General features: G+C 39.6%; 2 protein-coding genes and 1 pseudogene across 7 annotated transcripts in view; all 3 read right to left on the bottom strand.

Moving 5' to 3' along the window:
- Positions 1 to 4,334, bottom strand: part of C1H3orf52 (chromosome 1 C3orf52 homolog) — a 15,224-nt gene extending 10,890 nt beyond the window's left edge. For 4 of the 6 annotated variants that reach the window (XR_005257416.1, XM_038141053.1, XM_038141080.1 and 1 more), the window contains exons 1-4: positions 4,235 to 4,334; positions 3,911 to 4,047; positions 1,346 to 1,433; positions 1 to 1,186 (exon numbers count right to left, since the gene is read on the bottom strand). The exon at positions 1 to 1,186 is cut by the window's left edge and continues 1,267 nt beyond it. The gene's annotated coding sequence lies outside the window, so the exon portion shown is untranslated. The other 2 variants (XM_038141071.1, XM_038141062.1) reach the window with 2 other exon arrangements.
- A 14,154-nt stretch (positions 4,335 to 18,488) lies between these two features.
- Positions 18,489 to 25,898, bottom strand: LOC119703434 (annotated as a pseudogene).
- TMPRSS7 (transmembrane serine protease 7) lies at positions 25,019 to 71,478 on the bottom strand. The gene is made up of 19 exons (XM_038141041.1): positions 71,427 to 71,478; positions 55,128 to 55,187; positions 54,995 to 55,030; positions 54,144 to 54,274; positions 51,757 to 51,824; positions 50,527 to 50,720; positions 49,705 to 49,743; positions 45,136 to 45,364; positions 43,701 to 43,831; positions 42,378 to 42,490; positions 40,704 to 40,810; positions 35,956 to 36,092; positions 34,598 to 34,705; positions 33,887 to 33,997; positions 32,688 to 32,804; positions 30,549 to 30,726; positions 30,105 to 30,373; positions 28,879 to 29,015; positions 25,019 to 26,765 (listed from the first exon to the last, which is right to left on the bottom strand). The coding sequence occupies exons 4-19, from the start codon at positions 54,165 to 54,167 to the stop codon at positions 26,595 to 26,597; spliced, it is 2,133 nt and encodes a 710-aa protein (XP_037996969.1). The 5' UTR covers positions 54,168 to 54,274; positions 54,995 to 55,030; positions 55,128 to 55,187; positions 71,427 to 71,478; the 3' UTR covers positions 25,019 to 26,594.
- Positions 71,479 to 72,089: the final 611 nt, after the last annotated feature.

Genomic DNA, 72,089 nt, shown 5'->3' with positions numbered 1-72,089 from the left:
GAGCCCAAGGATGCCTCCAACCACATAAATCCATTTTCTTTCTATGTCCATTTCAATTTAGTGTGGCCTTGTGGGCGCAGCCCAGAAAGATACATAAAAACAAAATTTCCTGAGCCTGAAACTCTGCTTACTGTGGACTGAGGACAGGATGAAAAACAATCCTAACCTACCAGGAACATGCTAAAAATTCACAATGGATGCCAGAGCCAGAGAAGTACACCTGTAACATATTGCAAATATTAAACCGTACAGTTAGTTCAAATTCTGAAGAGAATTTAAGAAAGCATTATGGTTTCCTTTTTTTCAATGAATTACAACTCATTCATTCCTTCCTTTTATTTAGACATCATCCCAAAGAACCTAAATAATACACTTCTGGTTACTTAATGAAAATTTCTTGCATCCTAGCATTTTTGAGCTATATATCTCATATTTTTAAGAAAACACAGTAGAGACCCCAAAAGTTACAGCCCAGAAAGTAAAAGTCATGCAGTTGCATATAACGAGAAAGAATTAATCTCAGCTTTGTACACAATACACTATTTATGTTTTTGAGAACTATGAAATAATTATTTATGTTTAGAATCCTGTAACATCCCTAAAGAGTTGAATATATATGGCGTGTGGCCATTTTTATGCAGATATGCGTATGTGGAAACAAATATAGATAACAAGGGATGAAGAAGGAGAGAAGGGTTAAGAATGAGGTAAGGCTGGATTTTTGTTACAGTTTATAATCCATTTAATTTTGTTTCTAAGGCAGTGCTGTTTCTGCAAATAGCCCTAAGGATGATGAATCCATAAGGAAACTGAAGTTCCTCTGAGGCTGAATAGTTATTGCTAGATGAACCATAAATGATAGTTTCTTCATTAAAAAAATGTATTCTTTCACCAAAGAACAGTCAATGGCGTTTTCGTGTTGTATCATCAAATTGGCTACAGCAGGAAGCAGCTTTCACACAGAGGTGATCTGCTTTTTGTCCTTGGCTCATCAGTTTGTATTCTGACAGATCCAGTCATAAGTGCTTGGTGTACACACCAGGACGATTGCGCCGAGCACCCCCTTCACCCCAGCTCATGATGCCAGCAAGGTGCCATCTATTGCCCTTCCCTGTGCAGGCCAAGGGATCTCCAGAATCTCCCTCAAATGAAGGTAGTCCAGCTGTTAGTGCACACACACAGAGCACTGTAACAAAAAATAGGTTATTTAAGAACAATAAATACCTGCACCTCTTTTTCTCAAATTAAAACTTAACAATAATTAAAACTTACTTCTGGATATAATGTACCCAGCCATATGCCATATTTATTCAATTATTTTGAATTATGGATGTAGTACACTTACCAATATAAAGCCAACGATGAGAAGCAGTTTATAAAATTACTCCTTGATAATGTCCCATTACAGGATTTGTAGAATAACTCACCACAGCCTAAATAGGGAGAGAAGAAGAGAGGGATGGAAATAGGGAATTCTACTACAACTTGAAATGGGCAATTCTACTGCAATTGGAAATCTACTATGAATTGTTCACAGTTTGAAGGCAGATCTCTTATACTGTGTGTTAAATAGGAACAGAAAGATACCACACACCCCAAATCAAAAAAAGCCAACAAACCAAAACAAACCCAAATCCAACAAACAAACCAGGCACAATTAAGTATTATCAGGAGTTTTATAATCAAGACTGAGTCTACAGTATAATCAAGACTGAGACTACTTTGTAGAGGCAGAAGGAACAAAGACTAAGGAATGTGCAAATAAGAACAGGCTTCTCAAACGGAACATGCAGGTTTGCACAGCAGTGTAGAAAAATAAACATTTCCATTAAATTCAGTTCACAGGATCAAAGTGCATTTGGGCTCATCAATGCTTTTTTTTGCCTTTCATTACTTTAACCTTCTCTGACCTAGTCTGTTGACAGAACTCTGGGCAACTACAGTGCAGCTCCTCTCTGCAGCTGTTCCGAATGCACACAAGGCAGTTAGCAGCCTCTAAATTCACCCTGGGGCTCCAGCTGGAGCCAAAACATGTAAGAGGACAGGAGAAAGCCACGTGCTGAGAAAAGAGTAATAAACAGAAAGCTTTCATCACCCAACCAAACAAAATTATCTATTAGGGGGGTACAAAATTATCTGGAGATAGGAGAAGACAGAGACTTCCTTTCTCTCAGGCTGCTATCATACTTGAAATGTTGATAATCCAAGAGACTGATGTCAAAGTGACTTGAGAAAGGAGGCTCAGCCAATTACTCAGCCAGTTCTGAAAGACCAAAGGGGTTGTATACCACTAGCAAAAGGAAGGATACTAAGCAGAAGAACCAAGATCAAAGAACATTCTAGAGTGATGAGAAAACAGAATGAAAGGGTATTTTTTTTTATTTCTCGTGTATCAGGTCCTCTAAAGATGAAAGGTATTTGGAAGATTCACGTAACTTGTGCAACATATGCACAGCTTACATGTCCAGGAAGGAGTAAAACAGAACAGGGACCTCACAAGTCTGAAAGCATAGTAAAGCAGGTTTAGGGTGTTGTGGGGTTTTCCTGAGCTCCCAGTGTCATTCCTCTCTAGCACTGTACAGGAAACACATACTATATATTACATAATATATACTAGTGACAGAAAGAAAGGGGGAAAAAATAAACCAAAAAAATAGCAAAGATGCTACCCAGACTGAGAACTTAAAGACCCAGAGGACCAACATGCTAGAACTCAGACCATCATGCTAAAACTCAGACACAGCATATCATGCTGGAAAATGGCCAGTATGATATACAGCTGAATTGGTTAAAAATGCCCATCTGAAAATTCAAGGGCATTTCTTAAGCAACACATTATTTGGAGGAACACCACCCCTCTAACATATTTTAGCCAAACAATTCCAAGGTCAAAGCTTGCAGACAAACTCTACATAATGCTAATAAAAATAATAATTAATTTAATTAGGTCTTTGACACTATAAGAAAATTCTACAAATAGTCTATTGTGTTAAAGAAGTTTGACCCATCATGAGCTACAATCTTCCAAAAGTTATCCTATTGCATTAAAATAATGAAATTTATATATTACACAAAATTTGTACCAAATTACCTTAGTCTAACATTCAGTAACAAATTTCTGTCCCCTTTACATGGGGTAACTGGTATGAAAATCATATTTGTAAAGTTGATATTCGTCATCAGAAGTTTGAACACCAATGAAGTACACAACTAGTGTACTAGGAGAAAGAAGGCAAAGTCAGGACAGGGAAGTATAACCAAAAAGTAGTTTCTGATTGTGTGTATAAATAAACTGGGGTTTGTAACTTACAGTACTGTGATGTAGTCACAACTTGTAATCATACACATGAATGAATGTTTGAAATTAAAAAGCACCATAGCAGCTGCAGTTCCAAAACCTAGCTTTGCTTTTTCTTTTGTATTTCTTTGCAACTGTAACAACACTTTACTCATCATACTTTTACAGTTTTTTAGCAATTCCACACCCAGTTATTAAAAAAGATAAAAAGAACTTAATACTAAGAGCGCAATTCAGAGGTGGACCTTTTATTACAGATGATTCCTTTTATCTTTATATATTTGTTCTCTGGTATGAAATATAACTGTTGAAGAAGAAAAAGAATTCTTCTCAACACATTTTACCCCTTGTGTTTGCAAAACAATATTTCTCAAGAGAGTCAGAGATTATCCATGATGAATTTTCTTCCTTATTTTGGGGGGCTTTTAGCTGCCATGTTAAGTTAACCATAAACTCTCACTCAATAAAAAAGAAAAACCAAAAACCAAAACCTAAACAACAACAACAACAACAAAAAACAAAACCAACCCACCACACAAACAACCTAAAACTGAAGAGTTTTCCAATGAAAGCAAATATTCCCTTGTAGTTTTCCTACCAGTTCCAGATTACCTGGCATGCATCAACATCACCATTAAGGTTCCCAGCACACAGCATACATGAAGTAATAAGATCATCATAGAGCTTGTTGCAAACACTTTGGTTAATCATTCTCACTCGAGCTTCCAGCATTGTTTCGGCAAGATGACCTAGAAAAAAATACAAAGGCCATTGCAGAGATTAAGGTGGTACAAATTTCTTATAGAGATACCAATTGTCAAAACAAAAGAGAATTGCTTCCAATTCACAATCTACCCAGCTAATGACAGCAGAGTAATTCCCTTCCCTTCAAATGGTGCCTGCCCTAACTTTTGAAAGCTGGGTTGTTCACACTACCCAATAGTCACAGACATTCCAATGCACCACCTTTCCATTTCCCTAGCCTTTATCCTTATGACCTTATTGTGCCAGAAAGTAGTAAAAGTGCCATGCAAATTGTAAGAAAAGACTGCACACGGGGTGACTAAATTTGAATGCCATTTCAAATTATGCCTGAAGCTTTTGGTTATTATTTAAACCATGGCTGTGCTCCAAACAACATTCCAGTCCTACAAAATGCAATTTCTATGTTGTTTTCCATCCTCTCAGTTCTAGGGAATAAACTGAGGAATAAAGCTGAGCATGGAAAAACAAATAATTAAAACAAAAACCCCAAAGAACAGTCTGTAACTCACAAATGATGCTAAGACTTAAATTCTGAACTATGAGATTGATATAAAGTGCCGTTGTGAGCTAAATATCCTGATACCTTTGATGTGCTGAGATGCTGCCCAAGCCTACGTTTCAAGCTGTTTAATGCTGAGACACGGCAAGGATCCCACAGTCTCCCTAGCCACCCCTCTCTAACTCAGTGTGCTTTTTTTTCTGCCTCCTCACTGCAGCTAGCTGCTCCATGCTACGCAGAGGCAGAACTCTTTATGAGGCCTTTGATTAAGACAGAGAAAATGAAAGATCCTCCACATTTTTTTTGCAATTGCAATTATTGCTGCTTATGGCTCTATGTTGTCAATCAGAAACAAATTCTTTCTCTGCAATAGTTGCAAGTTACTGATCTCTTTACTTGCAAGGTTCTATTAATCCGATTAAATGAGTCATGAACATGAAAATGGGCACATTTTTATAAATCTATAATCATTTGCTTTTCAATGATCTGTGACACCTGAGCATGCATTTTGTCACTTATCACTTGCTATCCAAGCAACCATTCAGAATTCACAGACTGTAGCTAAGGAGATCTTTTCTTCTGGCTTTTTATTAACACACTAAGTAAACACCATGGGGTTTTTTTGGGGTTTTTTTGGGGTTTTTTTGTTGTTTTTTTTGTTTGTTTGTTTGTTTGGTTTTTTGTTTTTTGTTTTGTTTTGTTTTGTTTTTTGTTTTTTTGGTTTTTTTTGCTTACAAGTATAAATATTCCATTGTTAGAGTTTAAGACTAAGCCAAATTTGCAAAAACCATATCCAGGAAATGAACATACTATAGCAGACAGTTCCATAAAGAAACACTCTAGAGGTGCTGGGTAAACATATGGGCTGTACTGGCTCACTGAAGAGTACAGGTGTCTCCATTTCCAACAGAGCAATGTCATAGTCTAATAGTTTGTCCACTGTGGGTGCACAATAATTCTAATGCCTGATCTCATAGCTTCACAATTCCTCTTTTCATTTATAGTATGTGAGCCCATATATGCTCTCCATCCCATTGGAACAGAGAATGTATAAAAAAAAGTATTTTTAGAACGTCCCATTAGAAAACAATGCAATATTAGTTCACTCCATTTTAACTACTTTTCAGTATTTGAGGACATTCATCAAAACCATAGTGCATGGAGTAGAATATGACTTCAGAACATAGATGAGCTCTAGTCTCTGTCTGCTAAAACATTAAGCAATGATTTTACTTGCTATTATGAAATTAATTAATTTCCTGGATCTATAAGACCAACTTCTTACTATGCATCGTGCTTTGGAGCTCATAAAAGTGTATTCTAAAATCTACCTCCTCCTTAACACACATAGGAGGTATGCATTTTCAATTTCCACTACCTAAACTGAACACCCATGAGGTTTTTATTCATTGATCAATATATAGGACATGTATTGGGATAAAAGGCCATAGTTCTACTCAGAAAACTCCTGCCTTTTGAAAAAAAGGGAAAAAAAAGGTCTTTACCCTACATTTAACAGAGCAGTGTTCTGTCATGCAGGATTTACTGGCAATGGAAGCAAAAGAATAACTTCAAAAACTGAAGACTTTTGAAGGCAGCAGACAACACCAAGTGTTTATGTAGTGATGTCATGTCACCAAGTTATTACCTGGATCAACTTATCAAGACAAGGAATAGCTTCTACAAATTATTGAAAGCACCTTTGTAAGGTTATTAAGCTGCAAATACTCTAGAACAGTATAATTTCCTCATGCAGTATAAATTCCTCAATCAGAATCCAGGAAGCAATGGGCAGCAGATATAAGCCACCTGTTGGAGATCACAGATGCGCCACATACATGGCCACATGCCCCCATCTGTAAACTTGCTTGCCAAGGCCACTTCTCAGATTTCCCATCTTCACCTCCAATGATTCTGTTTTTCCTAAGCTGGCGTCTTCCACAAGCTAACAGAAATAATTTAATGAATTAGTAAAAAGCCCACCAGTTAATTCACTTTGCCATGCTTGACACAAACTTTTGCCTTACTGTGAAATTGGTAAAAAGGTGAGTACTTGCCCATTTTCACTCAATGTGCAGGTCAGATATGAAGCAGTCACTGTCTATCTTCCTGTGTAGCTTTGTAAAGAGTTGAATAACTCAAAAAGAGGTTAAGCACAATTTAAAAGTTCACTTGAATAATTCTTGTCTCTATTCCCTCCTCACAAACACAGCTTGACTGCATTCCATTAAGCTCAAAAAAGCAGCAAGACCTACCAGCTTATCCAGGAAGTGCATTGCTTGAAATAAGTAATCATAGACAGAATGGATAAGCTGATTTAAAAGAAACACTGCAAAATTCAAGACAGACATTTGCATATGTATTACCAGGAAATTAATTTTGTAAAATTCATGTTTGATTAACAAATTCCTAATACAATAATGCTTAAGAATAACACAAATTTCTGATTTTGTTTCCCAAATAACTAACAAATTTTAAAATAAATGTTACCACACCACAGTTCATTTCATCTGACCTATCTGCACAGTCTGTTTTCCCATCACACTCAGGATTTGGTTTCAGCAAGCATTTTCCATTGAGGCATTTGTATGCATAAGGGGAGCAACTTTTGTGGGCTGAAATAAGAGACAGAAGATAGCATCACATGTTTGGAGTCATGCTTTCAAATTATTAACAACACCTTACACAATCAGCAATTTGTTCAAAGCTACACATTCTAGTCTGCTTAAAGTGGTAGTCTATACTAGTATAAACTGGTCCCGCTATGGAGAGGGGACAGGGGAATGATCCACTCTAATTAATGATCACACTAATTTCAATCTCCACTGTCCCTGAGAAAAAAGAAGACCCTCAAACTGTCGACACTCCCATTTTACATAACTCTAACCTGAGTAAGTGAGGCTTCTCAGATTCTTTTGCCTTCACCAGCACCACTGGCATTACAAATCATAAATATTGATAGCATCTTCTCATTTTCAAGTGAAATTGAGAAAACTGCAGAACAGCTTCATACCTCCCTCCAATAAATTTCTGACTAAGGACTATCACAGTTTACTATGTGAGAATCATGATAGAGCTCAGCAATTGGCTTCCATTACTATTATTCTTATTACCAGTTGTTTGCAAGGAACTCTAAACAGTGGGAGGTAGGTTTTTTTTCCAAAAACATTTACTCCTGGCTACCCCAAGACTGAAAGCAAGACAAAAATTACATAAGCAAAATGAAGCAAGTCACTAGGGAGCCATTGGTAGTATCAGCAATCTCCACAACCATTAAGGATCTACAGTAAAAAGACCATAAATGTGGCAAAAGTCCCTAGCCTACTATGTCCCTCTTCCTTAAATTATGTGGTACTGATTTGGCAGCATGTGGGGGAAAAGTGCTCTTCCAACAGGATCACCAGCAAAATGTGGTTTGGCTTTCTTGCTATAATCCCTGTTATCTTGGATTTTTCTTCATTAATTGTCTAAACTCTCCCAAAACCTAGTTTTACTCTGCATGATCTATGTTCACAATTATGAAACTTTTACTTTGTGACTTGGAAAAAAAAATCTAGAAACAACTCATATAACCATTAAAACAGGCATATTCCTACTTCTGCCTTCTATCGTCTTTTGGAAAATACCTAAAATTACATAATTACAGCAGTCGTTTTCATCACTGTCCTGTCCACAGCTGTCATCATCTTTACAAGATTTATACTGAGGTTTACACCTCCCATCACCACAGTTCAATTGTTCTGGATTACAACCTGAAGAAAATCGATTGTAAATTTCTAATACAAACAGCAGACCAACAGCCACATGCTACATTCCCTGCTAGAGGTCACCTGGATGTTTCTGTGCCATTTCTGTCAGACATTTATCTACCTTTGTTTTGGTAGTATCCAGTGACAGAGAGACTTGTGCTGTACTCTCTGACCTTGGATTACCTTCTGGTCACTGTTTCTGGCATCTTTTGAATGTTCCCTATCTTCTTTGACATGCAACGCCTAATTTAGGTACAGTACTCTAGCTGAAGCCTTCCCCCTGGTGATTGGGAAGGTATTTTCAGATTCCTGTCTTGCATCCTAGTGTGACGCTTAAAAAACCCCAGAATAAAGACAACCAACCAACAAAACACCGAATACAAACATAACTCACAGAGTATTTTTTGACTTTGACTCACAAGTCAGCTTTCGAGCAACAATCATCCCCCCAGACATTTTTCACCAAAAAAGCAACTTAGGCAAGCCACATGTTTGTTTAATTATCTCAATTCAGATCTTCACAGAATCACAGAATATTCTGAGTTGAAAGGGATTCACAAGGATCAACTTTATGTTCAACGCCTGGCCCTGCACAGCACCACCCCCAAGAGTCACACCCTGTGCCTGAGAGCATTGTCCAAATGCTTCATGAGCCCTGGCACCCTTGGGGCTGTGACCAATTCTCTGGGGAGCCTGTTCCAGTGACCAATCACCCTATGGGTGAAGAACCTTTTCCTAATATTGAACCTAATCTTCTGCTGACACAACTTCATACCGTTCCCTCAGGAGTGTCACTGGTCACCAGAGAGCAGAAATCAGAGAGCTGCCCCTCCTGTTCCCCTCACAAGGAAGCTGTAACTGCAAAGAGGTCTCCCCTCAGTCTCCTCCAGGCTGAACAGACCATGTGACCTAAGCTCCTCATACATCTTCCCCTCAAGGCCCTTCACCATCTTTGTTACCATTCTGGGGACACTCTCTAATAGATTCATATTTTTTATATTGTGGTGCCCAAAACTGCCCCCAGCACTCAAGGTGAGTCTGCCCCAGTGCAGAGTAGAGCAGGACAATCCCCTCCCTTGCCTGGCTGGCAATGCTGTGCCTGATGCACACCAGGACAAGGATATATCCCTCCTGGCTGCCAGGGCACTGCTGACTCATATTCTTGTTTTTATTTTTCTCCATATATATTCTACAGCCTTTCAGGACCACTTACAAATACACCCACCTTTCTATTGTGTAACACTTTTCTATTTCTTGAGCACCTACTCTAATCCATAATTTAGATCATGAACAAAAATTATGTGACAATCCATAACAATATTGGCAGAATGACATTAAAAATATCCTTCCTCATTGACAATGAGTTTTGACCAATTGTTCTGTGGAAACAGTTTCCTGTATTTTTTTCTCCCCACATTTTCTTTACTTATTGGTAAGCTTGTCACATTAAACAGTGTCAAACTGCAATTTATCTAGTTATCCTCTCACAGCAGGGAACTAAAACAAAATTTTAAATCTCCATGCTGGTTTTAATATTCTTTTCAGTATTTACAAAGAGCTTACTTTGCCTACTTCTTGTGCATTTTTTTTTCCTTTGGAAAGTTAACTTATAAAGACTGGTGTAAAATTCCTTCTTGATTTTTCTGTTCTCCTACTCTTTAAAGAGACACATTACACAGCCTCTTTTCCACGGTTTTACATCTTCACCCACATGCTTCATGTGATCTTAAAGATTGCTAGGAGTAGTTTGGAGATAATTTCAACTCATCTCTCAACTTTGTGGAAGAAACTCTTTACAGAAAACAACAAACAAGAAATAATTGCTCTACCCCAATCCAATTCAGCACTACCATCTGGGCAGCCTTTCCAGCTTTCAAACTGATTTCTTGAAAGAATGCACATTCTGTCTGCATATCTAAGGATAAGCAAGAAAAATAAGAAATCAATGGCACTAGAAATATTGATACAGTCTAGGTGCATTAATGCAGGACTCTACCATGAAGAAATATTAAAATTATTATTAAAAATTAAAGTTTGTGTCATTTGTAAAATAAATTGAATATTTAAAAAAAACTCAATTGGCACAATCTCTCAAAGATTTTTATCAAGTAGTCTGAATTAAATAAGTCACCTAAATATACTTAGCAAATTGAATTCACATTAATTGCCTCTAAGGGTGGAAAGTCATTCACCACACATACATAACTACAGATAGGAAGCATTTCTTTAGTTTGTTAAGGGAATGTATTTATTACAGGAAAAGGAAAATAAAATAAAAATTTATTTTCCTAAGGAAAATGAAAATAAAATCAAAACTAGGCATTCTCTTTAGTATTACAAATACATATTTCCTGATATTAAAATTCTGTACAAATTAATCTCTGTGTTACTACACTCAATGTGTGATGTGAATAAGTGCTTTATCAAACACTTCCCAAAACTTGCAGTCTCATATGCAACAGCCCTTGACCAAGAATTTCTTTCACATTCGCATAAACTAACTACTAGATAGTTTAGATGGTAAGTTGTTTCTCTACAATATGTAAAAATATTTGTTCTCTTTGACTCTTTCATATGTGCGAGAAAAAAAAAGTCTCTGAAAGACTAAGTAGCTCAAACCACTCCTCTTTCTGCCAAAGTGAAGTAAAATGAAATTTTCTCCCATTTAGCACCACAGGCAAATCAAGAGCTACGTCAGATTGAAGGACCAAATCCATTTGTCCCATAGCTGTCTAATCAGTTTCAATCTGGAGTAAATTATTCCTCTTCACTGCCCTGCATGTGCTGTCAGTGGGAGGGAAGCAGACACCACCCAGCCAGCACAAGCTCAAAGCAGGAGTATCTGTATTTTCTTGTCACCTCTCCCTGAAGTTATGCAGCTGATGGCTGGCATTTGCTTTCCAAGTCAGCTCCGAGCAGAGCCTGTGATTTTTGGTAACTGTGCTTTGATAGGCACCCAACAATGGGAAAAAAACTAACATCAGGTGGGTGATTGCAGGTACTTAAGATATGGGAAAACATTAATTTATTCTTTTCCTTCTCCTGCTACTACTGCTGCAGGCAATGCTGATATAGGCCAGCACTCTCAATCCATGCTGGTGTCTCAGATAAGATTCCCCAAACTACTGCATCAGCTTGATACTGACACATGACAGCCATTCCACTCCTCCTGATGAGTCTTCAAACAGAGCCTCCGGATTGTGACTGAGAACTGATTAAATAACTTGAGCCATCTGCTTGCTGCTTCAGTGCTAGGAGCAGAGCACACAGATACACACAATAAAGGCGGAGGATTTTGTTAAAAATGGTATTCCTAGGCTTAGACTCTTAACCATTTTTGAGGCAGAAACCAGAGAAACCACAGAACTAAGAATAGTTGGTAACTTTTTCTGGTAGAAAGAGACCCACATTGGTGGAAGAAGAAATCCCTGAAAATTTGTCTTATAGAATGACTTATCGGATTCAGGGTGCCCCTGACGAAGGAAAGAATGATGAGGAGGACTCCATCTTATCAGAAGGCTAATTAATTACTTTATTTCACTATATTCTTCTATACTATATTACACTATGTTGCATTACATCTAAACTGAATCTGCCAAGCACTCAACTGCACTGACTCGTGACAGTCCGCGGACAGTCCCGACACACACATGGATTCAATTGGCTAGTGAATAAAAACACTCACACCAGAATCCAATTACCAATTCCCTTCAGGTAAACAATCTTCCACAATGCATTACACTTGTGAACAACACAGGTGCAGCAAATGAGATAAGAATTGCTTTGATCATTCTTTTCTTTGCTTCTCTCAGGCTCAGAGAATGTGAATCCCACAATGACTGACCACAAAACGTGCCATTTATTTAGAGTGAAAGGCCATGAAACAAAAATCTTTACCAGAAACCTTAAAACTTAAATGCTTCTATGTCAACAATGAACAGAACTACATTCTGACAAGCAAGCTCAGGATTTGAAGAGGCTTCTCAAAATGAACTGACCTCTTGAAATCACAGAGAACTTTAGCTACATTAATTGGGTAAAAAAAAACCCAGGCATTTAAAAAATCTGCAATTGGATTTTTTTCTAAGAAATGTCACAAGTAAATATCCTTGTATCTCCTGAAAATTCCTGTTCCAACATCTGGAAGACCCCCAAAATCTAACATTGATCCAGAATATTTTCCATTTCAGGGGAGGCTCCTGCCTTCCTTAGCAGACACCTGTCTGTTGAAACCAAGACAGATTTTGGCACCCAGCGTGAGGCTCAAGGACATAGAAACAAAAAGGGAATAACAGTTCTTGAGTAATCTAATTTTTGTGTGCTGCTGTAGAAACCTCGTCAAGTGGCACCATGTGGTCCAGCTTACCCTGCTATGGGTGGCACGTGATTGTGGCTATATTTCTCCTATTTGCAGGCCTGTAAGAGCCTGAATGAGAGATGCAGGACTCCAGGCGGCTCTTCAAAATGCAGTTTATTACATCCAAGATGTTACAGCAGTCCAGAGTCATAGGCAACAGAGCCTGTGCCTACAACTGTCAGCTCCAGCTGCAGGCAGGCCTGGAGACCCTTTGGTTTTGGCTACAATGCATTATATACTTTTCTTTGCTGAGCATCTTAACACAGTAGAACCAATCTATACCTTAACTTTTATCTATAGCCTATCACAACTACTATAATTACCATATTCATGTTACAATTCTCCTATCACTAAAAGTTAGTACATTACAGTTTAGGCTAGAAGTTGTTTTTCAGTTTTCTTGCAGTGGAGAATTCTGAGACCTTTTCTCTACTTACAACATTTGCTGACTTGTTTGCCTGTGCTATCTTTCTGCTTGGTAAAAACATCTTCTTGTTTGAGGTGGGTTTATCCTTTGCTCTAAGTCATAAAACCCCCTTCTAACTAACATACTCTTTGCCTCCTTGGTTATCCATAAACACTGGTTCAGCAATTCTTTTCTTCTATATCAAAACTTGCTTCCCTCTCTATTCCTTTTTCAGAATCTGCATTCAAAAATCTTTCTGCTAAGCATACATATCTGTGAGACTTTCTTGTCAAACTTTCATCCTTCCCAACATAGGCCCTTATCTAAACATAGGGCCTGTAAGCAAGGCTACTGTGGCTGTTATCTAGTCTCCGTCTCTATCTGGGAGCCTTCTCAGCAAACCCTGGCTAACCCCGGCTGGCACACAGTGGGGGAGCAACCCCCAAAGCAGACCGACAGCGGGGGGACACTCTCTCATGCCCGGGGGTACTGGTGGCTGTTCGGCTATTTGCCTTTGCAGCAGAGAGACTTCTGGAGACAGTGGTAAAAGATAAAAGGCCGACTCTCAACAGGAGGCCAGTCCAAGGTTTATTCAGAGCTCCTGAGGGAGCCTTGTTACCTCGGGGGGGCCTCTAGCTCAGAGCCCCGAGGGAAATGCGGAGGCTACATTTGAAGATGGGAGGAAACGGAAGGTATATACATTGCTTGACCAATAAAGATCCCCCAGGCATCAGGCCATGGGGAATGGACATTTGAGATAACGTATGGGACAGTAGTTGGGGGGCTGACCTTTGGTCCCTGGCAAATCACCCGATGACTTTGTCCAAAAGTTCTATATATTGGGGACAGGATACCAAGTGATTGACAAGGAAACCAGGGAGGGGGGTTTGGGGATGATCTCAGCAAAAGGAAATGCCTAGATAGGCAAACGGGAAGGGGCACACTCTGGGATAAATGTTTGGGAACAATAAGGGAATATAAAATCATGCGATTACAAAGTATTACAAAATATAAATGCACAATACTACATATCTGGTTTATTTTATGGGAGAATAAGGTGAGGAATTAATGGATTTTTAACTTCCTCTGGAAAGCAGGCACATGGATTTGCAGCTATCACACACTAACTGTATATTTTTGGGGTTACTTTAAGAATGGCACCTACTGTAAGGAAATTACACCGGGGGAGATTTTCTCCCAACCCTTTAACCATCTCTTTGGGTCTGCCCCACCAGTTTTTGAAGGGTCCAGATCCGCTCTAAATGCTAATGATATCATACAGTGGCTGGTGTTGCTAATAGGCCTGTTCTATTTAGCATTTAGAGATAAGGGAAGATTAACCTGGATAACCACCCTGATGCTTCTCCAGAACCTGACACGGCACCAGAGACTGGGTATGCTGATGCCCCAGAGCCTGACCCTGCCCCACAGCCCACCCTAGATATGAACTACCCAGACTGGGTGGGGGTTCTGGTGAAGGAGATACATGAGATGGGACAGATGCTGAAGGAGTACATTTCTCCAGCTGGTGAGAAGCCCTCTCTCTCCCTGCCTCGAAGAGGGAGAGTCTAACAGTGCAGCAACCCACAGATGTTACAACTGTCCAGGTTCCAGCTGAACTGCAAAGGCAGGCACAGCCAGCAGCAGTTGCCCCTGTAGAAACAAGGAGATCTAAGATGAAATCAGAACACCCAGATAGGGGCAGGCCCTCACAAACCACAGGGGAGCCATAGGTTGCAATCATCACCAAGTCCCTGAAGTACGAAAGTCTCCGTTAACTGCACAAAGACATTGTATGACGGGGACGTGAGGCTTATACAACCCGGCTACTTTGGGTCTCGGACCTTATGGGCACAGGCGTCCAGCTGGATGGTGGTGAGGCCACAATGTGGGACCCTTGACCCAAGTATGAATCAGATTTTTGAAAGGGAGCTGGGGTCCCTTTTCCTCTGGGAGCAGTTTTTAATAGGTCTCAGAGAGAGGTTTGCCCACAGGGAGAGAATGCAGGAGCACCACCATAGAATGCTCCGGAAGACCCTTGAGGAAGCGATCCAACAGCTGAGTGAAGTGGCAGTATAGGAGGTACTCTTTGGGAGGGATGGACAGCGTGATAATGACCCCGACAAGGTCAGGTACACAGGGCAAATGTTGTGAAGTCTGGCAAATCTAGGGCCATCTCAATTACACCGCCTTCATTGCAATGATTAATGCCAATACCAACCGAGAGATAGTGGGTTCTGTTGCCAACAAGCTTAGAAATTATGAAAATATGATCAATGGCCCAGTGCAGGCTCATGTCTCTGCCGTGGTCAAGGAACTCAGAGAGGATATGAGGGAGATGAGGGAGGAGGTGAGGAGGAACAGTTCCCACATCGCACCAGTGCGAGTCACAGGCCCCAAAGTCAGAGCCCAACGTTCCCCAGCTGAGGGAGAGGGTACAGCCCATGGGCTGATCTATGGTTCTTCCTGCGTGACCATGGGAAAGACACGGGAAGGTGGGATGGGAAACCCACTTCTGTCCTGGCAGCGGGGGTGCGTCAGCTCAAGGAGGGAAACACTAACTGAGGGAATTCCAGTAAAGTGAAGGTAGCCTCAACCTCCCATAACCGAGCTGCCAAGTATGATCTGTCAGATCCCCTTGAAGGTACCTCTACCATGTATGTCCAGGAAAGAAGTAACAACCAGGGTTAGATGGGCCCTGCCTCTAGCCAGGGAGAGGCACAGCAAAACCGGATCTTCTGGGTGGTGTGGATCTGATGGCCTGGCACATCAGAACCACAAAATACAATGCCTTAGTAGATACTGGTGCGCAGTGTACCCTGATACCATCAGGACATGTGGGGGCAGAACCTGTTTCCATTGCCAGGGTCACAGGGGGATCACAGCAATTGACCCTGTTGGAAGCCGAAGTGAGCCTGACTGGGAAAGAGTGGAAGAAACATTCTATTGTGACCAGCCCAGAGGCCCCATGTATTCTGGGCATAGACTTCCTACAGAATGGCTATTACAAAGACCCAAAGGGACTCAGATGGGCTTTTGGCATAGCTACTGTAGAGGCAGAGAACATTAAGCAGTTGAACACTTTGCCTGGACTATCAGAAAACCCATCTGCAGTAGGACTCCTGAAGGTGGAAGAGCAACGAGTGCCAATTGCCACCTCGATGATGCACCGCCGGCAGTATCGGATGAATCGAGATGCCATGATCACAAAATGATCTGTGAACTGAAGAGCCAAGGAGTGGTCAGCAAAACCCACTCACCCTTCAACAGTCCCATCTGGCCTGTGTGCAAGTCTGACAGAGAATGGAGATTGACTGTGGACTATCATGGCTTGAATGAAGTGACTCCACCACTGACAGCTGCTGTGCTGGACATGCTGGAAACTCTAGTATGAGCTGGTGTCCAAGGCTGCAAAGCAGTATGCCACTGTTGACATTGCTAACGCATTTCTCTCCATTCCTCTGGCAACAGAATGCAGGCCTCAGTTTGCTTTCACCTGGAGGGGTGTTCGGTACATCTGGAAGCGACTGCCCCGGGGGTGGAAGCACAGCCCCACCATCTGCCACGGACTGATCCAGACTGCACTTGAAAAGGGTGAGCCTCCAGAACACCTGCAGTACATCAATAACATCATTGTGTGGGGGAACATGGCAATGGAAGTATTTGAGAAAGGAGAGAGGATCATCCAGATTCTGCTAGAAGCCAGCTTTGCCATCAAGAAGAGCAAAGTCAAGGGACCTGCCTTAGAGATCCAGTTCCTGGGAATAAAGTGGCCAGACAGACGGCATCAGATTCCAGCTGAGGTCATCAACAAGATCACGGCGATGTCTCTACCTGTGGGGGTTGGGGGTGAAAGAACAGGCTCTGGAATGCCCTGGGATAAGCAGCGTTGTTTAAGAAACGTCAAGGAGAAATGCATGCCTTTTATTGAAATGCAAAACAGCTTGTGTGTATCTCCTATTAGTTACTTCTGTGAGAACTCACATTCCCCCCTCTCCCCTCCATGCTGTTGCTTCTCAGTGGAGCCTTTTGTTTGTATTCAACCCCTCCCTTTGCTGCTGTGCATGAAAAAGCTGTAACTTTCCCTAAAAAAGCCGCACTCGCTTGGTGTCCTCCGGCTGGTTGCCACCCTGTACCCCTTTGCTCCTCTGATTTACCATCTGTTCTTCTGTTTATCATCTGGTTTTTCCTACTACCTATGGACCTTGCAATAAAATCAGTTGGAATTATCCAGGATTGAGTGACCCTCCTTCTCCCAGTGAAGAGAAACACCTAGCCGAGATCGAGCGGGTGGGCTCCGGACCTCTGGCAGTTGGCGCCATGGAACAGGGACCTGAGGGCTCTGTCTTCTCTGTCCTGGAGAGTGTCTCCTGAAAACCGAAAGTTCTGTGAGCAGCGATTTTTGGGAAATAAGTGCTGTTCTGAGCCAACTCCTTGGGCAGTGAAACTTTCGTTGAAAGGAAGCCAACTCCCTGAGGCTGCAGCGAAGACGGGACATTTGTGCGTTTCCATGGTGACTTCAGAGGGGAAGTCTTCCACCATCCGATGGCACGCTGTGCTTCACCAGCCTGAGGACCTTTTCCGCGGGCAGTGTGCTCTTTTGTTCTGGTGTGGTGAGTTCACAGCATGAGGGCTACATGTGGGGGTGGTGAGCGCTGGGCGCGGTTTTTACTTTCTGTTTCGTGTTTTACCTCAGGAAAGAGCGATTTAAGCGGTGAGAACAATGGGGAACAAGCTTTTTCCCGCTGAGGAGTTTTATACCTATATCAAAGCCTCCCTTTTGTTAGAAAATATTTCTGTTGAGAAGAGACAGCTGAATGCTTTTGTTAAATTGTTGTTTAAGCATTTTCCGAATGCAAGTAAAGCAGATGTGTTATCGGTAGCGTTTTGGGGGAAAGTTGGTCATTGTATTTACCAAATACAAGTGTCAAGGAATTTTAGAGTAGCAAAGTTTTACCCTGTCTTTGATGTGATATATGAGTTTGTAAAAAAGAAGGAAATAGTTAAGAGCCCCGGATCACCTTCCCTGTGTTCCTCCCCATCCGATCCTAACCCCCCTTCCCCTAGGGACCAGACGGAACCCCGAGTTTGCCGTGATATGGTACAGGGCTGCCACCCGCTCCCTACTGGCTCCTGCCTGGCTCCATCCTCACGTCCAGCTGAGACTGGCCACCTCAGTTCGGATTCTGCCCTTTCCCTCGCTCCTAACTCCCCTGTTCCCCGTTTGGATTCCTGTTGTAGTGTTATTAGCAGTCTCAATGTGAGGTCACAAAAGGGCGGCAGCCATGCGGTCGCTCCCCTTGATTTAATGGTACAGAATGGTGGTTCGTCTCTTCCAGTTTTGTCCTCAGTTCCAGCCTCCACCCCTGAGGCTTTTCCAGCTGTGTGCTCCTTCCCCACGTCAGGTTCGGGACTCGCCCCTTCTGCCCCTCCCCTCTCTGTCGCGTCACTGGGAAAGCCTTCGGAGGGCAGCTTGGTTTCTTCGGATAGTCACGCCCCACAGGGTGGATCTAGCCGCTCGTCATCGGGCCACGCCTCCAGGGGAAGGGACAGACCGCACATCACCTGAGTCCCCCCCTTTGTCCCCTCGTACCCCTCCCGTTCCCACTGTACCCGTGAGCGGAAACTGGCCATCTTGGTCGGCAGAAATTCCAGCTGCGGACTCCAGACAGTTCAAGAAAAACTCCGCGCGCTTACTCGCTCTGCTTCATCCTACACTGAGGATGGGGATGGAAGCAGCCCTGGTAAAAACCTCCGGTCGCGTGAGAACTGGGCGAGGATTTGGGAGCATCCTGGCTTATCTTCTCTCTGTACCTTTTGTCACAGTATCATCAGAAAAACAAGGCAAGCTATGAGAAGAATTGTCCACATGAGATACTTACTCTAACAGAACACCTCCCCATCTCAGCTTGAGCATGCTTTAGGATTTGTCACTGAACAGATTTATTACTGCAGTTTACAGAAACTGGAGAGAATCAGTTCAGTCACCTTGTGTGACCCTGGACCTCAACATCTGGGAATAATGGCTACCAAAGTTACTGGCTGTCACGGATATTGGACATACTATTATTATTAGTTCTACTGTGTTTGTCCTAAGTATGTCACTAGACTGCTTCCCAAGACCCAAGAACAAAACCAATAGGCATAAGCAAAACAACGCATTTTTTAGGGTAGCAGTAAAAGCAACCAAAAAACTTCATTTTTTTCCGAAGTACCACCAGGCTTTTAACATAATTTCAGTCACCAAATTCGGTTTTGGTTCTTTAATAGACAGACATCAATGCACATTCTTGAATTTTGTCTTACAGCTTACTGCATCAATGTTTTTTGAATGTGTTACATCAGACACCTGTGCTGGTCTTGCTGTCTTCCAGGTGTTTTCATGCTCATGGCCAGCTCTACATTTGTGGTTCATAAAAAGCTGAGCCAGTGTTAATAATACGAAATGGAGTAACAGTCACATCAATAATCCATAATAAGTAGCAGAAAAAATGCAGGCCTACATCAGGAACAGGATTCTCCTTGTTAAGCTTCAGTTTGAGAGTAACTCCTTACAAAAACCTTCTGTCCATTCTATGCCAACAATGGCAATCTGTTATGTCTTGTAGCATAGAGAGCAATTAGTACATTATTAGACCTGAAGAGGGCCACCTACTCAATTGAGTTAAACCACTCCTAAACAAGTGCATTTCAGATTCCTAGCTGAATCTTCATGCCCAGCTAACTTCTTCCTGAAGGTTCCTAAAATTTAAGTTCCCCTCTTGAAACCATCCGTCCTCAGATCCAACAACTTGTTTATTTATTTGGTTGAGGAAGATGGATTCCTTGTGCTCAAACATGAAATTTGACTGTGAAAAATAGGAGCAGTGTAGCCACTCAAATTTAAATATCATCTGAACTCATTTATGCAAATAGACTACAGTGATTCTGAGGATGGAGCCTTCCAACCCCCTATTAGGAACAGGAATTCAGCTGTGACTGGATTGCCATAAAACATACAGTTTCTGAAAGTAATAGAATATAATACTCTAAAATAAAGTCTGTATGTTATTGAGTTGTGAGAGTAATTTTATGGAAAGGAACCCATTAGAATTAGTCATAGTGTAGAATAAACCCCACAGAAATTTTTAACAGGTTACTCAGGGAAGGGATCACAGCACCAAGCTTGTCAGAGTTCAAGGGACATCTGGAAAATGCTCTTAATCAGATGGTTTGGTTTTAGGTAGTCCTCTGAGGAGCAGGGAGTTGGACTTATCAGTCCCTTTCAACTTTATTAGAAGATCTTTTTATTACGCAATCCAACATTTTGATTAAGTTGTATTTCAAATCTCACATTTTATCCATCTGGTACAGTTTCAGAGAGCTTCTGTACAGCTCAGTAAAGCATCTTTGCTGTGCATCTTACTTGCAGTGGAAGAAGGAAATCATATGCTGATAAGTGGTGTGATGAACAGCTCTCTGTAGGGACACCATGCAGAGTGATAACGACCAGTCTCACCACGTAATTAGAAGGAACTCACAGTCTCCATTGATAAAAAAACTTTTTGGGATTCATCAGACTTAGAGTCCTGTTGTTACCTGGGTTGGCATACAGGTCCAAGGATACTGCTACAAAATAAAGTGTAGATCAGTATGGGGAAACTGAAAGATAAGTTCTTGGGTAAGATTTCAGACAAGGTAGAAACAAATCACCTACCCACATTTCTTGTCTCTTCTATTCCCTTTTTGCTCTTACGATGTTTACAGCTCTGTACCCTTTTCCCTATCAGACTGCATCACCTTTTCCTGCTCTAGCCAAGAGAGTACAAAGCCTTACCATGACGAGCAGGAGCTGATTCAGCTGCAATTACTACAATATCTGCCTGACTGATCACTAACAACATAAAATCAAAATTGTCTAATCACAACCCAAATTATGTACAATTTCTTAGAGGTTTTATTGGGTGTTTTCTTGTTTGCTTTGTTTTTGTTTGTTTAGTTTTTTCTTTAGAAATGGCAAAAATAGGAGCCACAGCTCACTGCAGTTCAGTGGGAACTATTAGATTTCAGCCATTCTAGTTGGAACATCAGAATAAAAGCTGTATTTATATCCAGCCTTCATTTGAAACAGAAGACATGGAGATTCCATAGTCCATAGCTTATTTTAAGCCCTACAGATATAAGAATAACTCAAAAAATGCCATTTTTCTATCACAGGATTCTACTCCCCCTCAAAGTGGTATCACTTGGGATTGAAGCATAATTACCTGATCTTAGCATCGTATCATATTCTGTGGAATCTGAAACTGAAATGTAATAATTATCAGCTACACAAGCCAAAGACGTGAAGTGGAGAAAGAAAAATAGACAGAATAGGTATTAAATGACAGGTATATTGATACCAAAAAGCTCAATTGTACAAGATCAAAATCTTCCTCCCCAGAACTGAAAAAGGGAACTGCTTGTTTTCTACAGGTTTCTTTCTGTTCCACTGGGGTTAATTTTTTAAGAGAAGCAATCATATCTTGTGGTGCCCAGAATGTATTCCAGAAGTAAGCTCGCAGCCCAGATTCTCCTTCACTGTGAAAGGAAAAAAAAAAATCACTATAAATACAGTCTAATTACTATTTCAGACATGGTTTTCACTGGTCTGCATTTTTGGCTGGCACAGTTTCATAGCCAGCTGAACTTCTGTGCTCAATAGTTGCTGCTAAACAGCAGCATGGTGACAAAAAGTTCTCTTGTTTAACAATTATTTTTGCTGTATTTTTATACAATAGAACATATGCAGCTTAACCAGCTACACACTGAGACTGAAAACCACACCTTGAAATCCGTCAATAGTTTTTATGAAATTGGATGTTACCATCCCTGCTGTATAATTATACACTTTTAAGATCATATAACAGCTTCAGACACATTGCAATTAAGTTTTAAATGAAAGCTTTCACCATACAATGGCACAATTTTATGCTTGCACTTTTCTTTGGTCACACAAATTTTGTTGAAATAAAGAATTCTTGAGCATAAACATACAAGTTATTACTTCAGTGATTCCACCACAATCCTTTTGAAATCGCCTGTGCACTGACCCTTCAGAGTTTTCAGAAACTACCAGGATTGTAACAACCTGCTGCTCAATGGAATTATGTTTCTTATCAGGAGCTCAAATAGTGTTTTGCCCCAAATTACACATATAAGGATTTGTTTTCAGAGGTTGAAAGAGAAGTTTATTTGAATGGATAAAATAAGATCCTGCAAGAGCTGAATTATTATTTCAAAAATTAAAAGTAGATTAATAGACAAAAATCCCACAACCCATAGACTCAGGAACAATTAATCAGACTTCATTTCTCCCACCAATTCTACAGAGCAGGACAGAAGTGACACTATTAGCTTAGATCATATACTTAAATGCATTTCTGCATTTTTAATTCTCTTACAGAGATGTGCATTTTCTTCTAGATAGCAAATTTAAAATGCATTATAGAAAAACAGGAAAACACAGCTGAATATTTCTAATATTTCGAATTTCTACCGTATGCTGACACAGCACCTACCTGAAAGCAGCCACTACAGACTTCAAGTAGTACTTTTCCAAGAAGGAAGATTCATATGTTTCTGCCAACTGACAATGAAATAGTAGTAAAAGAAAATGTAAAATTATATTTTAGTGCCAACATAATCTCTAATACTATAAAGTGCTTGTATTTTTCCTTCTTTCCTCTTCCTCACTGCCCTCCCCCACATTACAAGCACTGTCCATAATTTTCACAAAATGTATCAAATAAGGATCATAAATGTGCATTAAATTCCACTAAAAGTTTGCTTTTTCACATCACATTTCAAGGCCATTGAGACAGTTCTTGGTAATTAGTTGTGAAGAAAGTCTTTAAGAATACATTTATATTTTTGTTTCAGTCTTTAAACTTCCATAATCACCAGCTTGTATTCGCTATGCACAAAGCAACTTTGAGACACCAGATTAGTTCTTTTGGGAAATACAAGCTAACAGAGAACAGCTTTGTCTTCAAAACTGCTGTCCACATGTACCTAGGAAACAGTACTGATCTTACAAATAGAAACTCATAAGAAGGGCAAGAAAGCAAGCACTGTTGTGAGTGATAAGGAAAATTTAAAAAGTGAAGCATTGAATTGGAGGTAAAATTAAAAAGAGAAAGGAAAATGTAGAAGAGTTTGAATAAAGTAAAATAAAACAAAACCCTCTCTCCTATTTCCTTCAAGACAAGTAATTTGTCCATAACCCTGAAACCTTATAACCTAGAAAATATTGACCTTACTTTAAGACACACAGCCCCATCTGTCTAGCTGCATTTCTAAATCCGAAAACTGCCAAGATTCTTCCTAGCTTTAAACTTACTATTTCCAAGGGAAAACAAAAAATGGCTAACCTGAGTCTTCTCCTCATTCCCAACTGCTTCTGTATAAATATTTACAAAATATTGCTCTACTTATGTGGAAAGTTACATAATTTTGGATTGCGTTTCCTTGCAGGATGAACTTCTGTGATGTTGGATCATTGAAGTAATTTGTATAAGTCAAATTAGGAATTTCTACACTTCCAGTAATGTAAATAAGGGGAAAAGCTGGAGCTGAGAAAAAAGGAAAAAAAAGATAAAAAATTAGCACACCTAATAACGTTACAGAGCAAGACACTTGCAGAAGTATGTTCTTGTCCTTGGCATTTGCACATACTAGTTCTTAAGAGAAACATGCAGTAATAACTAGAGCACTGAGTCAGGAAAGGAAAGGAAGGAGATAACGATTTAGGCAGGCATTTCTACTAGGAAGATGTCATTGTTAAGTTTCCATTTTTTTTGCAATACTTTCCTCCTGAAGAGTCATGGCTATAATGGCTATGTGTTGACATTTGGGAAAGTACATAAACAATTTAGATACCCATTCTGTTTTTAAAGAGAGTGAAGAGAAAATAGACATAGAATTCCTATAGGTTCCTGCAAAAGATAACTCTTAATACCAATAATGATGGTATTCACGAGCAATGACAAAAAATAATTAGCGATAAAATGCACACTTTCAATATTCTTGTGCAACTGCTCACTGCTAATTACTGTGTATTTTGTTGCTTTAGCAAAGACATTAAGGAGAAGGGAAAGTCAGTACTTTATGTACACACATTACATGCTCAGCTGCTTAGTGCAGAGCTTTTCATAGTGTGAAACATCCATCCCACCTAGTCCACACTGGGGAGTAACACTTACAGAGTGAGTAGTGCAGGACTAGCACGATTGCTGTAACTGTTAAAGAAACTGTAGGTAATATTCCTAGAAGACATCTCCTCCAGAAACATAACTTCATCCATTTGAAGAAATGAACTTTTGGCACAAACCTTCTTGGTATGACGGGCAGTAGCAAACCTGCAGACTTTCCTAGAGAATGACCATGCATAGCATCAGTACAAAAAGAGACGAGCTATTGTATCATATTTTGGTGTATTTACTCTTATAGTTTTAAAGAGGTTAAAATTGAGATAAGATCTTTCATGTTATCAGCTACATCACACATGGAACCCTCACCTCTCTGGGCTATTTCCTTTTTGTATGTATGTCAATCTGGGAAAGGGTGGGGGGAGGGGAATTTTTGTCACTTTAGTTAAGAGCAATTTAGGAAGAACGGGGATCAGTGGACACAGGAATAGACAGAGATAATTCATTTACTGTGTTCCTACTACAAAGCTTAGCTGGTGGCTCTTACCTGCCCTGCAGCCTGTTCAGCATCTGGAGCCGGAATGCTGTACATAGAAATCTGGCTGGAGGGAAAAGCCTCCAGTATGATGCTGCGATAAATGCCTTTTGACAAAGCTAGCAACAGCCCCCTAAACGAGCCCCGTTTCTTAAACGGAATAGCTGCTTTCCCCACCGCACACCCCGAGCATCTCTAGTGCTTGAATCAGGAGCCAGCTGATCTGCAGTCAAAGAAGGTGGGCAGGAAAACCATCACTGTAACTCTTTGTTTACCTGACAGGCGAAGTAGGATATGGATCCCATAATTTGATAATAGATCACTTCTTTCAGAAATACAGGAGTAGGGAAATAATTTACGACACAATGCAAAGGACATGCAAGCAATTCACAGATAGAAGGTCCCAGGGCAATATAAATGAGGCAACTTCAAATAAGCACCCTGGGGAATTCATAGAAATATCTGTAACAGAGGAGAAATGCTCAGTTCCACATGTCACCTTAGTTTTCCAGCTTCAAGATAGTACCACAGAATAAATGTGGCAAATAAATTGCAAACAAATTTATGTTTGTATTTCCTGTTTGAAAGGAAAAGCAACTTTAAGTCAGCAAACCATCGAGTTCAGCATATTATGCATATAAAATAAGAAAATCAAGGATGTGTGTGGGGAAAGAACATTTTTGATACATGTTGAAAGAGAGAGGGAGTACAAAGAACAGGATCTAGAAAAGCAAAAGGAGATGAAGAAATATCAGCCCCAGAAAAATAATACAAAGGGAACAAAGAGAATAAAAGAAATCTGAACAGTTCACACAGAGATTGCAAAAGGGATTAATTAGAAGGCAATCCTTACAGCTCAGAAATCCAAACTGCAGCTGCAGACAGAGGGCTTTGTTCAAGTACTCTGTTTTTCAACAGCCTGTCTCTGCTACACATACAGAACCTGCTAACTGACACTTTGCCCCTTCATTCATGGGACAGACAAAAAAACTCCAGAAAAAGACCTAGAGGAAACAAATCCACTTTTGCATAAATATTATATCAGGACCTTTCAGAAGCACTGGTTTTATTTCATCAAGGACAAGATAATTGCAATAACACACATTACCATGTTTATTCATCTTGATGAGGTTGCCTGAAGCTCAAGAATTCAAATTCTTATGTAGATGAATTTGAAAATAAAGAAGTGAAAGCAGGAGAGAAAAGTTAGTAGCTCCAAACCATGCAGTTAATTAAAATGAAAGTAGGAGAAGGAATAAGCATGCGACAAATCACTTCTAGCAGCAGAATTTTTGATCTTCAAAAATTAGGGCCCTATGGATTTGAAAGGATTGAGTTCACTTTTTACAGTGTCTCCTCTCCCTTTCTCCCTGTCAGCTGTCCTTGGTGGAAGAGGTAGTGAAAGAAGTATTTGCCAGAGCGCAACAGTTAACTGCTACTTCACTGTTACTTCTGTATTGGCTGCACATGTCTCAGAAGAAATGATGAGTATGCCTAAAGCTCTCTGTTTACACAATCAATTGTATTTTCAGCTTCCTGACACGTGAGTGCACCTGCACTTAGTTGGTGCCTTGAAAACGAAGTTTATTGTTGCACCTCCCCCTATGTCTCCAGACATCTACAAGGAACAACCACCACAAGGAACAGCCTCCTCCTTTTTCACCAGAGCTCAAAACCCTGGTATTTATTAGCCCCATATGTGAGTTCCAGAATCAGCAAGAGACATGCAAAGAAATTCCACCAGTGAACAGTTCCTCCAAATATGGTTTTAATGAAGGTATCCAGGGCATGTTTTATTCCAGGAAACAGTTTTCAAGTTACAAGACTGAAGGCACATATTTGTGTATCCATGGTGCAAAATTTGACACTCTTGTGTAGACACCTGGGAAATTTGGTCTTCCACATCCATAACCCCAGCTCACAATGCCAGTCAAAAACCATTTTCCATCTCCATTGCTTTGACATGACAGTGGTCCACCAGAATCGCCCTAAAAATAATGTATCGAGTTATATGTGTTTACAACATGAATTATGAAAACTGGAGATATTTTGCATAATTCCAGTGATTATATTTTCATATTCACATAGTTCAAACAATTGATTGGGTTTTTTTTTTTCAAGTAGATGGCATTGCACAGTTTTACCAAAGTTTGCTCTTTCATAAGAGAGAAGGTAATTCTCACTCTTTAAAGACACTAATAAAGATATTGCTTTGCATGGACTACATTTGAAATTCACTTTTTTCCTCTAACCTTGCACTTAACCTTAAACCCCAAATCTGCTACTTAATATGTATGTTCTTTCATAGGTTACACACTAAAACTCAAAACCAGTAAGCTTTTAAAATATTTTAAAATAAAATAAGGTAAATACAATAAAGTGTTTAATTATTGTATGACTTAGTTCAAATTAAAGGTAAATGGAAACAGATGGAATCCCTTAATTGTTTTGTGTTGGGGTTTTTCTTGATTTTTTTTTTTTTAGAGGAAAAAGAGCCTAAGGATTGTCCCCTGGCAGATACTAGTCAGCATATAGTGTTTAGGGGCCCATAATGTCTTTGTATTTAGAGCAGTTAAAATGAAGTCTGTTCTAGACTTCAAAATTTACTACAGGATCTCATAATGCTGTAATACAGGACAAAGCAACTAGGACTCTTCCTTTACAGGGCGTTCTTTTAGAAATACATTGGCAGAGCATCAGGTATAAAACCATTTGCCACCATTTGGAGAAAATTCCTTGGACCAAGCTGATACTTCCCTGTAAGGCTCTACTGTACACAAAGCATGTCTGAAAAAGACACCCAGCGGCAAAGTAAACTTTACCAAAAATATTGGATGCAAGAAACAACTTCTAAAAGCAAAAGGTGCATTTGGCAAAATTCAGATGTTTTGCAAGAAAAGTGCCTTCTTTCTAGACAAATATTTTGTTAGAGCTAGAAAACTATTTTGCCTTCACTTTATAGGTTGTTGGGATATGCAGGTTGGAAAGGACCTCTTCCAAGGTGCTAAGGTGCCACTCACTCCTCAAAGTAGGATTATATTGAATTGCCTCAAAAAAGGTCAAGAATTTAGAAGACTTTTTTTTCCCTTCCATGACAAATAAGATTTCACATTTAGAGAGTAAAATTTGCAAGTTTTCTCCTTCATTCCTAGGACAAAAGTAGAACACCAGCACTTTTCACAAAACAGGAATACCACAATTTGATTAGCTCTAACAACTGCCAGACACAGATACAAATCATTTGCCTCTACAAAAATGCAGCAAAAATTATGTCTTTCCCTAGCTATATCTTGAGTGGCCATAAACAAACAAATTCTCCAGTTACTGAAAATGATACTTAACATCAATAGCCTCACTAACTTCTAAAAAACAGCTGGCACATTATACTCCATCAGCCATTGTAGGCTCACTCATTTTTATGTATGTGAAAGCTAGAACATCTTGAAGATTCCAGGTCTCCATCATAAAAACTGGTTTTATGATTATTTTAGCAGAAAATGTACTATTGTTTTAGCAACGAATATGTATGGTTTATGTAAGTTCAGTATAATACAATATGGCATGTAAGATCTGTAATATTAAGTGTCTTGTAGATATATACAGTCTATCTATGGGATTTTACTACTTTTCACTAGAAGTAAATTCAGCACTTTACATTTATCATCTTTCAGCTCCTCCAGATCAGAAATATCTTACATTTGCAAATTTATGCCTAATTGTCTGCATTTCATCGTACAGTCTTGTCGTTCCAAGTTGGAGGGGAGGGATACTGAAAAGACACAAGCTACTTTCTCAGGGTTTTTTTTTTCAGCTGAGAGCCTATTATGCTGAAAATTGCCTGATTTCAACTTGTTATTGGGACTTGCAATTTGATTGGCTCTTGATGTGCAACTGAAATTAAGTGATGTTACTCATGCACATAAAGCAGCAGAACTCTAAAATCACCCACAGAAGAGATTTGCTGACAGACAATTCTCATATTGCTCTTTTCCGGAACTGAAACATATTGACCACAAAGTGGTCTGCCAGTCAACTTTACACGTCCTCATGCAGCAGTGAAAGACCAGATAAGCTCTTTGCAAAGTTTGCTGAGGTACGTACTTTACACCCGTCTCTTTTCCCAGACGGTAGCCCAGCACAAAACATCCTAGCCGTGATAATCTCATATGTGGAATGACATAATGTTTGGTCAATAATTTCTACCTCTGCTTTCTGAAGAACTGCTGAACCTTCATCATCTGGAAAAAAAATCAACAGTATTTTACTCATCTATTGAAATATAAAACAAGAAGCCTTCAGAAAATATCCACAGATACTTTTGACCATTGAGTTATTCCAGATTCCAAACAACTAACTGCTACAGACCAGAAAGCCTCTTCAAACTATCAGGCAATTGTTTAATGTGATCTGGGTCCTTCAGACACACCAAATACAATGGCATAATCACTAGGATTGGCCAAAAAGTTTTTTCTTTGATTTTTTTTTTCTAGAACGTCTCAAGACTTCTTCATTTAGTCTCTTTTTATTTCAAAAAGGAAACAGAATTTTACAAAGATATTTAGATCATCACATGATAGATTTGCAGTGAGGGCAGCATATCTGAAGGAGCCAAATTCAAGATTAAGATTATGAGTCAGTTTCAGAATGCAAATTCTCAGAGCATAAAGAACCAATTTCCACATTTGCTTCTTTCTGTCTGAATGATTTGGTGAAACACCTCTTTTTTACAAGATATATACTTTAATAATAACAGAATTAACCTAAAGTTTCCCCTCCTTTCCGTATAGCAGGCCCAATCTCATCACCAGGTGATCCTTTCAAAATCTGGTTATAGCCAAAAAGCCCTCACTCACATATTCAAATATGCAAGCTCTAGTTTACATAATGAAACTTTATTTTAGGATTTGATAAAGCTAGTATGCAATAAAGTATACATTGAAATTAAAAGATTGGTTTGGCACTTGTATTATAGAAGCTGACAAAGGGAATAGAGGGAAACAGGAAAAAATACACCCCTACTTTTTTTTGAGACATTACATTTATCTTTCAAAAAACCAGCTTCTTAATTTTACATATGATTAACCAGCAACCCAAAGAGAGAAACCCCACCATGTGTCCCACACCTCCAAGGGGAACAGAGGGGAAAGACAACCCTGTGATATTTTGGTGTAAGTGTAGCTCCCTATGCTAACAACACAATATGGAAGGCATTCAGATCCATGGGACCAGCAGCATGATTTCCTGAGCATACAAAGGAACATGCACACTGCCCCAGCTGTGAAGGCTCCTGGGAACAAAATCCGATCAATGGAAGGGATAAAACTCACCTGCTTCCTGCTTTTGGCCCCAACCTGTTATCCAGCACTTGTCCCTGCTGCGGGCTTTGTGGGAAGAGGGAGGCAGGCAGATGGGCTGGATGAGGTGGCCCATGGTGTCCGGCCAGGGTGTGCTCAGCTGCAGCAGCGCGATGTCGTAGTCATAGTTCCTGCTGTTGTAGTACTCGTGCACTACGATCCGCCGCACTGCAGACACAAACTTGGCATGGCCCTGCGTCTGCATGCCCAGGTGGGCACGCCACGCTCTGGGGTCAGCCAGCCTGGGCAGGAGCAAACAAAGAAGTTGTGTCTTAAATAAGTACCTCAAAACACCCACAGACAGCAGGGCTGGGAAAAGCAGAGTGCAGCACCTCCATTCAGTTCAAACTCTGGAACCTAAAGGCACTTGTGGATTCTGGCCGTGTTTGGGACAGATATAGAGGGAAGACTGCTTACTTGCTCCCCTGAAAGCAGTGGGCTGCAGACACAAGCCATTCTTTTGATATCACTGATGCGCCACAGTAAGCAGCTCCCACAAAATGAAGGCTGACCTGCCAGGGCCATTCACCTTCTTCAGTGTTTGAGCCACCCACAATCCGAGAAATGAGGTTGCTGATCTTGCTACTGCCACAACCTGCAAGAGATATTTCAGGTTATAATCCCCATCTCAGTACTTTCCTCTAATGAGGAGGCTTCCCACACATGGCATGAAAGGATATTACACTTTGAAATATTTTCAAATCTATTTTATTCCCCTGTTGTAATAATAAAACTTCTCTCTTTGGCTACTCTATCAACTAAATCAGAGATGACTCTATTAAAAGGCACCAGTCTGGAAATTTTACTAAGTCCCTTTTCTAGCTCTGCTACAGAAATTAGCCCCAAATATTTCTTGTGTCAGAAATGTCAAAGGATCCATTTATTTAAGAAGCATCACAATGAATATATGCAAATAGGCAAACCCTCATCTCTTTTTGATACTGCCAACCCTGACCTGAAAATAGACCAACCAGAAAGAAGTTCAACATCATCAAAACACTTCTTGCCAAAACAGTGGGAATAATACAAGAAAAATATATGTGGAGATTGGACATTTATTTGACAAACAAGGTGGTACAATCATTATTTGGTAGGGAAATGATTGACTGACAATGTATATCACTAACAGGTGAAGAAGTCATGTCTCATCAACACAAAAATCTGAAATCTTAATTTGAAAAGCAACGAAGAAAGACCCTTCTATAGAGTCTCCTGTCCATCCCTAGTGCTTGCACATGTGCTCCGGAGTTTTAGTCCCACGCTCCCACACACAGGTGTTAATATTTCTGAATCCTTTCCTGAACACATCCAGAAAGTCAAATGTAGCTTTAATGTTTCCAAATAAAAATAGGCCTATGTCTAGTCTCTTAAGACATCCTACTGGATCCAAGGCAAGTGCTGACAGATTTGTCATACAGGCAGCATGCCAGAGACAGCTGAGGGCCAGGCAAAATCCTAAAATGGTTTCGTTTGGAAAGGGAGTTTAAAGATCATCTAGTTGCAACCCCCCCCTGCCATGGGCAGGGACACCTTCCCACTAAACCAGGTTGCTCAGGGTTCTATCCATCCTGGCCTTGAACAATTCCAGGGATGAGGCATCGACAGCTTCCCTGGGCAACCTCTGCCAGGGCTTAACCACCCTCACAGTGGAGAATTTCTTCCTTGTATCTAATTTAAATCTACCCATTTTTATTATAAAGCCATTCCTCCTTGTTCTATCATTGCATACCCTTGCGAAAAGTCCCTCTACAGTTCTCCTGTAGGCCCTTTTAGATACTGGAAGGTGCTAAGAGCCTTCTTCCTAAAGCTGTCTCTTCTCTAGGCTAAACAACCCCAGTTGTCTCAGCCTGTCTTCATAGGAGAGGTGCTCCAGCCCACAGATATCTTCACAAACCTCCTTTGGACTTGTTCCAACACATCCGTGTTGTGTAATCTACTTGAGACCATTCAGTTTAAGCAACTAATCCTAACCCCACTTTTATTGTGATTGCAGTGACAATCATCTGTTTGCTTTACATCAAAACAAACTTCAAAGGTTGTACAGAGGTTACTTTAGGAAGATTTAAGACTAAAACATGACTTGATGCTATGAAGTCTTAGGGTCTTCACCATCTGGAAGAATCAGAGAAGTGAAAAGTTTGTGGTTTTTTCTCTCATTGCGGCTGTATCACTCCAGAAGTCCAAATACAGTTCAACTTCAATGAAGTGCCTGGCATTGCTGCAGACAACAAAAGTTGCTGCCTCCCCAGCTAACCCAAGTTCACTCTGTAATTAACCCTGCTGCCCTAATCCTCAGCACAGCTGCAATAAGGAGTACAGCTTTCTAAGGTTTCCCCATAAGTGTAAGCCCACCCTCCTACAGGAACTTGTCAAGTTCTGAAACTAGATCTGAGATAAACTGATAGCTGATCATTACCCAACCACTGCAGAGAGAATGCAATAAAAATTCAGTATCTGCAGCCCGACTTGTACCCACTCCAAAACAGGAAGAAATAAAAGTCTTTATTGTGTAAATAGTTCAAAGTTCAAAAAGATGAATACTTGAAAGGAACTTACTGCAGCTGCTTTCATCACTTCCATCAACACAGTCCACAGTCCCATCACACCTTGCGTATTGTTTCCTAATGCAAATGTTATTCCTACACTTGAATGTGTGGTTGGTGCAGGGAATACCTGAAATAGTTGTGAGGAAAAAACCCAAAACAACCATTGGCTCAGCTTAACACACGAAGACATGTCTGCACAGATAGAAGGTGTTGATATTTTAATAGTTGGTAAGTAATATGACAAAAAAAGCACTTTGGTGGGGATGGCTTAACCTCTAAACAGAATAAACTATTCAAATAGAACTGCATCTGTACTTGGATGTGCATTTACTTGGCCAAGTCCAAACAAAGACGACTTCTCATCCTTTCCCACAGCACTAACACATACAGATATAATAGTGAAAATTAGATGTAGAGTGTAAGGATAGCAAGAGAAAACATCCAGTGCTCTGGAAAGGAGCTCTCTTTTGTATTTTAGTATTAGATGGGAAATGAAAGGTTGCAGTGGAAGCAGCCTTATTAACTGTATCCAGTAAAACAGCAACCCCCAAAACTCAGCATTTTCCTGTTTCCCTGTGGCTTGCAATAAATGCACTCAAACCCAATCCATTTTTCTTGTCAAAGCACAGAGGTATCCCGTAATCATTTAAAAAGACTGTCTTGGGGGAGGGGGTCAAAAAGTTTTCTTTTAAAAAGTTACTTGCAGCACTTTTCAGTTATGCTCCCTTTCATATGTCACAGCATCCATTTACTCAAAGTTCTGATTCAAAACTTCCATTTGCCTAATGCCAAATTTACAGCTTCTGCTAACCTTATAACCCTGAAAACTATGACAGAGAAACCATAATTTTAATAGTTATTTTACAGATGGTAAAATGGATCCAGGAATTAATTTGCACAGATTATGCTGTAAAGAGATAAAATCTCAGGTTACATTTTAATTCCCTACATCTCCATCATGCACCTTAAATACTTAATTCTTCTGCCAGTATTTTGCAGAAACAGATGCTCATGAGCTTATTAAAAAGAAATAGTTTAAAATCTGTAACGGCTTCTTTCTAAGTGTATCAGAAGAATCAAACGGAATTACATAGCCCAAATGAGATTTGACAGTGCCTCTTAACCTTTTGAATGCAGCATCCAGAATTCAAGTCAGGAATAGACAGATGAGAAAAGAGAGGAAAAACTTATTCAGGAGAGCAGCCTTACGGTGGGTGCAGTTCTGCTCATCTTTTCCGTTCTCACAATCAGTTATTCCATTGCAGGCAAGCAAGTTGTGCTGTATCGCAAAGCTGGAGTTACAGTTCCACTCAGGGACAACTTTAAAAATATAAGCCAAATCAGGTACAGAAGCATTCCTGTAAGTGCTAACACATCCCCTTCTGACTATGTCTGGATACAACATTCATTCCTTCAAGGATGGGCAATACAAGGCAATACATTCCAATTAAAGGATGGGCATCAGTGCCAAGTTATGCATGGAGAAAAGAGAGTACAAAGTGAGTGCCCCAGGTGATGATGCTTAGTATCACTCTCATCTACTCCATGAACCCCTCTTTGTTGTTCTCCCACAAAAATAAAATAACTCATATCAAAATGGCACAGAACTTCATTAATTATTGCCAGCTTTTATCACATATGAAAATGCATCCTACTACAGCTATTACTGCACATTGAAATTTCTTCCTCGTGCTCTCCAGTGCCATATCTTCTTTATTCTTGGTTTTGTCCCTTGCCAATGAACTATGAATTAAGCATTCAAGAGACTGTCAGATAGTCTGTACCCAGATGTACAAAGAAAGCTGAAAATATCTTCTGTTGTTGCTGTTAAAAATTTCACCTTGCTTCAGCTGCCTTCTAAGATTAGAGAATACATTCACTGTGTTTTCCAGTCATGATCTCTAATTAGTGAATACAAACCACAAGAGAGTTCATCACTTTCATCGAAGCAGTTGTTTATGCCATCACAGCGCTGCATCTGCTGGATGCATAAGCCAGTAGAACACTTGAAATGTCCAGGTGGACATGCTGGAGGTTAAAACAAAACAAAAACAAAACAACAAAAAAAACCAAGCAACCAAACATCAACATTTCTTTTTCACAAATATTGCCAGCTTGTTTCGATTTACAGTCACTCAGCTGCTCCAAGGAACAATAAAATTGATCTAAATTTAATAGTCTGTATATATTGCCAGCACTTAAGTTGAATTCAAATGTTGAAAACTGGGATATAAAAAAGAGGAAAAAAATGTCTCTAAAGTTCCAACTGAACTGTTCCTGGAATATGTACCACAGGCTCTCTAGGGCTGGAACAAATAAGCCAGTGTTTTATGGTGCAACACAAGACTGCTTAGAAGGCTATCTTTGTTTTAAAGGATAGACTCACTGCCAATAACCAAAATTTGCAGCACTGTGCAACTTTGCTAAATAACCTGCACTGAGGTGGTGTATGAACTACATAATTCTGCCTTATAATTCTGCCTTATAAACTAAAATAATAAAATTTCTCCTCTTTTTACATACTTTACATATATTCATTATATAATTACATATTTTATATTACATATAATATTAAATATATTACATATTAAATTAACTATTTAAATTAAATTATTAAATATATTACATATATTCAGTGTATACTGAATAAAGTTCCTCTAATGTGACAAGTAACTATGTCTAGAAAACACTGCTTCTCTACCACCTTAAAAAGAATATATAAGACTAACACAGGTGAAAAAGTACCAGTAAACAAGTTGTGTGTTTCAAGACTGGAAAAAACTCAACGTCTCAGAGTTTATAAATTTTTTGAGCAGATTTTTTCAGCTCAGATTTCAGATTTGCACACACTGTATATAAATACATGGAAACACTGAAATAAGCAGATGTTATTTGGTACTCTTTTCATTACCTGTTAGCCTTACAGCAATAGAAACATTGCAAACAAAATGTTGGGGATTAAAACAAACAGGAGCAGCAGACTTTAACTGACTTCACCATGGTCATAGTCATGCAGGAAGCTCTGAGGACTGTGCGGAAGAGAACAGTGTGCATTCAGGAAAGCAGAACATGCTACACATGCCCACAAACCTTAGATGCACAGCCTAGAAAAGGTTCTTTGCTAGTCATCTGACTTAGTGAGATTAGAAAAGAAAATTAACTGAAACCCAACAGGTAATTTCCTGCTTAAACTTAATGAAGTCCTACTGGACCCAAAAATAGCTACTTCACAGATCTGAAATGCAAAGAAGAGTTGAAAGAGATAAAATCCATCTTACGCTGGCTGATGTTATAGCTGCCATATTCCACCAGCAGAGGCTTCTCAGAGACCTTCGAACTGCACTGCAGCTCCACGCTGACAGCAGAACTTGTAATGTAGAACACTGTTTGGTGATCGACATAGTAACCACAGTACCTGAAAGTGTCCAGGCGAGTTCTAGAGCAGCCTTCATGGGAAAACTGCCTTACATACAATTTATATGTCAACACTACTGAACTTCAGCTCCCATAGTTTAATTAAGAACCAAAAAGAAAAATATTTCTCAGTAGTTACCCAGCCTTCATCCACCATTAACATTGAGGAAATTTACTTCTGAATGTCACACCTTCAAATAAATAGTCCTAAAAAGAATGCCTCGAGTGCATATTTACTTCAAATTGCTATTTTGGCAAAGAGGTTCCTTCGTCTTCTGCCTAGGTGCCACTTGAATCAGAGAAACCTAAATGCTTTCTGATGCCAGCAAACATTTAATCCATCAATTTTTAATGAATTTCTAACATTTCTTTCATCAAATATGCCAATTTCTACCAGGGGGTAGGCAAAAAAAAAAAAAAAAAAACTAGATGAAAAGAAAGCAAAGAAGAAAATACAAACCCCAAAGCAAAAAAACCCACACCCAAACAAAGCCTCTTTGACAAGGGAAAGGTTGTTGGATCATTATTTTAAAAATGGAGACAGTTTTAAAGGTAGTAAATCAGTGAACATCAACAGTACAGGTTGTTATAGAAGTAGAAATAAAGACTCCCTCTTCTGCTCAACAAAAATGCCTCAAAAATGCAACACTTAAAAGAAAAACATCTGGGTTTAATATTCCTGCCAAAATCAAAGTACATACAAATCTTAAGTAGATTTAAGAGCACAGGCGGCTGTATTGATTTTTAGCAGACTTGGCACACACACTTGTTTGACAGCAGTACAAGGTCACCCACTGACACAAAAATTAAGACAAAGAACAAAAGAAAAAATGGATTGTTGTATTGTTAAATGGAGCAGGGGACTATTAGCCAGAAGTAAATATTCCCCTTGTGTATTTTTCCACATCAAGCATTGCACCAGGACTACTCTTCATGTCATGGCATGGAGAAAAATTGGTCAGTGATTTCCATGTGAACAGATGTTGCCTCAGTGTCCTGAGCATCCCAGTGAGGTCTGCCAAAGGGAATGGACACATTCATATGTTTTCATGTACACCCTATTTCACTGGACTAAAATCAAACATCTTGTCAACAGATCTATGAGATTCTATTCCAGCAATGTGAAAAATAAAGGAAGAAAACAATTTTTAAAAATAAGGCTTCTCTTTGACATCCTGAAAGCAGATACAAAATTCCAAGTTAATTTTACAGCTTCTTACTATAGGAAAATGATTGTAAAAGAAGCTCTGAGCAAAGAAGCAAGCAAACAAACCCTCAAAACCCAAAAAAAACCCCCCAAAACAAAAACAAAATCCAAGACCAAACCCACCAAAACCCCCAAAAAACCAGCATCACCAAACAGCAACAAAAACCACAAAAAAGACCCCAAACCAACCAACCAACACCAAAAAACCCTAAAAAACAACAAAAAAATCCCTCCAACAAACCAAAAAACAAACAAAAAAATCCCCCAAAACAAAAAACAAACAAACAAAAAACCCCAAAAAACCAAACCAAAACAAAAAAACAAACAAAAAAACCCCAAAAAAACCAACAAAAAACTGCCCCAACCACTGTCTTGGGTTACAATGTAAGGTGCAACCAAAAGTACATATTTCTACTACCATCTATGTGAGCTGTTAAAATGAGAGAGACAGTGTTTCTTTACCTTCTCCATGACTCAGCCCTGATAACTCCTGGGAAGCAGTCACCACTCTGGGGAGGCCAACTCTGCTAAAGGACCATAAAGGACTTCCCAGAATGACTCACAGAATTACATTATCCCATTGTGGGATTCCCTGCCCTGGGGGATGTACCAAACAGTCCTGCCTGTATATAATTTGGGGCTTGGGACACCACAATACCACCACTTGATACCCAGAAGACTCTTGACAGCTGCTGCTGGATCTCCAGAGAAAGAAGAGACCTTTTCACAGGATCACTGCTTCGACAAGACTGTATCCATCCTCCAATGGGACTGCAGCCACCATTTAATCAGACTGCTACTGCCACCCTGACCAACAGGGTGTCAAGTCATATTCTGACTTTTTCTGTTTAAGCAAGTGTTTCTGTACTATTGCCTTTATTGCAATTTTCCTATTAAATTGTAGCTCTGACCTGGAAGCTCTTGCAAAATATTTGTGTGGAGTTAATTCCTCCTGCTGGTTTGCCTTCAAACCCACCAAATCTATCAGTGTTGAGTGCAGACTTCCTACGACAGGAAGTCTAATTGTCACCCATTTTAGTGTTTGTCACCAATGCTCCCAACCTAAAACAGCCTGTCAAAGTACACAGCAAAATGCCATTTACCAATCTGATTTCCTTCAAGTAGCTCACAGACATTTTCTACATTTCTTACTTCTGTCAATGACTTACACAGTCTTCCTTCCAACAAACCCTAGCAACATAAAAAACCCCAAACAAACAAAAAGCCACAAGCAAACAAACAAAAGTTGAAGTCTGCATTGACCCCTTCTTAGACAAATAAAACAAATTCATCTCACCAAAAACAGAGGAAATTACTGCCCATCTGTGGAAAAGCTGAAACAGGTACATTTCCTTTACACAGTGAGAAAGGCCATATGCTCATGGGATTGGTAAAAGAAAGTTACAGGCCCTCAGGAACCTTTTGCTGGTCTTTTACTGGTCATATATCCAGGTCCAGGGCAAATGGAAGTTGCAAAGCACCATTTGTAACTCTGTGCCATTGCTCCAGAGAGAAACTGATTGAGGGGATCCTGTCCCATATGTTGGAGAAGTGAGCAAGATAGTTTTTCAGGGGATGAGCAGATACATGCGTGCTGTAGCAGAAACAAGGGGATATTGCACTAACAGTTTCAAGACAAATAAAGCACCTCTATGTTCACATAAACGTCTACTAGTCTGCTCATAAGACACTCATTAGTATTCCTGCCTCTGAGAATTTCAGGTAAGAAGTTCATCAGCTGTAACTTCTTTGACAAGGCAGTGAAACATTGTATGTCCACTGGAAAAAAGACAAGGAAGGACTGCATGGTTGTGTTCAGTGTCTCTGGTTAGAGAAAGCTCTCCCTAGGGGTCTAATGGAACCTCATCTGCACCACCTGCTTGGTCACAGTGCTTACTAATATCAGTATCCCAAAGGTTCTTAACCATTTTAACCTAAGATAACAGAATAAACATCCCATAGGCTGCAACTGCAAGAGGCTGAAAAATGGGGGTCCCCTTCCTGCACCCCCCACCCCATTTCCAATTGAAATTTGGAAAACAAAAAAATAAAATAAAACATCACCATGTTTCATGCTTGAAGTCATACTTTTTCTCCTTCAAAAGTAAATACGGGACAGAAAATCAGAGGTTCAAAGGCCTTATTTTCAATGAAAAACACAGTCTTTCAAAGGAAAGCTTGTCTTGGTCTACTACTATAGCCAGCAACTTGCAACAGAAAGCAGGGGCATGTGTTCTTGTGCAGTACTTCAAAAGTAACCCTGAGTGCTCTTCTAAGAATCATACCATGGACATTTGATTCTGTGGAATGCTTAATTGGCAGGTTTGTCAAAAAGCTGCTCATATTCTTTCAGGATTCTCTGGCAGAGAATTCCTCATTATAATCCTATTATAATTTTTCCCTCCAGATTTTGCCTTTGTTTTTTATCTCAATCATCCCAAATATCTTTCAAAAATCTTCCAATTTCTTTTCTAAAAAGACCACCAAAAATCACACACACACACTACGTATGGTGTGTTTTTCCCATCAAGGCACAGTTGTAGAAGATTCAAACTGAATTTTCACTCTATAAATATTACATGCTACTGAAGAACAGATGAAGCTTTTTCTTCTCTCTGTAATTCTTTCAGTTGTACTCTTAAGGGCCTAATTCAATTAGTTCCAATAGTGAGTTCAGAAACCCAAGTTTCAAGACTAATCTTACTGAGGTTTCCATTTGAATGAAGTTTAAGAAAAAAAAAAAAAAGGGATGTTCTAAATCTAGCCTTGCCTCATCATCCAGTATTCCAGAGATAACTCCAAAACTGAAGAAAGTCTGGATGGACAATACGCTGCGAAAGCAGTGGTATCATAATTAAAAAACAGCCGCAACATTTTAATAAAAAATACTTCAAAAACACAGTGATTCCTTGAAAGCCACTTTGTGCAGTTTCTCTTTCAAGAGCCAGTGACTGGAATGAAGAAGCGGCTACAGTTCTATTCCCAATCATCTCATTGCAATGGCTTTCACCAAGAAGTTAATTAGATTCGCGGTCCTCTTGAGCAGTCATAGAATTAAGTTACACTTACAACTAAACAGACCTTGTTTAATGGCCCCAGAAAACACAGAGATTTATTTTAGAGTTCACAGGACATCAATTTCTCTCTCTCCAGAGGGTACCAAAGACTCTTGTCTTCATCTTTCTGGAACTTTTCAGTAGAAAATATATATATATGTACACACACATATATACATATATATACATATTTGATAAGGATTGTTACATCATCAGCTAAAATGAAAGAATGGTAGGAAACCCCAGTGAATTACTTCTTTCCTTGTGGAAGCTTTCTGAGTGAGCTGCAGTAGTAATGGGATGGTTTATCTTGGTACCATTACATTAATAATCCATGCAGAGTACTTACATGTGTTCATTAATTTTCCACCATCCTCGCTCACAGCCTTTAATATTCTTCTCACTAATAGTATAGTTATGGAACTTCAGAGCTATACCAAGGCTCTTCTGTGGAGTCTGTTGTGAGCAAGAAAGATAGTGCAAGCAGTCTTCTTTTTCCTTTTGCTGGCATAGAACACAAAAGTCTATAAACGCATTTCAGGAATTATGGAGCTCGGCATTGCCCCACCCTGGGAGCTGCGCTGGCTTCACCAGCTCAACAGCCAGCACTTTACACACTTGCCAGCTATTCCGTCCTGAGGCTAGGGTTGGCACAGGCCCACCACAGCTGCAGGCTTTCTCCCCCTCTAGCCAATAGTCTTCTCATCTTTAGAGAGCCACTGGCCATAGAAAGCAGCTTTTGTATCAAGATCAAAGCACTCAAACACATCCAAATGTACTTGTGTAGGGACACAGAGCCCCAGAGGATTTTTAGAGTTAAGATACTGCCTGGAATACTTGTGTCACATTTGTAATGCTAGGAGTTACTTCTACCACATTATTATAGTCTTCTGCTAACACCTGCTCAGCCATGTATTCTTCGGTATTTCACAAAACCTTTCTAAACCCAGCAAAATCACAAGTGTTCATACTTAATTGGAAATTCTTTTGTAAAAGGAACAGAACCTTTTTTGCATGGCAAGGCAGTGTTAAAAACAAAGACTGATTCAGGGCAAAAAAAACAGAAGTGAAAATTTTTCTCCCTCTCTCTTACAGAAAATATAACTTGGGAAATGAGCAAAGTTTCAGTATTGCACGAAAATACAACATTGAAAATGAAACTGGTTTGAGCAATAAACCTTTCTATCAGAAGTCCAGGGTGAACTGAAGACCGTAAATTTAACCCCCTCAAAAATCACCTTATCATTCTAGAAGAGGAAGAGGCTGTAGGTTATGGCTAGCTGGACTTCATTTATATTGCTGTTATTCATTGTGGTCAGTCACTAGCTTAACAAGTCATGAGTACCGTAAGCAGAAAGATGGGTAAAAAGGGGATTTTATCATATCCATTGCTACATGCCATAGAGAGGAAAACACTGAAGGGCAAAGCCTAAGTCAGGGACTTTATTTCAGCAGCACTAATAAGGAAACACTCATGTCAGAGAAAACAGAAGTACTTCAAAACAACATCAAATTTCAGCAATTTGCTTTCAGGAGAGTACATGAAAAGATGCAGAAAAAGGATACCAAATTAAAGAAACAGCATAGGATTGTGCTGATAGGACAGACCATTCTGAAGACAAATTAAGTGTATTAGGCATATGAAAAGATACCAGAGAAGTGGCAGTAATAACTTAGTTAGGGTTTTTGTACATACTTTTCATTCAGATTTCTGGGGGTAGGAAGAGAGGAGTTAAAAACAGTCAAGTCTTACATTGCCTGCCATGAAGTAATTCTGCAGGTTTAACATCAAAACTTATCTTAACTCTTCACCTTTGTAATAAGACAGCTTAGGTACTATGTTCTCTTCCTTAAAAACACATGCACAGAAAGAGAAAAAATTGATACAAAACACCTGAGCACAGCCAGCTATTCAGCAATGCCCTTTCTATAAACTACTACATCTGTGAGGATGCAGGTTACTGCCAATTCAATCACTTCTGCTTAAGCTCAAGAGTGCCTAAGAGAGAAAGAATAACGCTACCTGGAAGTTCCATGCACACAGGCATTTTGGAGGGTAATAGCTTGGGTAATATGGACTTGTGATTCTCCCTTCATAGCCGGTTTCCTCTTTTGTCACTATTGCTTTTCCACAACCTGAGGAAAAAAAAAGAAAAAGAGGCAAAATTTGGTGAACCTTGATATACTTTCAGTAAAGCTATTCAGTGGGCTAAAGCATCCAAATTTATCAGAAGTCTGTCACTACAAAGCTGGGTGGGTCAGGAATTATATTTAGCTGGATTCAAGTTGTAAAAAGAGACCCTTCCCAATAATGCACACAGAAGACAAAGGATACAGATACAGGGATGAGTGCTGGTCTCTGCAGGACCAGAAGAACACATTGCAAAGTTTATCTATGTAATTTCACAGAAGACAGTTTTGCAAACAAGAATAGCAATACATCCACACTGCAGTACTACACAGGGACCTCTAGTCTTAGAAAGCAGCCAGTTAGAAGTGAAATGGACAACATACTAAATGAATCAGCCTCCTGGAACCCAAAACTTTCTTGTATGACAGCTCAATGGATTTACAAAATTCATTAAAGACAAACTCGCACACACAGAGAAACAAAGAAAACTGAGACTTGAACTTAAAGAAAAACAAACAAACAACCCACAGCCCACGCAGAATAGAACTTGAAATTAATTATTATTTGAGAATTTATCACATGTTTTTATGATGGTATATTAATGCTTTATTACTGTCAACATGAAAAGTATGCAGCATCTTTTGGAGCAGCTTGAATTTCCTTGCACTGAGTTGTGTGAGATTTTTCTAGTGACACTAGCATGATATTCCTTGCACTGTTTGTGATTATGATCTCAGCATTTCTTGAAGATTAAAACAATAAAGTCATGAGCTTGATGCACAAATACAGACTCTTTTGTATTCCTGAGGAGGCAGGGACTGATAGCAAATTCAGAAAAAGCAACTGAAGTTTTATTTTCTGAAAACAGTTTTTAGTGCTGTCATCCTTCCCCTTTTAACATGATCCCGGAGTCCCAAGGCAGAAGGGCACTGCTACACCTGAAATAACAGCCCCATCTACTAGCATACTGCAGTCCTTGCCAACTGAATTCAGGGCTGCTTTCAGCCTCTTATCTTCATACTTCACAACTAGTCTGATCGGATTACATTACTCAATAGGAATAATGCAGAGGAGATGAAGGGGAGACAGGCACCTCTAAAAAGAAGAAACTCAGATACAGGAATCATTTTTCCATAGTCATAAACGTGACAAGCACTTCAGGATGTTAGAAGGAGCAATATAATAAAAACACTTCCAAACACAGAACAAACCTACTTTCTTGTGTAATGACTTCAAAATAGCCATTGAATTCCTTTTGCTCCTTTACTTGTGCTGCCTTAAATATTACCAGCATGAGATTATTTGTGGACACAAGTGACACCAATGAATCAGCTGGTTCACAGGCTCTGAGGGGGAAGAAAGAAGAGCAAATACATAAGCAATCACTTAAAAAGCAAAAAGCTTAACACATTACTCTAACTCTATGCATAAATTTTCCACTGGCTCAGATCTTACCTACTTCAAAGTCCAGTCAAATCTCCATGCCCTTGAGCAAAAATGTACCTGTTACAAGGGCAGTTATAAACTCAATACTGGAAATTCTTCTTTAAAAAAATAGCATGAAAATTAATATGGAATGTTTCACTCTATGAGATAATGACTTCCAGCCTTCACTCCCAGTAAAAATGAATGAAGAAAAAATTAACAAAAAGCTGGAAGAAAGAGAAATCTTATTTATTAGACCAACAATTTTATCTTCTTGTTGGGCAGTGGGAAAGACAAGGAAGTTATTCTTCAAGTCAGAAATTAAGAACCTAAGCAAATCAAGTAGTCTCATTTAAAAAAAAAAATTACTTTCCATATGCATTACCTAGCAGACATCTTCAGTCCTCTACAGATACTAACATGTAAGTGAATGCCATCCAAGTCAATTGGAGATACAGATTAGTACAGAACAGCTCTCGAAAAGGACTGACAAGCCAACGCTCTGGTTCTGAGGCTTATACACAGACTGAAATGCCAGAGAAAAGGGTTTCAGGGGTGAAAATGCTGAGCTTTTGTCTACTTCATGGAGGTGGTGTTGTTTCCATTTGATTTACAGAGTCCTATGGAATTAATTATCAGGGATTTGAAAGAAAAAGTCCCTAAACAAGCATAACAGATCATTAAAGAGAGAGAAGAAAAAGAAAAAAAGCCCTCAACCCATCACAGCTTCAAGTCAAGATTTTTATAACCCTCTTAACAAATACAGCAGATAAAAAAGCACGGAACTAGTGAGTGCCAGTAAGTGAAAATCACAAGACTTAGTTTCAGAACTTCAGTCTTTATCTGAAAAGCACTAATCTTAATACAGAATAGCTTGCTGAAGGGAGGAAATTTTGACATTCTCTTTCAGTCAGTATCATTTCCTGATAAGAAACAGAAACTTTTGCCCAGTAATGTGTGAATTTTTCATAGTTCTGTGGCTAGGTGAAGATGCACTCCAGTTTAAAAAAAAAAAAAAAAAGAGAAAAAAAAATGAAGAAAATTTCCCCTTTTATTACCAAAATAACTTATCCAAGAAATTTTTATTTGTCAGGTGTTATGTGAGTAATATATGAAGATCAGAGCAATTTTAACAAAACCAAACTAACCAAAAAATGAAGATGATAGGTCTTCAGAAAAAACCACAAAAGTTGTCAATTAATTCTTAATAGAAATTTATACTCACTGGTAGAGTATCTTATCTTTGATTGGCATCAGAGAGTCATAAATGGTGAGCGAGTCAGTTATGCAGTTATCTGCTTCAATCTGAAGGGATACTATGGAAAGGCGGACAAGGTAGCCCACAGAGGCAATAAGCTTAAAATAGCAGATTGTTCCCTCTGAGGTAGCTTGAGTATCCAGAGGAAAGTGCTCATGTAGTCGGTCAGCATAGAGATCATACATGCAATTTGTTCCTGTGAAAATGTCACATTTTCAACACTGGATGCAATCACTCCAAAACTTCTAAATCCACACAGCATTAAAATAAAAACCCCTAAACCTTGTGTTAAACTAAAGCAAAATATGAAGGCGTATCTAACTTGGAAAACAAATTAATAATATAATTATAGAGTGGTTTGGGTTGTAAGAGATCATCTAGTTCCAAACTTTCTGCCATGACTGGGATACCTTCCACTCGACCAGGTTGCCCAGAGCCCAATCCAACCCAGCCTCAGACACTTTGAAAGGGCATCTACAGCTTTTCTGGGCAACCACCCTTACAGGAAAGAATTTTTTCCTACCCTAAACCCAAACCTACCCTTTTTCAGGTTAAAGCCATTCCCCATTGACCTTGTGAAGCCTCCCTTTCTGGCTGTCTGTGTCACTCACTGTTTTCATCTTAGTTACATTTCTGTGGTCCAAGAACAGTCTATTTATAACAAGCACAGAGCATGGCCAGCAGTGCTGCTGCCAGGGTATTTTCTTGCAGGGTATTAGCACTACAGCAGTGCCATTTTGTAAAATTTGCAGTTAAAGTTCTGTGGAATTTCTAGAGGATAAATTACTTAATTCTTCACTGGGACATACTCATCTACTTTCAAAGCATAAATGTACTGCTTGCCCCTATAGACATTAGGATATTAAAAATACATAAAACAAAATCAAAGGAAAAATGCTGTTGCATGTCTGTATGCCCCCAGCTTTTTTATTCATCAAATGTCAAGGTCCTCAGTGTTTTATCATTACATGAGCTAGAAGTGGTAGCAACAAATTCAGATTCACAAAGTCCTTCAGTTTGGAAGGGATGCCAGGAGTTTTCTTGATCAACATTCTACTCAAAGCAGGATCAAAATGAATTCAGACCAGGACTTCGTTCTGCCCAGTGTTGAAAATTTTTGCAGTGCTAGAAATCACCATTAGTATGGAAACACTGTGGAAGAAAAATTATCTAACCTACCCTATACAAGATTTATTAAAAAAAGGGTAAAAATTTGTGTCATAATTTAGACTAGGATAAGAAGAATATTACCCTACTTGCATCCAATTTTCCAATTAAGCTGAAACAACTGCAATTTCCAAATAAAATATATGGTGGTCTTTTTTTTTTTAATTCAAAATTGCAGCTGGCAGTCAGCAAAAAGCTTAGGGAATTTTTGTTTGGTCATGTCTAAAACTCTTAACATAGCTCTTTAAAAGGTGAGAAGGAAGAAAAATGCAAATTAGGGAGAATAGGATCAAAAGTGAATATTTGCCTTGATTTCTGCCTATTACAAACATAATAGTTTTTAATATTGTATTCTAATATTATTATATTAGAATTATAAAATTCTGAAATAGTTACCATCATGGAACGATGTCGGAACTCAGAATGTCCCACAGACATTCTCGGATGTTCCAGACCCAGGTCAGAAGCATCTGAGACCCTGGCATGCAGCCAGAGACCCCTGTGGCTTTGAATCTGACCCATGGAACAATTTACCAACTTTGCGGGAAGAACAAGAAGTCACAAAAGTTTAGGTATTGTAGTAGAAGTAGTCACGAAGTGAAGGGTAGGATTTTTGAGTGCTGTACAGGGGGGTTTTAAGCCTTGTACGCAGGGGTCCAAGTTTTGTACATGGGGGTCAGGAGTTCTAAGATGGAGGGATTTGGGTGTGCCCTGTCCTCTTTCTTTCTCCTTCCTAACCTACATGTCTTTGGTGATGTTGGCACTCACAAATTGGTCTAGAGTAGAAAGTCACCATTCAATATAGATAGTAGGCATTGGGGAAAAAGTATAAACATGTAATACGTAGTATATGATATAAAAGATGGCACTAGCCCCCTAGGAGGGCAGTGTGCCTTTGTCTGACCTGCTGAATGGGCCACAGCAGTTCAGGAGAAGAATCTTTTAGATAACCAACAATAAACTACCTTGAAACCAGACAACAGAAGACTACTGAGTCTTTCTTTGAAAGCACGAGTTGGAGGAGAGACTTTTCAGGGTCACCCCAATCAGGGGGTGAGACCCAAAAGAACACCAGTTAGAGCACTGTGAAAATTTACTACCAATTGTTGACTCAAATTAAATGTTGACCTTTTAACCAGTAGCTAATCAAGACAGGAAGTGGCAGGCTTTGTCCAACTTCCACTTCTAAATGACAATCTTGAATGTAACATGAAACTAATGCGATGAATGTTTATGAACAATCTGTAAGGGTCACATTTAATACAAATGAATTAGTTAAAACTATTTAATTTTTTGTTTAAGTAATTGTTCTTCCTTCTTCTTATCTCTTCCCAACAATATTATTTTTATAATAGTTATTTGTGCTTATCTAGTTACCCTTAGCAGAGCCAACTTTGATCATAATCTCTAAAATTATATGTAACTACTATTAATTCTACTAAGTAATTAATAACAGGATGAGCTTGCTGCTGTTAGGGGGCACAGTCAAGAAATTCAGAGCTGACTCTAGAACTACAAGTAGTTCAAGCATACTGGCTTGAAATCAAAGCTGGAGAAAATCTTTACCCAAGCAAAACCAGCACAATCAGATATTAAGGCAATGCAAGAACCTCACATCAGCTGGATGCCCACAAGTTGCTTCTCCAGCACCACTCTTCAATAAATCTGCACTCCAGTCTGTACTTGAACCAACCACTGGGTTCATCTCCATACCCAAAGTTTACTCCATTGGTCTCAAAATACAGCCTGCCAGTGCTCATTTGATTTGTGCTGCTGCATGTTCACTTTTACCTCTGCATCATATTCCATAGTCCTAAACAGACACAGCCAAAGAACCCCAACAAATAAAATTGCACCAGTATAAGATTCTCAAGTACTGTGGCCATCCATGCTGTTTATCCCCAGGAACTTCATTACATACCCACTCCACACTTCCCAGAGATACCAGCTGACACCTGTGGGTGCCTATACAAAGTCTCTGAAAGATGTCTAGAATATGGCAGGTCATCCTTCTCCCTTTGGGTAAAAGACATCACACAAGGCCTAAAAAGTCTCAGCAAAAATATTTGTGTTGCGCTCTTCTTAATTTCTTCTGTTTTAGGGGCTGCATTCTGGAATAAATTGGAACCAAGTTCCAACTGTGCTAACTTCTCCACCCTGGAACATGGAAATGGGAAACAAAATCGCAATGCAAGTAACCACCAATACGTAAAACTCTTTATAGAAATAAAATGCACATTAACGAGATGTGGTAGAGGCCAACATTGTTATGCTTTGCAGTTCAAGTTGGGAGGCTTTTAACAAATGAATGCTGTATCAAACTCAACTTGAGTTTTGAGAAATTATGGGCTGTTAGCAATATAAACCTTGCAAATCCTGGACCATGCTCTGTGACCTGAAGTCTGCCTGTGGACCTCAGAACTAGCAGAGCTTGCCTTGGCTGCATGGCAAAAGTAGTTGTTGGATTCCAAAAAAAAATATGCAAGCTCAAACTTCTGTTACCTTTGCAAGGTAACAGAAGTAAAAAATCACAGGCAGAAGTACAACAAAATGTCTCAGGAAAGAAAAATACAAACATGGAAAGCTATAAAGCCCTTGAAAAACCAAAACAGTGTGACTTCTCGAAATGAAGAGTCAGTCTGCGTCAAGTAGCAAGGGAAGCCAACACATCCCCAGCAGATTGATAACTGTTGGTCCAATAGAGTCTTAGCAGGTGTCTCCATCAGAGGTGCAGTACTATTGCTCAGCCTAATAGCACCATTTTGTAGGTACCTACTCCATGTACTAGTGAAGGTAGACGTCCTGTACTTTTGACCTGCTTATTCAGTGCTTTGCACACTGGAAAAGAACCCTTCTGGGAGGTTTACAAAATGAAACCAAGCAGGTGTACAAATAGTGTCTCCCACAACCCTGGCAAAACTCAACTGCCTAGAGTAATTACTGTTAGGGAATTAATTCAAAAGAATAACTCACCACTAACCTTGGAGAAAGGGAGTTAAGGTGGATAAAGGATGGACAAAGGCATGGACAACATATGCTCTTGTTCAGCATATTAAATTCATTACTGTCCAGTTAAGAAAAGGTTAATCTGCTGGTCAGCACAATGAATAGCAAACACCTGATTTAGTTCGTTTCCTACTATGTCACCAGGTACATCTAAAAATTTACCAGGCAGATTAAAGGTAGATAGTTCCTCTGTTTGTTACATGCAAGATTCTTGGTCATCCTTTTAGTAAGTCAGGACTTAAATGCCAAGGCTGAATTTAGCCCTCTTAAATTAACACTGAACAGTATCTAAGTCCAAGTCATGAACTAAAAGCTTTGTTCTCCACCTCTCCTCTGCAGGAAGCTACCAAAAGGGTGAATTACCTGTTCCTGTTGTTGACCAATAATCTGATCGAAGACCTGCTGCATAGAAAAAAGAGTTGTGTGAGTCTTCCTGCTTGTCTGAAATCTAGAATTCAGGGTTTAATTCAATCACACCTCAGTCCTAAGACTGAACACACAGGACAAAACACTTTTCTCAGTATGGGGGTTGCCCTAGCCCCCTTCATTTCTGAAAATTCTGTAAGCAGCTTTGGAGGTGAGGCAAGAAGAGACTGCATGGTAATTAAGCAGTCAGAGTTAGTTGAAGGACTGAGACAGGGGTAACCCTGGATGTTATTTTCTGACTGATGTCCTTAGAATGGAAAATCATTAAACATTTTGTAGCTTAATACATTAAACATGCTTGCATCACAGGTTGTGAGTTTGTTGGCCAGACAGGAATGGCACAAGAGTTATTTAACAAATGGGCACCTTTATAGGCTGTTCTTGAATCTTTATTAAAGGTGTGATAAGAGTCATTTTCAATGAAATGATCCACCTTAACCCTTCATGTTTTTATGCTTTTAAAATCACAGACTAAGCCAAATCTGCCTACAAAGGTACTCATTTTACCTCCTGACTATGAACATAACCACTCCCAATACTGGAAGTTTTGCACTCACTGCTTACAAGAACAATTTTTACCTTGATTTGACCTCAAATCTAATTTTTATTTTTCTTCCCAGTTTTTTTTCTTCTATTACAATTTTAGTAAGCTAGAGATGTAGGATCAATATTTTATTTATAGACTTTTCTACTCCAAAGTAAAAAACATCTCCTTAATGAAGGATTTCCTCAAGGATATGGATGTGTTCTAGTACTAACCACTTAGGACAATGGAATCAATGTCGACTGCAAGGCCCTGAAGACTTCCCACTGAAGTCCGGTTAATGATACTTGTCTGAATGGAATCCTTTAAAATGGCAGCCACACAATCCTCACACAGCACTTGTCCCTTCGCCTGTGGTACCACAAATACGATCCAGAAATGAATAAGAAGGCCTCCATTGTTGTTGTTACTGAAATAAAGAGCTCGGGTTATCACCTTGGACTGTTGGAAGTCTTCTGAAGACCAGACTCTTAGCCCAAGCTTCTGAAGCACAAATTCAGAAGTGCTTGGCTCATTTCCATATTTTATAATTACTTTAACCCAGTGAATGTGTATTTTACCCTTAAAGAAACAAACAAACAAGATAAATCCCAAAACACCAAAACACACTCTTCACATCCAGTTGGGAATATTCAGTAGGCTGACTTCCTGAGGGCTCCTAACTATGGAGATCTGTGGAAATCACATTGTCTACACATGAATTAGAGCTGGACTATTTCCTAAAGATCAAAACAGAAATAGTAGAACAGAAACATTAGAATTATCATCTCCAGAAACTCAGAGCTCTGCAGTGGTATGCATCTCACCCTGCACTGTGTGTTGTAGTATGTAGGAAATGATTCCTAGACTATTTAGGTAACACATTATGTGAGGCCATGTATGACCACACTAATCTCTATCTCCTTAGTGGGGAGAAAGACCTTTAAATCAAACACAGCCTAAAAACCTCCAGTTTCTGAACCAAAACTGTATTTGGTTCTAGAGGATTGAAATAACTAAACTTCTAACATTAGCTGCAAACATTAATAATAGAGTAAGAATACTTTATTGCACAGATTTCCTACTTCTTAAGTAGAAAATGCTTTTATTCTAGTAATATTACTCACAAAATATGTGCAATTTAATCAATAACACAGAGTTGTGCTCCAACAGCATGCTTAAGTGATTAAACTTCTACATGAGCCAAAGAATCAGCAAACCTCTTTATTGACATTATTTCTGTTCATCTTGCATTGTATTTCTGGCAGACAAGGAACTGTTTATATTACTTTAGTTTGCCTTTACTTTTGTTAAGAGAATTGTATAGGTTATAAACCTATTTTTCTATCAGTTCAAGTACATAGCAAAGAAATTGAATTATAACTATTAAAAGCAATCTCGTTTTGTGGGCTTATTACATTATCTACTGCCCAGCAGAAAAGCAATTACTTTAACCACAGTTTTACCTGACTTCTGAGACAGTGGACTGCTTGTAAAATTTGGAGAAAGAAGAAGTTGTGTAGACCAAGTTCATCTGAAAGACAAAGTATAAAGATTTAGCATTCTGAAAACTAGTCACACCTAGAGATGCTATATGCCTAGGCTTTTCTAGGAACAACCTATTTTCCACCAAGATTACGCAACACACACACACACACTTCCAGACATACATCAGCCAAGCTAGGCAGAAGAGGAGATGAACAGACTATCTCTTCAACATATCTGTAACAAATCCGGTATTCCCAGGAAATATCAAATCTTTTGCCCATGGCCAGCTGGCATAAACAATAATGCTCTTTCCATTTCCAATAATGCTCTTTGACAACAGTGCACATCCTTCACCCAGAAAATCCCAAACACAGAGACCATCCCTATCCTGATGCTAAAACTTAGGGCCAAACTTCAAAAAATGCAAACACTCATAACACTTTTTTGGTGCTGTTACTAAGGTGCAGTGGACAGCACATACCAGAGCTTTTCCCACAGAATCATAGAAAGACTGAAATAGGAAAGGGCCTCTGGAGAGCATCTAGTCAAATCCCACTGCTCTAAGCAGGGTCGACTATACCATGTTGCTCAGGGCCATTTCCAGTTTTATCTTCAAGAATGGAGACTCTACACCTTCCCTGGATGAGAACCCCAGTGCTTGATTCCCCTCACAGCTAAGGAATTATTTTTTTTAATGTGTCTATGGAATTTTTTTCACTTTGATTCCTTTGCGTCTATTTTCTTCATCAACAGCTTAGTATTAATATATTTCTTTCCAATACACACAGTGTAAAACGTGGAGAAGCAAAATCTCTGCCTGCTCCCTGCCGAAGGACTGCCTTTGGGCAAAGCAAGCTCCTGATTCTCCCTGTTGCTGGGCTGTGATAATACTGGTGTGACAATAACCTTCCTCTCCCCATCCTGTTCAAAGCCACAAGGTGGCATGTACCTCAAGCTGTCCAGACCTCACTCTGCTGCTTTATGATTAAAACTAATGTTTAATCGAAGGACTGTGACACAGAATATTGTAAATGCTGTAAAAATCACATCCATATTAACCCCTAACTTTCATCATTTGAAACAGAAGTTTAAACAATAATTTTAAGGGCCTAAATAAGATGGGTAGAGCTCAATCTTGCTCTAGATTAAGGTACAAGAGATTTTATGTATTGCTGTTACTATCAAATGGAAAGAACCTATATAGAGAGCTTTTTCTACCACCACTTGGGGTCTCTGGGCCAGCAACCAGTAACAAAAGGGTTTTGAGGAGAACAAACAAAATCCCAAATCCCCCACTTCCCTTCTTACAATTTTAATCAACAGTTAAGGTTGCCGGTTTCAGCAATGCAAAATCCATTGATGAGTTCAGGCAAAGTTCACAGATAAAAAATAAATTCCAAGTAATGTTCAAGTTGGAGGTGGTGACACTGGCAGCTCAACAACTCTCTATTGCCTCTCTCCACTATGTCTGACATGGGCAGGATGCTCTGAGAGAAGAGCAAGACCCAGGAAATGCAGGACATTAGAGCTGCTTCATGGACATCAGGGAAAGGTGATGCCCTGCACTGGTTATCTGAAAGAACTTCAATGATTAATTTGCAGGACTTGGAAAGAGCTGGAAAACAGGAACATCAGTTCACATTATAAGGTGACAAAAACTTTGTAATTATTGAAAATTTCTTGGTTGCATCTAACTTTTTTGTTGTGGCTGTTGTTGTTTTTGTTTAGCAGTTTTCATACAGTTGCCTCAATCCTAATGTGGACAGCACTGCAGCTCCTGGCAAAAATGTATTTTTGCTTTCTACATCAAATGTCTTTAAAGTCAAATTCTCTTTTAAGATTCCCCCCCACCCCTTTTTTCCCCCTGTAGAGCAGCTATTGATCCAGAGTTCTATTTTTGCTTTGACTGATGCAAGGTATTTGGGAGGTATAATGGTCTTTAGAATACCTAGTATCAGAAGGAAATGTAAATTTCCTTCTGAAATATGTTTGTGATAACTAGTGTAATTACAGATGCTTTAAGGCAGAAGATACCAGTGTAAATGCAAAAGATTTTGAGATTTCATCTGTTTGATGTTTCAAAAGTGGCAATTGAGTTTAAGGACTTTTGTAGAATTTTAGTCACAGATCATAAAATGTTATCCATAAATTAAGTCAAATGTAAAAACCAGATCCATTCAAAACTGCTTGTGATTAACAAGCTGAAAGAAGTCAGTTCCTTCATACCTCCAAAAAGCCACTGCTTGCACATAGTCCTCTGAGGGGAAGAGGTAGAAGAACACCAGAGCAACCTCAATGGCATCTAAATATCACTTGTCCACAGCTCTGATCTTTTTTTGCTAACCAAGCAGCCCACCCATCTTACCACATGCTGCACAGTCTGTGCCATAGAGAGGAATTCCTTTGACTCTTTCTGCCTATATTCTGGAAGAAACTCTATGTTGGCAACACGAAACAGTCCAACAAAATACAATGCATCTTTGTTTTCCGCCTGAACTGCAAGAAACAAAGAAGACAGTTAGCCTTTTTTTAATAACAATGAAGGTTTTTTTATTAAATTCTAAACCAAATTAATCTATTTGGCCTTTGTAGTTTGAAATAACTACCCAAGAACAGAACACTTTTATAGCCAAAGTGTTCTAAATATGTACCAAATTATGGTTAATTGAGCTCCTATTACCTACACACAAGATAAGATACCACCATACAAACAAGCCAGCATAACTGAAGGCAGTATCAACATCCAGATTCTGGAGCATCCCTAAGGTATCTTAGGCAGTATTAGCATCAGGGGCCTAAAGAAGAAAATACAGCTTTTAATGCTTAATTACACACATATTTATTTTACTCCCCTTTTACTTCCTTAAATCTATTCTGAAAAATAATGTACTTATCTGAACTTCAGAAGGCCAAGAAACACAATGGAAGGCAAAATTTCTGAGGAATCAAGCTCATAAAAACCTGTCAGGTCTCTGCAAATCAGCTTGCAAATGAAAATGTTTTCCATACCTCTGAAATATAAAGTCATGCTCCCTAAAGCCAGCTTTTCTAATTACTTGTTAAGTCTTAGCAAAGACAAAAGTTTTTCAGACCCCATTTAAAAATTTCCATGTTTACTTTAGAAACAGCCTTCAGGACAACTGAGATCCTAAAGTCATCTGAAAGTACTATTGGTGATAATGATATATGGAGTTGCATGAACTTTCAGCGACTCACCAATGAAGAGCCACAGTAATGTCCAGGTTACAACTCCTAAAATGAATAGAATGAGAGTAAAGAGAATTATTTTGTTTTGAAAATTCCATAGCAACTTATCTTTTTTCTTCAATTTGTCATGCTTTTTCCTTGCCAGAATTCTCTTTGCCAACTTGTCTTCTGCAGATACCATTTGGACTGAAATACTGGTTGCCTAAAATAAGGTGAAAGACAACAGAAATCATGGAATGTTTCTAGCAGAAGCTGAGTGATCAACAAGCATCAACCAATTTGTTCCTCAGAGAAAAGTCTCGACTTCCCTTCAGGCTGTCGAGCAGTGGCTATGGGCAGGCTCCACCTGCATATCTGGCTCCCTCTGAGAAGTTACCTAGTTACCTTCAGTGAACAGGAGAGCTCAGCACAGGTCTTGCTGAGATGGGACCTGCACAAAATCATCACCTGGATATCCAAATGCTTGGCAGTTTATTTTGATATACAATCTCAAATTTTCTAAGCTGGATTCAAAATATATCCTGACCATCTCATCTAGGTACAAAAGACTACACAACCATTTCTATATTTGCAGGAGTAGTTTCCACTTCTTATAACGTCTCTACAGTTTGTCTGTTCTGGAAAGCCCATTTGTACTAGACACCACACCAGGCCTCAGGCATTTTCCTTTGCAAAAGATAATCAACACATTTAAGCAGACAAAAAATGTTTATCAGTTGCTGCAGGCACAGCAAGAGCTGCCTGAAAAAGTCTCTTGCACTTCATAAAAGTCTGTCTTTAGGGTATCTCCTATCACAGTCAAATGGTTTGCTGTGATATCAGCTAGAGATTCAATCACATTTCTCAAGTCAATTCATTGTCTTATCTTATCAGAGTTTAGCTGGCAAATTCCTGAACCTCTCAGAATATTACTGACCACGTGTTCTAGATACGAATACTGTTTTAGCTGTTACACCCAGCTGCACCAGAATAAAATAACAAGAAAAAAGAAAAAACAAAACCCCAACAACAAAACTCCAACAAACCAAAACCCACCACGCATTTCCTCCTTACATAAAAACTATAGCATAAGTTAGATAATTGATACATAAACAAGGAGCATTCAGGAAAAACACTCTAAAAACATGTTGATGGCAGTGAGAGGGAAGCTCTCAAGGAGTGGCTTTAGGAAGCTGTGGGTTGTCCATGACTGGAGGTGTTGACAAATACTAGTCAGCAATCAGCAGCAAGGGTTTCAGTGCACAGTCCTTTATGAAGCAAAGAACAGTCTTAGACAAAATGATGTGGCTCAGGAGCTCATATATATGAGGATTAAACTGAACTTCATCAAGATGAAGACTAAAACATATAGGTTTTTTCCCTTGTTTTTGGAACAGCTAGATTCATTTTAACGGCATCTTCAAAGCAGGTCTCTCTCACCTCACAGCTGAATTTATGCCACTCAGAGGCCACTCTAAGTGGTGCATCATTTCTAAGCAGTGAAAATCAAAAAGCTCTGACCACGACCTGGTCTATGACCATAGTTGGTCTATGATTTGCTCAAGATGCTGACAGCCTCACTCTGAGGGACAAACCACTGTCCTATCACCTATCCCCTTTTGTGCCCACATGAAAATACACTGAGGAATTCACACTCACACTAGAGGAGACACACTAAACAGCAGAGCCCCTGACTATGGCAGATCTAGCTGTTCCCTGTGCTCAATAGGCCTCTGCAGAGCTACAGCAGGTAGATGATGAGGATAAAGTGTGCAACAAGATGCTCACCTATTTACCAGCATTGAATTGTTTGAAGCCTCTCAGAAGGTACCCTGCAAAGAGTGTGTGATCTGTTGTTGACTAAAATGTGTGGACACAACTGTCATTTGTCATGCATACTAATTATGTAACACTTGATGAGAAAGAAGACCATGAAAGTCGGGAAGCAACCAACTGAGAATTGCACACTTGAGTTTTCAGTGTGTGATGCCAAGTTTAAAACAGTGGCTACAAAAGCTCTGTGCTGATGCAGCTTGACACACAGGAAATGACAAGCACAACTGCCAGCCATTTGCAAAAGGGGTGTTGTGAAATAACCTACAGTAAATTCTTCTTTCCTTTTGCTCAACAGTAGGAGACGCTCATCTGTGTTTTGGGCAATCAAGGTAAGAGAGATGTTGATTATCCAGAGTGATTCCAGGGGAAGATCACAGAGGTAGGGAGCTGGAGGATATGATGTACAGCAAAAAGCTGAGAGCCTTAGTGTTGTTCAGCAGGAGACAAGAAGGCAAAGACAGTGTGGGTAAATCTAATTCTAGATTTCCATTTCTAAAGTGGGCTATGGAGAAGACAGAGCCACACTTTCCTCTCAGGTGCACAACGAAGAGAGAGCCACAACAGCCACACAAAGCAGCAGGGGACATTCTAGCTGCACTATGGGAGGGGGAAGAATGTATTTCACCACAAAGGTCATGCACCTGGGCCATGCCCAGAGAGGTCAGGGAACCCCCACGCTCGGAGTTATTCAAACCTCAGAGGATCAATGTTCCAAGAAATCTGTTCTTGTTTTGATATTAGCCCTGTTCTTAAAAAAAAAATTAAAACCTGTAGAAATCTTCACAAACAGAGAATTTTTGATATTCTCTGATATTATGCACTAGTAATACTATCAAGAACAGACCTCTCTGCATCCTCAGAGGAAGCATAAGAAACATCCCCACAAATATCCTGCTGGTCCCATAGTCAAATGCACAGATAGCAATCATTGATCTCAGAGTGGAGGATGTTCTAAAAGGAGAAGAGAACTTGGTAATAACGAGTTAAAAGACTAAGTATGACCCTCTACAGTTTCCTCAAACAAAATCTTTAAACACAGAATTGGAACATTTCAGATTCATGTCTTCTATCTAGATAATGAACTGCACTTGTTTTGTGTACTCTCCACTTGATTTACATATCTTCTGTATTTTTTACAAACTTTATTGAGTCTCTTTAAGGATGAAAATGAACGTTTGTTTGTTTAAAGCTCTTGATTGTCACAAAGTTCCTTTATACTCTTAGGTGTTCAGTAGGCCAGCTTGAGGCAGTTCAATGAATACTAAGTTCTGACATCTGAAATTTCATCAAGAAATGAAATTTCATTTTTTTCACTTTCATCAAGATTGCCACAATAATATTTTATATTAATGTTTTCCCATGTAACTCCTTTTTGTGACTCTAGACCTAAACAGACAGATTTATTATTAAAAATTAAATCCTGACAAGTATTGTTAAAAATTACTCAAAATTGACATCACTGTATACGTAAGTGGGCACTTGAAACAACCGATGTCTTCATTGCATCTACTGTAATCCTCATCTTATTTTTTAAAAAAAAAGCAATTCATGTATCAAGCTTTCCCTGATGAAGTTCTCTGTTACATGGGATTCACAGGAATATTGAAAGCTGTGTGCCACATTATCAATATTTTCTTAGGTTTTATTAATTTACCATAAACATTTTATAGTAAGGAAAGCGACAGCAAAGTTAAGCTGCTCCCTTCCTTCAGTAAGGACCATAATTCTCAATCCAGCTTTCCTCTACTGCATCTTAGTTCTTGTATTCTAGAACTGGTTTCCAGCCAACACTGCAATTTGACTATCACCATACACTAAATTATTTAATTACGTCTTTGCCATGAGTTAGCACTCATACAACAATCCCCTTCTCTATCTTCTCTGGGAAAAGCAAAACACTTTGCCTCCTTTAATGTTGCCTTTCTTGCCTAGAAGTTAACTTTTTTTTAAAAAAACATGCTGCATGACACCAAGATAAGCTTTTATGTTGTCACACTGACATGTCCATTATTTCAATTGTCTGAAAATATATAATATTAGCAATCCAGGGATATGTTGACATTTTCAGACTGAGCTATAAACCAGAAAATTATATCAAAACTAACCATCATATTAAGTTTCATACTTGAGAATTAGATCACAAAGCATCTAATAATGTCAAGAAGTATAGAAAATCAAGAATGTTTAAGTCACCTACTTACATTTACTTCATCTTCAGGTTTAGCTGTTGGGGGATCATTTTTTTCATCCATTTCAGCAGAATTAATTTTATGACTTGCCCAAGCTGAGAAAGAGCCTTGCACCTTCCCTTAGGCACCCTTTCTGCTTGTGAAGCTGAAGACAGCTAATTGCAAGGTCCAGGACCAAAAGAGGCATCAATTTACTTCAATGAGTATCCAATTGTAATCTCATCTGCCTTACTGCACCTTTGCGAATGTTAGAAGACTGCTATCATGTAACTTCAGACTTCAAATTCAGACTGGATAAAATAGTCTTTTCATGGTCTTTATTAAGCTGAAATAGTAAAATACAAAACTGCAATGCTAAAATCTATACATCACTGATCCTCATGGGTCCTTCCCAATTCAGCATAGTCTATGATTCTGTGAAAATACCACAACATTACTTACATGAACAAGAAAAGTGGCAAGCAAAATGTAAAAGTGAGAGCAAAAATATGCTAAAATAAGGAAAAGAAATGTAAGCACCGTAAGTAAGAGTGTTGAAAATCGCAGATAACAACAGCAAATCAAGATGAGCCTTTGGACTATCTCCTAAAATTTTGTAATGTACACTGTTGAACAGTCAAATTTGGTTCTTTTATTATAACTAAAAAATAAACTGCTCTAGGCAACTTACTTCATATTAGTAATATAGATCAGGCTTCAAACTGAGAAGCCTTTTTGTAATCAGATGCAGGAAGTCACTTGTATTATAACAGTTTCATCCTATTGTCTTTGTTAATTAAATATTTATAGAGGATGTAAACCAGTATTTTCCTCAATGGATGCTAAGTATAGAGCTGTCTTTCCTTTTAAGTGATTAACAATCTCAATGCCTTCCTTGAGTCAACTGCAGAAATGGTACTGGAGATATACAATTATTATTTAAAAATAACCCTTCTATTAATTTATCTTTGAAGATATAAAACCTAGACTAGTAATTAAAAAAAAAAAGCACTACAATAGAGGTATAAGAGGTATAGAATAGAAAATATGTAGTTATTAAGCTCTTAAGCTCTAGGCTGTATTAAAGCATAGGAAAGTGCATCCACTCCATATTACTACGCTTAATTGCTTCAAAGTCCCTTTTTTGTTGTTGTTTGTTTTTGTTTTTATTGAATTATGCTTAACTTTTAGGGACTACTCTAGTCTCAAAGTGTTCATGTAACTCCCCAAAGTCTCCACTCCCCCATGCACAGGGAGTTACTCTGCTGTAAATGCTATTTCAGAAGCTAATCCATAGATTGAAAGAGCATTGACAGGTAAGTCCCCATCCTCCTGCACTACTTGGGTTTGGGAGGTGAAAGGGTGTGGGTAAGCAGAAGAGCAGCAAGCAAAGAAGTGGGCCTGGGAAAGCAGGAAGGAATAATGTTTTTTCAATGTTTGCCTTCTAGTTTCCCAATACCCACATTAATACTTCCATTTCTATTTGAATTTGCAATAAATTAAATAAATTTCCCCAAACTGAGTTTATTTTGCCTGTGACAGTATTTGGCAAATAATCTCCCTGTCCTCATCAGAAAACATTTTCCCTCCTTCCTGTTTCTCCCATTTTCTCCCCTGATCCTGCTGAGGAGAGGCAGTAGGGGCTGAGCAGCTGGGTGGGAGTTTGGCTGATAGCCACGGCTAAACCACAACATTGTTGAATTACCTAGTACATATTTTCACCTCCTCTCCTTTTAAAAAGCACAGGTTTGAGTTTTGTTCATGATACCTTTACTTTGAAACAGAATGCACTTAATATAAAGAGATTGACAAACTGAAATGAAGCATGAAACACATTAGAAATAAAATGAAACACATTAGAAATAAAATCTTACAAAAGGGAGCACTGTTGTTTGCTTCTGTTTAATTAATTGCATATTCTCTATATAAAAAAAACCCGAAGTCTGAAGATTAAAAAAATTTAAACTTCAACAGACTTCTCAGATCATTCACACACTGACCAAAACACTTGGTTTTGCTCACATCATTCTCACTTACGGGAGTAACTTCCTCATGCATATCTGTTTGGCAGCCTGACTTTCTTTTTCCCATCTCATCAAGACCCTCACACAACCAGGGCAGTTTGACAGTCTAATCTGTGACCTCCCATGATGGGGGAAAAAAAAAAAAAAAAGAGAGAGTGAAGAAAAGATAATTGGATCTTTGGTGCATCCTCCCTTACACATACAGACAACTCTCTCCCTTTCCACTCTGATGGGCAATGCGGTTTGTCCTAAGATGAAAACACCAGGCGGTATTTGCAGGAGGAATAGTCTGGATGCGCATGTAATGAATGCATTCCAGAGATGGGGGAGCTGTGATGTTTGGGTTGACATTGGTGCATGCTGGCTTGCAAAAGGGTATATAAAATGCCACTGGAGACCAGGCAATCTGGGCAAACTGATGTCACACACAAACACAGAATCACTAGATTGGAAGAGACCTTCAAGATCCTAGAGTCCAACCCATGCCCTTACACCTCAACTAAACCATGGCGCCAAGTGCCACATCCAGTCTTTTTTTAAACACATCCAGGGATGGAGACTCCACCACCTCCCTGAGCAGACCATTCACTCTTTCCGTAAAAAAAACTTTTTCATAATATCCAACCTATATTTCCCTTGACACAGCTTAGGATTGTGTCCTCTCATTCTGTCAGTTGTTGCCTGGAGAGAAAGATCAACCCCCTCCTAACTACAGCCACCTTTCAGGAAGTTGTAGAGAGTGATAAGGTCACCTCTGAGTCTCCTTTTCTCCAGGCTAAACAACCCCAGCTCCCTCAGTCGTTCCTCACAGGGCTCGTGTCCCAGGCCCCTCACCAGCCTTGTTGCCCTCCTCTGGATGCGCTCAAGTGTCTCAATGTCCTTCCCAAGCTGAGGAGCCAGAACTGGACACAGCAATCAAGGTGTGGCCTCACCAGTGCCGAGTACAGGGGAAGAATGACCTCCCTGCTCCTGCTGGCCACACTATTCCTGACACAGTCCAGGATGCCTTTGGCCTTCTTGGCTACCAGGGCACACTGCTGGCTCATGTTCAGGTCAACCAGTACCCCCAGGTCCCTTTCTGAGTGGGCACTGTCCAGCCACACCGTCCCCAGCCTATAATGTTGCAGGGGGTTACTATGCCCAAAATGCAGGACTCGGCACTTGGCCTTCTTAAACTTCATCTTATTGGACTCTGCCCATCCATCCAACCATTCCAGGTCTCTCTGTAGAGCCCTCCCACCTTCCAATAGATTGACACACGATCCCAGCTCCGTGTCACCTGCAAATCTACTAATTAAAGACTCAATACCCTCATCTATGTTTTCAATAAAAATATTGAACAGGACTGGCCCCAGCACAGACTCCTGGGGGACACCACTGGTGACTGACTGCCAGCTGGATGCAGCACCGTTCACCACTGCTCTCTACGCCTGGCCATCCAGCCAGTTCTTAACCCAGCAAAGAGTATCGTGTCCAAGCCGTGGTCTGCCAGCTTTTCCAGGAGTGTACTGTGAGAGACAGTGTCAAAGGCCTTGCTGAAGTCCAAATGCACAACATCCACAGCCTTTCCTGCATCCACCAGGCAGGTGACCTGGTCATAAAAGGAGACTAGGTTGGTCAAACATGACCTACCCCTCCTAAACCCATGTTGACTGGGTGTGATACCCTGGTCATCCTGCATGATGACACTCAGTACAACTGTTCCATAACCTTAACAGGTACTGAGGTAAGGCTGACTGGTCTATAATTACCAGGATCCTCCTTCCCAACCTTTTTGTGAATGGACATCAGATTGGCCATCTTCCAGTCATCTGGAACCTCACAAGTGAGCCAGGACTGTTGGTAAATGATGTAGAGCAGTGATGGTTCACAAGCTCATCTGCCAGCTCCCTCATAACCCTGGGATGGATCTTATCTGATCCCATAGATTTAAGAACATCCAAGCAGCTCAGCAGTTCTCTGACTGCTTCCTCCTGGATAATAGGGGGACCATTCTGCTCCCTGACACCATCTACCAACCCCAGAGGATGGTTGTCCTGAGGACAAGTTGTCCTGAAGCTGCCAGCACTTCAGGGTGGATTCCTTTAACAGGGAAGACAGGGAACACTCACTTTTGGATGAGTGACTGAAGTGCTAATATATTGATAAAAACAGAGATACAATCTTGAATTAGCTACATAGGCGCTTTGTTGCTTTATAAGTGAGAATTCTGTAGGGCCAAAGACTGCAAACTTACACATTTCTAGGCAAACCTCCTTATATTTATAAACCTTTAGATACTATAATCCATTGTAATAGATCATAAAACTTTTAGTTATATGCTGCATGGCAATATTTATATACTGTACTAGCAATGAACCTAATCATGATCATGCACATATTGATTGTGTCCTCCTTCTCATACCTGGCTGAGAACACTCCCTCAACTTCTCTGCTACATCCCCCAGCCCACTGAGTCCCTGAGTAAGGAAAAGGTTACAGAGGATCCACACAAAAGATGTCTGTCTGTATTACACAGATGTATCCTAGAGGAAACTGGGACAGTTTTTCCAGGACAAAAAGCTTCTCTTATGCAGCACACTGAGCTGGGGTGAGGTAGGGTTCATCTCACCTGTCTTAGACTGTCTACAAGTTAGGCATGTAAATCCAAGTTTGTTTTCTAGACTGAATCTATACGTGATGGTGACAGAGAAGATGAATCACACTTCCACTACTGAGTACAAACAGAAAAGAGGCAATTATCTCACCAAACCTATCTTCTACAAAATCATTTCTGTGTAATAGAAATGATTCCCTTCTGACCAAAGCTGCCTTCATGCTCAGCTCAGAGGCCTTCTTGCTCCTTTAACTGATGGGAGCCCAGAACCAGCCTGACAGCATCAGCCCACTAACACAGCAGGGAGCGCCACAGAGCTACTAACCTCAGCATGACATTTTTTCCAAACTATACATCTGAAGTGACAGAGTTTGCTTGTATTGCAAGATCTTCCATTGCTTACCAGAAATGTCTAACAAGCTGCATGAAATCATGGAGGAAAGTCCCTGCACAACACAAAGTTAATTCTACTACAACCTGGTTTTATTACCTATAAGAATTCTCTTGCATGCTGCTCCTATCTGTTTTTCTTTAATCAAAACTCAGGTAAAGCACAGATTTTAACATGTCTGTGTAAATGAAATAAGAGTTTAAGAGGCAATTTATAGCAACTTTTCAGGAAGCATTCATGAACATCCTTAAATCAATCAATTTTCATTGGTACACAATCACACTGTCTGATTCCATACTTTGTCACTCCAGTAATTTCTTCAAATTACAGCCGAGATTACTTCCAACAGAGGAAGGAAAGGTTTTGGCTGTCCTTCCTAATAAGTCAGCTGAATTTGTTATTCAGCTTAATTTTGAACACAGGGAAAGTAAAATACTTATACCTTCAATAAGCACGTACTAATAACTACTGTGGTATTAGTAGACTGCAAAGATCTGCATACACACAGGCAAGTCATTAACATTTTGACTACATCCCTTCCACCCTTGAAGACAGAAACAGCACACAATAGATGCTATTTCAATTTTTTGAAAGCTGAAATTGTGAGCAAGATGAAGTGATACTTTTATTAAAGTATGAAAGTGGGTGACAATTGATTACTAAATACCAAATTATTAATAACTGCCTAGTAACACATATTTCAGTATCAACTTTGAACCTCTTTTCCCCTCCTCCAGTGAATGAGTACCATGTTGCTCACTCTCCAGGACTTTGTCATCTAGAAATGCAACTGGGAATCACAGTGCTTGTATTTAGTTTTCTTCTTCTTGACATCTTACTCAATTTCTGATTGCTGAAAATGCTTGACTATGCACTAGAGGTCTCTGATGTAACAAAACATTTTCCAACAGACAAATTCACCTTGGAAATTACAGGCAATTGAGCTGTCTTCAAGGACCCAGAAACAATACATACCTACATAACTGCCATTGTCAGAGCACATCGCCTGAAATGAAGCAGCTGACCATCTTGCATAGCAGTGCTAATAGAGCTATTTCATCTCAACAACAGACTGAGAATAGCTTAGTGATTTGCATCACATCAATTTAAATTAAATTTAAAACGCTAAGTAAGCACATCTTTTGGACACAACATCCGTTCATCAGTGTGTGCCATTTTAAGGACAGCAAGCCCTGCTATTGAAACAGTTAATGGTCTTGCACTATTCAACCCTCATCGGTGCAACTAGCTAATTTTACTTCCATTTCTGTCTTGCTTATATAAAATTGCTATGTGTAGCAGGGCAAGTAACAAGTCAAGCAATACTGACACAGCATACATGGAGTAATACTGCTAGATAAATGTGACTTGTTAGGACAATTACCGTGGTATGAAACCTGCTGTGTTTCAAATAAAATAATATTATAAAAAATAAAGTTTCTGCAATAATGAGGTTGACCCAGCTGAAGTAGCACTGAAACCAATAGTAACAGCCTCTACAGAGACCAAGCTAGGGCAGCTCTTCAGCCAAGCAAAAGCCACATTTGCAGCTTTTCAGGTGATTTCCTGATGTGCAAACTCCCATCTTTCAGAATGCTCAGTGACGTGTGCTTGGATAGGTCAGGCCTGAGCAGGGTCTGACAACCCAAGTCAAAGCACTTTTACTGGTGAAAGTCTCTGTGCCTGTCCTTGCAAATCACACATTCAGTTGGTGACCTGGCCCTTAACCGGTTAAAAGTGAACAAAGATAAGATTTATAAGGTCATGGCTTCAGCTTGTAGGCAGTGCTGTACAAAAGCATGGGTCCATGAGGCTAAGACATCCAGAAATTTTTATGGTTAATGGATACCCTGTTCTATATCACCAAACCCTGTGTGCCACATGGAAAGCAAAGAGGAAAACATCCCTTCTCTCACTTTCTTAGCAGTCCTATCTATTGACACAACAGATGCCAGCTGATGTGAGTCTAATGTTTAGGGCAAGCAAACCACAAACACCGTACTTATGCTTATCTCCCAGGAAACCCAAAGCCCCATGCCAGCTTAGCCTCAGTGTTTGCCACAAATGCCACAAACAAAATGCTAATGTAAACTACTTGTTCTGTCTTTCCATAGTTACATTTTCCTTGCAATTAGGGAGAGAAGATCTGGGATACCCTGATGGAAGGCCAGCACTGGAAGTTTAACTCCTTGTCTTCCCTCCTCTTTCTTTCAAAAACCTACTCATGCCATTTCCTTTCATGGTTTGATTATTTCTGATCACTTTCCAAGTGGGAGGATAGACCAAAAAAGCCTGGGGGGAAAAACCCCAACAAATCAAACCAAAATCCAATCCCTAGAGTTTTTTCTGCTTTATTACTTTTACGTAAAAGACTTCAGGAGGGCACTGATACTACCTGTGGTACTTTTATTTCCACTTCTATCAGTCCTTCCATGTTATGATGCAGGCAGGGAGAATATGGCAAGCACATACAACTTCAAACTTTAAAGAAGCAATACAGATTTTTTCTTTCTTTTCAAAGCAAGTAACTCAAACTAATCTACTAATAAACAGTTAGATTATTTGCACTTTCAACTATTAAACAAATTATTTCACTGAGTCTAGGGAGTTTGGGGTTTCAGTTTCTTTGTTCAGGAGTTATGGGCCAGCTCAACATTTCATCCTTAGAAGCAACTGACATTGCTTTCATCCCTTGCCCACTAAAGATTTTGATAAGCAGAGTACCCAGAAGCCCTAAAGAGATTGATTAAAGAGCTGAAAAACCTACTTGACAGGGAGGACCACCAGGAAGTTAATCCACATAATTTGACAAAGAAAAGTTTACACAAAAGTAATTTTAGTATTTGAATAGCATAGTGCTATTCCCAGATAACTTACAAGGAAAATCTGGTTTTCAGAATAAAAACCACATGGAAGCACAGACAAGCCTGTCAAGATTAACTGCTCATGAGGGCTGTTAGCCATGAATGTAATTGACCAAGATTTGCACTGGGTCCAGTTGACCAAACTACCCTGTTGAAATTTTCTTATTTTTTTCCAGAGATGCTCTTGATGTTCTACCTAGGTCACTGCAGTCTTCTCTAACCTTCTCTAACCTTGACATCTTTGGATACTAGCAGGCAAATTTCTTTATCTCAGCTGCAGGGATGCTAATCTTCATTAGAGGTTGATCAGTAGCTGAATACCTGCTCATGCCCTTGGGCTGAGTACCGGGAAATAACAAACTGAAGTTAAGAGGATCTGGACTGATGGAAACAAATGAAAGTCTAAATATAAAACTTGTTACTGTGAACTACACAAGCTGCTTTTTCCCCCTTGCCTGCTTCTAGGTTCTGCATTACAGAGATTGCTGTTGGTATGTTTGTTAGAGAAGCAGGACTTCAAGGGTTGGATGTGGGCATGTTCTGCATTTGGCAATGTCCTTACACATTCACTGCCCTGCGAAGAAATTGTAAGAACTGTAAACAGGAGGGAGCTACAGCCCTGTCTACTTCATTTACAGTACAATCACTTTTTAAAAAATTAAAATCTTAGTGTAGTTTGAACTAGAGCTGAAGGGATTTGGTTTTGTTTTCATGTTTTTTGTCTGCCATGTGGAAGGTCAACAGAGAGAAATACCATTTCCAGTGGCTGTATTTCCATACAGCCTCAATGCAAAGAGCTTGTGAGCCTTTCTTCAGCACCATCATGTTATCCAGCTCCATCAGTGAAAATCTTACAGTAACCCCACTTGAGCCAGCTTTTTGGACAAAAGCTTTACCTGGGATTTAAATACCATGTTATTCCATAAGCAGGTCCTATCCCATATTCTTTCAAGAAGCTTCAACTTTCCCAATGTTAGAGCCAATCACCTTGTGAAAGGTGAAATGAAGCTAATCAAGATCATTGGGGAAATCAGTCTTATCAGCAATTTGCCAAATCAGGCAAGCCACCTGAGATGTTTTTAAGGCTCAGGTGGATATCACAGCACACAAGCTGATCACACATGTACAAGTACAGTGCCTAGTAAGGGCAGCTGGTCACATAAGCTGCACCAGCCTACTGCAGCAAAATTTCAGTAGGCTTTGTTGTCTGGAAAGCATGGGATAAGATCCCCACACCAAATCCTTTGTGTACAGTAATGTCAGAACCTGCAAAGACTGCACTTCCTGCATGTAACACAGTAGTGCTGAATGTCTGTGTCTCTTGACCTTGAGAAACAGGGAGCTCCATATATTCATTTCCATGTTGGCTACCTCTCTACCTTTTGCCTGTCCAGACTTGTAGTGGATTTATTTTAACAGGCCAGATAGATTCCTTATGGTGTTTTGATGAGTCAAAAGCATCACAGAGCTAACTTAGGATCATATGAGATGCTGGCAGAGCCACAAAACAATATAAACAAGACAAAAAACACCTACACTTCTATAAGGACAGCCTGGGCCCCTCCTCACACAGCTCAGAATTTTGTGCACCCTCACATTGTCTCCTTTTTTTGCAAGTGACATGCAGGGCTGTCAATATTTCTCCTCCAGAGTATTCATTACACACTGAACCCATCACGTGTTTTGGATCCTGTTCAAGACATCAAATCTTGGAGCTTGCCTCAGCCTCATAATTTCTCAAACTTCTTTCTCATAATAGTTTAAAGAATATATTTAACTCCAATTTCCCTTTTGGGGTGGACATGGGGAGGTGAGGACATGACACATAACTATATATATATGATTTCAAATTGGTTATAGATATTGTATTTTTCAATGGGTCTTCATAATACCCCGCAGTGCAGCCCACCTCATGAAGATTATAAAGAAATCCCAGACACAATAATAGGTCTGAGAAGTGCTTTGCATTTGTAATGAATCCTAAGGAGGAAACATTAGTCATTCTGTAAAACGCTGAGCACATGGCAACAGCCACATCCTCAATCCCAAAGGACAAAGTGTAGTTAGAAGCACCAAGCTCATAAGTGATGTTCTTTACAGAATTATTTTTGGAGTTAGTTTTCCTCACTCCAAGGAGCAAAACAGTCTTCTTAAAATCAAATTTTAAATAAAATGTTCTTTTAGAGGTCCTGGTCGCCTTTTGATGGATAGACAATGATCTATATTGGAATAAAAACACTTTAGTCAGAGTACTGTCTTTTATTTCTTTGTTTTTTGAGTAGTAGCTCCTGCTGGACACAGGAACAGGTTTTCCCAGCTGAGCAGCTCTGCCTGCACAGAGGGGAGGATCTGGAGACAGCATGTGCATTTTGCTGTGCATTCAGTCGTATTTTAAGACAGCCAAGGAAATAAGCAAATGCCAGTTCTCTTCAAGCAATGTACATTACCAGTGTCCGCTATGAACAACTTCCCACTAATGTGAATAAAAATCCACCTTCCCTTGTTCCCAGCCAAGGTGACAGGACTTGCACCTTCACTTGCTATATAGAGATTTAAATTAGAAGTATTAACTGAGCCTATACAAACACTGACCAAAAGAACAACTAAAATTCGAGGTCCCTGGTGACCTTTGATAACAGAAGGGGTGGTATTGATGACATTAAATATCAGTGGCTTATGTTTCCATTTGTAGAGGTCATTCATGTCAGTCTTCTCCCAAATGAGGAAGATACTCGTTTTTTCTAAAGGAATAGCTGGTTACCCTCCACAGTAGTCTTTTGTTCCCAAGAATTTTATTCGGCCTATATTTTTCTGGCTTTATGGGTTATATTTTTCTGTATTTCATTAGATATTTCAAATCTGCTTTCAGGAAAGACAGCTTTAAAACAATTTATTCTTCCAATTTTTTCTTTCTAATTTGCATTTTTTTCCCAAAAGACCTACCACATATATAAAACACGCAAGTTAGCAGCAGGCAGGAAGTGTTTGCATTTAGTTTTTATTTGCTATCAGACTGCATCTGCTCCCCTTTTCAGAGTTAAGCAAGGTGGCCAGAAGTAGGAAGAAAACCAACAGCAACAAAAAATCCCTCTCTTGTTTGCTCTGCCCGTTAGAGGGTGTAATATTTCTCAGCCCCAGCTAGGCCAGCCATGACCACTGCTAACCACACAGCACTCTGTAAGGGCTCACATCTCACCACCATGACACAGCGAGCAAACAAATAAATCCAGCTGTTTCCATCCTGCATCTTCTCATACTCTAAAAATATCACTGAAAGATTCTGAAGTTTAAAGCATGCTAACTGTTCTCTGCTGGCCTTGATCACATGTGTTATACCTACAATACAATTAAACTATAATTTTACTGTTGTTCTCCTAAACACAAAGCTAAAATGCCCCTTTCATTTCAAAATCACTATAAAGAATGTAACAGTTTCTGAAATTCATTGTGTTTAAAACTAAAGATTCATTCTAGGTGTAGGTTAAAGTTTATGATTCATCCCATTATAGCTAGTACAGAGCCTCTTAAAGGAAGAGGACAATGTTCAGAACTAAAACCTCCTTTCTTTATCCCTCCTGCTTTTCTAAGAGCCAGCATTTACACTTAACTGCAGGAGCAGTGATGCTCTTGCCCTTTAGCTAAGTGCTCCCTGGGCCCATTTATCTCCAGCTAATAATCCAATTTGCCTGGATGTACTTGACTCCAGTAGGAGTGCAATTCGCAGAGCAACTGCAGAAGGTAGTTCTTAAAGGACTCATCATATTACTTGGAGACAGGAATTTTAAATAGAAAACATATTCTGCCAGAGTGAGGTACACTCATGCAGCCTGCTTCAGTGACATGGCAGTACTAAGGCTTGCTTTATTTCACAACTCCCACTTAAAAACCAAGCAGCACAAAAACTGTTTAATCATTCATGGATTAATTGTACAGAATGCAGAGACTGTAAACAGTAATTCTGTTTTTGATTCTCATCCTACACCATGTATAAAGAAAGTGAAAAAGACAGCGGTAATAATAAAAATAAGAAAAATAGCCACTTACTGTAAAAGCATCACTCTTTTTTTTCTACTTACTTTGATTCAATGGGCTGCACATCCAGAAAACACAGAAATACACCACAACAATCACTTTCACATACTTCTCTTCATATTCTTTCTTGAAAGGTTATGAAAAAGCATGACTTATTCATGCATAACCCTCCCCACCACCACAAAAACAAACAAACAAAGAAATTGTCTCTGTTCTAGCCATTGTATTTGGCACCTCATGGTCCAGCTCACATTATGGCAATGCTTCTGGGGGAAGGATTTATGTAATTAAACATGTCACAACACAAAAAGATTTATGCTTTTAAGCAAAACTTCAAGACCCAAGTAAATTTCTTAGAAAACACAGTATGATTTTAGTGGATTTTTGGGGCCCAAGCAGAAATGGTTTTTAATTGCAGTAAGAAGCCCTACAGAGAAGACCTCCAAGAAAAAAGGTAGAGAATGAAACTGAATGCATAGGAGCCTCAAAAAAAAAGAAATCCCCAGTACTCAGAAACTGCAGGTCTGTTCCCTAAAACTCACTGCACTGACCTTCACAGCGGCAGGCCAGCACTGCGAGCAGACCGGGCTGGTGCAAGGGAGCCAGCTCGTCCCTCGGGACTCACCCCTGGCACAGACTCCTGCAGGGCTCACCTTCAGCTGTGCTACTGCCCTGGTTAACAACAGCCCCATCGACATCCAGCAAAAAACCACACTTGGTAACAAACAGCCAGGGAGGATTAGCAGCTGCTTTCTACAGTCCCAGCAGCGCCTGCCCCTGCTGAGCCCTTCTAGAGCTCCCTAGAGCAAAATCCCCCACAAAGTTCACTCCAGCTTACACACAGGAGGCTGGGGATTGTTTACCTCACCTTCTCTCTGCTCAGGAAGGGCTGAACCTTCCACTGCAGGTCCTTCATGCACTCCAGCTACCAAATTCACCTGGCTACAGCTCAAGCTCTTGCTTTTCAGCAGCAAAATCTTCAGCTGTTATTTGCGTGGCGACCCAGCTGTAGCTCATCTCACAGAATCATACAATCATTTAGGCTGGAAAATACCCTAATATTGAGAATTTTAATTGAATCTGACCGATATCCATGTTCCAAAATACACTTCTGAGGTAGGAGAATCTAAGAAATACTGCTTTGATTTAACACCACTGTCAGAGCTTTTGTGGCAGATCTGGGGAAAAGGTCTTTTTAAGAATGCCAGGAGATG

The sequence above is a fragment of the Motacilla alba genome, chromosome 1 (genome assembly GCF_015832195.1).
Source record: "Motacilla alba alba isolate MOTALB_02 chromosome 1, Motacilla_alba_V1.0_pri, whole genome shotgun sequence".
NCBI classification, from domain to species: domain Eukaryota; kingdom Metazoa; phylum Chordata; class Aves; order Passeriformes; family Motacillidae; genus Motacilla; species Motacilla alba.
Note: the sequence above shows the minus strand (reverse complement) of the source record. Positions and strands in the feature narration are given on the sequence as shown.

What these genes read in the sequence shown, in the direction of transcription:
- TMPRSS7 (XM_038141041.1), bottom strand. Translation starts at nt 54,167, where the DNA reads ATGGCACAGACTGTGCAGCATGTG. An exon ending in AAAGATAAGATACTCTACCA is followed by an intron (nt 43,832 to 45,135) that starts GTGAGTATAAAT and finishes CTTCCCCCTCAG; the next exon opens with AGCCTGTGAACCAGCTGATT. An exon ending in CACTGCTTTCAGGGGAGCAA is followed by an intron (nt 30,374 to 30,548) that starts GTAAGCAGTCTT and finishes GCTCCTGCCCAG; the next exon opens with GCTGGCTGACCCCAGAGCGT.